At 43.2% G+C, this 72,089-nt stretch overlaps 1 protein-coding gene across 1 annotated transcript; it reads right to left on the bottom strand.

The window, feature by feature from the left end:
- Positions 1 to 50,796: 50,796 nt before the first annotated feature.
- On the bottom strand, positions 50,797 to 68,264 carry C1H12orf75 (chromosome 1 C12orf75 homolog). The gene is made up of 5 exons (XM_069849836.1): positions 68,182 to 68,264; positions 60,933 to 60,957; positions 53,573 to 53,608; positions 52,033 to 52,112; positions 50,797 to 51,248 (listed from the first exon to the last, which is right to left on the bottom strand). The coding sequence occupies exons 1-5, from the start codon at positions 68,222 to 68,224 to the stop codon at positions 51,244 to 51,246; spliced, it is 189 nt and encodes a 62-aa protein (XP_069705937.1). The 5' UTR covers positions 68,225 to 68,264; the 3' UTR covers positions 50,797 to 51,243.
- Positions 68,265 to 72,089: the final 3,825 nt, after the last annotated feature.

Genomic DNA, 72,089 nt, shown 5'->3' with positions numbered 1-72,089 from the left:
CTAGGCTACAATTGCTACTCCTACCACCCAAGCTAACCATGAATATTACGAACTGATGGTCCTTTTCCTAGATTTGCTAGATTCCTCACTCCAGTTAAGCCTTCCTCCTTTTGTCCTGAAGAAGACTCTGTTAATACCCCCTCTCCCTGTTTTGGCAATCTGTTCTGAAACACTAAGTCCTTATTTCCGCAACAGGGGTATAATATCTTCTCTTATTAAAGATTCTGAAACACAAGCTTACCCAGAGGTGTGTTTTATTTGACGGGAAGAGATTCAGTGAAAATGCTTCCCCAGGACAGCTAGGGTTTCAGCTGTCCTGCAAGGACTTGGCAAATGTTTCAAATGTTCTGCTGGACTCTCTCTTTGAGGTTTTATTCATCCCTTTCAAAATTGGCTATTTCCACTATTTCCAAGTGCAGATGGGTGGAAATTTCCAAGCCATTTGTCTGGAGCTATGGCACAGGCAAAGAGAAAGACTGAAACTCTTTGATTAATCTCTGGGGAATGTGGCAAATAAGGATGATAAAAACATGCGTTTCTAAAACTGGCTCCAGCAGCACTGTATAAACAGGCAGTGAATTTGGCCTGCGAAGACCGTGACCACCAAATAGTTCACATTATCAGCCTGTAATGCTGTAGAGTCTCACTGTGAGGGGGCAGGAGAGAACTGGAGCCCTGTCTGTCAAGAGCGAAGTCAAGGGGCAAATGTCTAATGGAGTGGTAACAGAGTCCAGAACGCTCACAAGCTCAGCAAGTACAAGGTCATGTGCACAGAGGGACAAAGGAATAAGCAGATATACCACACTGTGTGTTGGACAGAAGAGATCTCTGCACCACGGTGGGTCACAAAGCCTAGGCTGTCAGCTGAGAATCCCTGGCCGTGCTTAAGTACCTTGGTCTCTTGGCATCTCTCAGTGAAGCAGATGTGACACTGACTCCCGGTCCCTGATCTCATCCCCTCGACCTCTGACCCCTGACCATAGCTTTGACTGTAACCCCTGATAACCAATCCATGTCCTCTGAATTCTGACCTCCACCCATGACCTTTTGACTGCACACCATTACCCTGGACTTTGATCCTGTGTCTTCTACTGATCTATGACCCTGACCATTGCTCCTGTGACCCCACCTGCAAGCCCTAATCCCATGACCTGACTTCTGACCTTGACCAATGACTGCTACTCCATCACACCTCACCATGAGCCTCTGACTTCTGACCTATGACCCCTACACTCTAATCCTTGACTGTAGTCATTGACCCTTCTCAGCCTCCCAAAGGTCACAGATCAGGAAGGCAGCAGTGGTAACACAGGTGAGAATGTCAGGTGCAGGTTGCTTTCATATCAATACACCTATCGTAACTCTTTGCACATGTTGCCCTTAAATTATGGTATTGCCAAACACAGAGGTGTGCTGGTCATTCCGGAAGCACTGTTGTTATAGCTCAGTTGAATGCCATATCACACGTGGTCCCCAGGGAGACCACTGCAGATGCTCAGGGATGATGAGCAGCAGAGTGGGGAATCATAGAATCACAGAATCACTAGGTTGGAAAAGACCTCTGGGATCATTGAGTCCAACCATCTAGAAGATGAAAGATCTAGGAGCTCCTGCCTTGCCTCAGGACATGACTTAAGTGCTAAAACACTGAAGAGCAAAGAGGTGGTGGGAGCTGCTGGAGGACAAGGCAGAGCACAGGCTGTCGAGGTGGAGCAGAAATCCAGCTGAGAGGGAGTTAGATACCTGGTCCTGCTTGTGATGGGAACCAAGAGGGGACGAAGACTCAGAGCACAAAGGAATAAAGCTGCTGGGTCAAGGAAAGAGGGTTGAAGCCTTCGTCCCCCGAGCGTGTCTCTGTGAGGGAGACAAAAGAGCGGCTCGCTGGAGCTGTGTTAAAAGGTGAATGTTTCGGCATGGCGAAAGCGGCTTTTGATCTCTCCTGCCGAGCGCGGAACGACTGGAGGGGCCCGGACACTTGGGAACGTTTGCATGGACGGCCCCGACCCGCCCGCCTCTCCCGCCCCCGCGGCTCCGCCCGGGGAGCCCGAGGGAGGCGACTCCCCAGCCCCGGGGCGGGCGGAGCCGCCGCTGCGGCCGAGGCGCCGGGTGCCCAGCAGGGGGCAGCGCTGCCCCAGCGCCCGGCGGAGCCGCCGAGGGCTCTGGGCCGCTGGTACCGGCGCCATCTGCTGCCTCCAGCGAGGGCTCCTGACGGAGGGAGACGGCGAGGGGAGCGCTGCTGGAGAGCCGGCGGGCCGGCAAAAGGCTTCGAGACCCGATGTCAGCTGCCTGCGGAGCCCACACGCTGCCCACTGGCAAAGGGGCTTTCCCCAAGCCTGCTCGGCGTGCGGTCAGTGTTCCCTGTCCAGCCCGAGCCTCCCCCTCCTCCAGAGGCTGAAATGTCAGGCAGTCAGTTACTTGCTGTGGAGAAGAAAGCGAGAGCTGCCTCCTAGGGCAGGGCCGGTGCCTTTGGAGCAGCCCAGCTCCTGTCAGAGCGAGCTCAGCCTGAAGGGCTGTAGAGCTGCTTTTCTGCTGCGTGGCCCTTTGGGGAGATGCGCCAGAGCCCAGGCAGGCTCTGCAGGCAGAAGGGAGACGGCAGAGACCCGAGGGGCACCCCGAGGGCACTGATGGGTCTTAATGGCCCTGACTGGCTTCTCCTGGGCCCCCATGGTGCTCCCAGTGAGCGTTCTTCCTTCTGACACTTCTCATCACCTCTAACATCTGGAGTTCTCCAATCAATTTTCGGTGTATGTTTACTGGTATTAGGAAAACTAAACATGCCAGCAGGAGAATCCCACTCTCCAAAACAGGAAAAGAACAAGCACAAATATCTGGGTGGTACTTTCATAGTCATAAAATAAGAATTCCAGAAAATGATTCTTTCTGCGTCAGCGCAGACTGTGTGCAAAGTGTATCATTTGCCTCAGTCTGTTTTAGAGCTATCGAGGTGACTGGCTGACCAGGCTCACAGAGCTGCGGTGCACGTCTTGCAGCAGAGGGAGAGCGGTGTCACTGCGAAGCCTTCCCAAGCACTTCAGAAACATTTCAGGATCCTGTTCTGCCAGCCACAGGCTTTATTCCAGTTGCTCTTAGGAGTGATTTATGCATACTGAGTGCTGCACATCCCAGGGCACTGTGAAGAATTGCAATTACTCACATCACTCCATCAGTCATCATGCTGTGCAGGGTTTGATTTAAAGTGCGTTTTCAGCACATCAAGAAATGCAGAAGCACAACACAAACAACCCTGCTGGAGGAAAATGCCATGGACCCAGTTCTCCTGCTGGGCTGAGGCAAAGAGACAATAACAGATGTTAGCTGTGCTGCCCAGTGGTGCATGGGAGGATGTTTAGGTGCTTTTGATTGTGGGTACCTATGCAGGCTGGGTAACCTTAGGCAACGTCACCCAGCAGATGAATAAACAAGACCTTCTTCTCAAGAAGACTGGGTGAAATGTGGTAATGCATATTAAAGGCCAAGACTGGAAGAAATAAGTCATTTCCCATCTGTAAAAATGTGGCCACTGTAAGTCTTGTTTCTTACACATGGAGTCCCGTTGTGATGGCTGCGATGATTCCCCAGTTAATTGAGTCCAGTCAGAGGTGACCTGGGACTGCAACTGCTGTGCACACTAGTGGCTGGTTTCTCTGGGGAGCAGCGCAGTGCAGGGGATGCCCAGTCTCCTCCAAGTTTGTCCTCCCAGGGTTTTTTTTTACTTTCCAATAAGATGCAAAACTTGCTTGGAGTTTTCTCAGGTCTCCAACATTAGTGCTGGTTGTCTCCCATGCGGATGTCTACTGTCTCATGAAGGAAGGGTTTCTACTGCTGCCTCAGAGGGGCAGCGGGGAAGAAGGGTTAAGGAGGTCTTCCCCTCTGCTGACCTATGTATGATGACCAAAGACTCCTTTCTTAGACTTAAAAGGCTTCCCCATACGCACTCAGTAAAGAAAAGTGGAAATGGAATGCATTTGTTCTACAACAGTCTTGAGGGAAATTGCAAAGGCTCTGTGCCTAGTGACTGTGAGCCTGTACCACGTAAGCCATTCCACTCTTTAAAATCTCACTGAGATCATAGTTCTAGTGTCATGACAGTGATAATTCCTCTGCTGACAGGCAGTGCACTGCCACAGAAGCTCGATTTTAACTACTGGAATTAGGAATTCCTGCTAAGATCCACTGGTTATAACCCAGGCTATGTCCCTACGTCGTCATGCCATTTGGCCAGCATGTTGTCCTCTTTCTGCCAATGCTGTGACTGAAGAAATGGAGAACTTTTACTCTGAAACAGCTGAGACCTTTTGCAAGGCCCTTTAAAATTGATGCGGCTTTTTTTTTTTTTTTTTTTTTTTTATGTATTTCACTATGTTTGGCTCACACTTCAGCATCATTGCTCTTTCTCGGTGTGAAACTTGGAAAAGCTTGAGTAAATGAGCCAGGCTTATACTGTTTGGGTTCATCATACCTGCATGCAGGTCTAGATAAGGTGTGAGATGCTAACTGAGTAAAAAATGTAACCATCATTATTATTTTAAAAAGCTTTATCCAAGCTACCCCATGCTCGGTTTGGCTTTGATGAAATAGATGCCTAATTTTGTGGGTGTATGTAAGCTTTAGGCTAAAATTCAGGAACGAGTGCCAGATTTCAGCTGTGAGAGAAAGACTTCCAGCTTGTGGCAAAACCCAGCTCAGCTTGATGTACAGGCAAGGTAGTTGCCAAAAGCAGAAGTTGCCCTATTGCCTCTTTTGCTAACTCCGGAACCCTGGAGAGCTGAGCTTGTTGCTAAGGCAGAGATGGAAGCGAGTGTTAAGCAGCACTGCTTGGCTGGGAGATGGGTGATCCTTCACAGCAGCAAATCTTGCCCTCCCTCCATCCAGTCTCTCTGGCTTTCCATGCTGCTGTTCCTTTGCCCCTTGCTATGGGCAAAGCTTCTGGTACTCGTTTTTTTTAGAGATGAGATGCTGAGGTGCTCCCCTGTCTTTCAGGTGTCAAGTATATGTTGTGCTTTTATGAAGAGGTCTTTAAAAATCTGCTGTATGCTGAACTGGAGAGATGTAGCATGAAACCTTGGGAAATTAATTCCTTAATGTGCCAGTGAACCAGTGAATGATGTAATTCTGTTGATGTTAAATTAAGACTTGATTAATAAGTCCAGCCTTATCAGCCTTTAAAAATCTGCTGTATGCTGAGGTGGAGAGATTCAGGTTCATAAAAGAGCATGTAGCATGAAACCTTGGGAAATGAATTCCTTGACGGGCCAGTGAACTGTGCTGTGGACGTTAAATTAAGGCTTGATTAATAAGTCCAGCCTTATCATTGTGCTCTTGTTTGGGTTGGGATTTTTTTTTTTGTGGTGGGTTGTAGAGATTAATTCTTCTGTGTTTGTGGAGGTGTGATCTTCCTTATAGCATTTTCTTCGTTTTTTGCCAATAGAAACATGCTGATGGCACTGGGATGCTACGTATTAATAGGGCCTAATTAATGGGACTAATTTGATGCCACAAAGGCAACACCACAGCTCTTTGTGCTCTGACACAAGTTAAATGTTAATCAGTCCCCAGAGGTGTTTGAATATGGGTTCCAGTTAATGTAACCACACCTATGGCTTATCCATAAGTATATACCTAAGCAGTGGTCAAAGCTTATGAATCTTGCTATCTTTACTCCTCTGTTGTGCAGAGATATTGGTGCTCTGACATGTTACCCCTACTATTTTACTGTTTGAGGCCTGTAGAGTACACGAGAAAGATTCCTATCGTACCACTGAGAAGATCCTGTTTATTCTGAGCTAACTTTGTGATGACAGAGACATCCCAAGACTTTCTATGCTACATCCCAGGTCGGGAACTGTTCCAACTGGTCACGTGTGAACTACCACCAGAGCTGGGGAGTGCAGTGCTGAGTCCTCTAGGCTAGGATATGCTATTAAATTCCAGATCAGCTGTGCTGTGCAACATGGCACAGAGATTTCCATTCCACAAATACAGCATTGTAGCCTGGGTTGGCGTGCCTGGACAGCACTGCGTTGAATGGTATTGGTTGACCCAGGCTATGCAAGCAAAGGCGTCTGCCTCTGTATTGTGGGTCCCTGTGCAGGGTAGATGTGTCCTCAAGTCAGAGGGGTCAACTCCGTGTTAAACTGTGTTCAGGTACAGCCTCAGTCAAAAGTGACATCTGAGACAGTGTTTCTGTCTCAGATCATGCCTTTGCGTGACACTCTTACTCGTAACTAGTCTCAAAGGAAGTCGGGATACGTTGCAAGAAATTGCTATGTCTGTTGGCACCTCTTCGATATTGTTAAGCATAGGATCTGTTCCAAACAGGCTGTTAGTGTCTTTCTGAAGGTCTCTCAATTCAAAGACTGCATCAACAAAGCCACCTCTTCATGGTGTTAGATGAAAGCATCTAAAATGTCAGTCCTGCATCCCTTGTACAAATATGGTGTGGTAATTACATCGATACTGGCCGATTTGCTAATTAATGCTGGCAATTGGCTGATGCTCCCTGGTTCCTAGAGAGATACATCTGGCCTGTGTGGCCCCCACAAGGAAGGAGAAGATCCCTAATCAGCTGTGATTTTTCTTCTGTGTTTTTCAGTGATCACAGGTTTGGGAATATGGATAGACTCTTGAGCTGGAGCCCAGATAAGGCAGATACATGTTTTTATACATCCTCAAGAGGTGGCTCAGCTAATCAGCTACAGTCTTCCCATCTGAAAATGTTAGAATCACCATAGACACAGGAAAGGAATAATTTTTCTTTTTTTCAAATTCTCTCCATGTTTGCCAGACAAAACTGTAAGGGTTTTCAAGCAGTAGCTTTTTGGAGGTATCTGGAATGTAACTGCAGGATTTCTTTATTGATGCCATGTTTGGATTTATCTATATTTGGATTTATCAAAACTGTTCTGTTCTTATAGACTTTAAGACTCCAACTGTGTCTTTGGGCTCCCAGGATGTAAGGTGTTCCTTCTGTTCCTTTTCATGTTCCCTTTCTGGCAAGGGCTGAGAGGTGAAATAGCTCTCCAGTCTTGTGACCCATTGGTTGCTGCATGGGTTTTATTTCAAAGCCTTCACTTTCCATCTACATCTTCCCTTTGTTGTTTGTTTTGAAATGGATCCTCTCAAGCTGTCAGACTGGAAGGCTGCCCAACAGGCTGTGACATACACAGAACTGATCTCTTAACGGTTGGTCCACATAGCTGTGGCCACGTGCCCATGATGACTTTGGCTTTCCTGAAGCTGGGCACTGGGCAGGCAGATGCGTGTCAGTACAGTCAACTTGGTCACATCTCTGGATGGGTCTTTTAGGAAAGAAACTGCAAGCAGGAGTTACTGTGGTCCTGGTCACCCGCAACCACAAATGTTAGGAAAGCAGTGCTGACAAAATGGAAGAGAATGCAGAGGGGAGCAGTAAAAACAATAAAAGCTTTCATAATCAGAACCAGTAGATGTGAGGAAGAGAGACCTGAGAGTTTTCCCCTAATGATGAGAAGCCAGAAGCAAGAAGTGTATGCCTGTAAATATATATAGATAAAGTTATAGAAGATGGGAAAATTGGTTCCATATATAACCCTTCAACTGACTGTGTATCTTGGAATTCTTAAGAGAAAAACATAGTTTGCCTATCTTTAGACATGAAGTGGGTAAGCTCATGCATCTGGGCTCTTAGAATACTAGGGGCAAAGGTGTCACTAGAGAAGGAGAACTGAAGCTCCCACAATTCCTGTACTGGGTCAGTTTCTTGGAAGAACCTGTTCTACTTAAGGGGCAGATGACAACCAGTTTGCTAAGCACAGAGCTGAGAGTTGCAAGTTAGGTGATGCACACACCGACTTCACTCTTTGCCTATAGCTTGGTAGGCAGTCAGCTCCTGCATGCTTCATTGCATGAGATCAGAGCATCACCACGTTTGGGAAACAAGAGAGATGGAGTAGCGTGGCTGACCAGCGTTGAAAGTTGTTCTCCATGGGGGCTTTGAAGTCTTTCAAAGGATTCAGCTTCAAAAAGGGTACCCTAGACTTTTTCTCTTTAGTCATATGTGTCATGAAAAGTGTGGCTCATTTCCTACTGATGCCTCCACATTCTCGGCTTTCTCCTGTTTGGCCTAGTGTAGACAGGGTGAGTTTCACTGGGCTCCTAAAGCAGTGTGTATGGTCTACATTGGATACATCTTCTAGGACTGAGCAACCTGGAAGTTAGCTAGGCCTGTTTGAACGGCCTAACACCCTTTCAAAGTCATCATTAACACAGCAAGTGCTTGTTATTCATGTGCCTTTAGTCTACATCTCCAGCATGAAAAATAAAGCTAACTAGCTTATAGATTTTTTGAAAATGCTGTCCTCTGCAAGGTTATAAGATTGCCTGCTTTTATTTTATTTTTACATTTCAGTAAGCTGTAGTGAAAGCAGTGCTCTGGCTGGAGCATGGGAAAGGTGGCTTGTCCAAGTGGTTTTATTCCTGCAAGTTTCAGTGATTGCATAACTCAAATATATCCCAAATCCAACATATGAGACGGGACGGTCTTGTGAGCAAGATGGTGATGTCGCCTTCATTGGAGATACTCATCTGTAAGGTTTAGTCTGGGTTCAGTAAACAGGCTAGTTCCGCAAGGGTGTGGAGTGAAGAACCACAGAGAGGTTTCTTTCTAGCTCTGATGCTTCTGTGGAAGGTTTCTGTAAAGAAGATTAAATGGCAAACGACTTCATGTGCTTACAATGTCACTGAAAATAGCAGATGGTATTTAGTTTCATTGAAAAGCTAATCCTTGTATGCTGGAATTTCAAGGTTATGGATGACAGCAATCGCTCATCCAAGTGAGTCTCGAAACATCACTACGTTGAAATAGAAATTCCTTACACCTATAGTCTATATGAGGTCTACTTGCTAGCTGTCTCTCCCATCAGAAGACAGGGCTCTCTGTCCACAAACATTTTCCAGCAAAGGTAGGAGAAGGTCTGGGCTGTCTGACTCACGTCAGTCTCCCCAGATGACAAATAGAGTGCACAGCAAATGCTCTGGAACTGTTGAAACTTAGATTAATGCATTGGGCAGGATGAGGACTTCAACATCTAGCTTGGTCTTCTGAAAGCTTTTTCATAAAAGTAAAACTAGTTATTTGAATTGAATTATTATTATTACTACTACTATTGTTGTTGTTGTTATTTAAAGTAAATTATTATTATTAGGATATGATTATTCTTACTGAATTCTTAATAAGTTTTCAGACAATTAGGCCTCAATTATCAGTGTCACTTTCTTCTGGGCAAGGCAGACCTCTATATGATGATGCACCCTGCCCAAACCTTCACATGTATCACACATGCACAACATTGCAAAATGTGTAGCCTAATACCACTTATGATTATTCTTACTGAATTCTTAATAAGTTTTCAGACAAGAGTGAGATGTGTTTGACTTCCTTGGGAAATGCTCCCAGTTGGTGTGAAAAGGTATCCATCATGGAAAGAGGAAAGGAAATCCCCTTCTGTCTCTGTGCCCTGCTTGGCACAGTCGTACAACATAGTATTACTGACAGAAGAATATTTGTGTCAAGGAGTTAATTTCTTCACAGGGGCAGAGAGCAGGAACAAGTAGGCTCCCGAAGGATGTCGTTCTTTTTGTGACAGAACTCTGGACATCCTGGCAGTACGGCCCTAGCAGGTGAAATACAGGCCAAACTGTGTTCTAGCTAGTATGCCTGGGTTGATCTGAGAGGACAAAGACAAGTTTTGGTAAGCCTAGTAGAGGCCTCAATTATCAGTGTCACTTTCTTCTGGGCAAGGCAGACCTCTATATGATGATGCACCTTGCCCAAACCTTCACATGTATCACACATGCACAACATTGCAAAATGTGTAGCCTAATACCACTTATTTGCAACTTCCTGCAGAAACGGCAGCTGCTCCTTTGGTGGAAAAGTGATATGTACTGTTAGCTGTGCTAAGTCTGATGTAACACGGGGAAATTCTTTTGAGCCTGCCAGCAGCATAGAAGTGGCCCGGTCTGAGGAAAGCGAGGAAGTAGACCCAAAGCTGGGAATACCTCTTCTGAGAGCCAAAAATCTTTCTTCTCCAAAACATCCCTCCCTTACATGCATGGCTTCCCCTTTCATCAGGGATGTGATTCAAAACTGCAGTGTAGCACATGAAAAGGACATTACTTTTGTCAGTAGATCTCGCTCTGTATCCACATGATTCCTACAAGCTGCCTCCCAGATAATTTCTCAAGAATTGCCTGATAAGTGTACTTTTACAAAACTGTAACAACTTCTTTCTCACGGAATCTAAGGCTTCATATGATCCTTCCTCTTAACTTCCACACCAGCTCATTGACGTTGTAACAGTTTCTTTGCCCAGCTCCCCTGATACATCATTAGTCAGCAGAGATTCAGGCAAGAAATCTTTATTAGGGAAGAAGGATTATTGATCCCATGGGCAGAAATCCTCCTGAGCTAGTTCCCTAGAGCCTATTTTAGACCTCACAGCTCACCAACAGTTTGAGGACATGGTGGTAGTAGGTGTGTTCATCAGCTGTTGGACACAAGGACTCCGAGCTTTAGGAGTACCGGCTTTGGCACTTGAATGGCAGCTGAGAGTGCAGGAACCTGGCAGTGTAATTTTCAAAAGGCACTGGGGAATGTCAGGGACTGGATCGTTGCTGATTGCATTTGGACCCTCTTTGAGATACAACAACTATAAAAACTATAAAATTGAGAAATGGCTGGTGAATTGGTAAGATCAGAGTGGTGCCAACTTGGAGGATTAATGAAATGCTCTCCGGTTTTGGTGGATTGAAGTAGACAGAGAGCTTTTGGTTCTTCTTTCAGCCTAGGGATGGGAGTTTGCACTGCTTTGACTAGTTGGAATGTGCCATGCACCCTTAGGGATAAAACGGAAGGGAAGAGAGAAGAGGGAACTTTACTAAATAAAGAATATAGGATGGCATGTTGTATGGTGTACACATTGAAAGGTTTATATATATCGTATGAACTTGGGCTATTAAAAGGTGATGTTGCAGTGGAATGCTTGTTTGACTCACATTGATGGCATGTTTGTCTTTAATGTGTTTCAATGTTTCGGTAATTTTAATGCTAATAGACCATTCCTGTGGTTTGCTTTATTATATGGAACCTGAACAGTGTTTTCTAAGTCGTTTTGGCATCTATTCCAGTTGGATGAGAAAAGCTATTCCAGTTGGACGAGAGAATTGATGGAGGGCTGAAACCCAAAACATATCAGTGAACATGCCAGCCAGAGAACACAATGGGGATAATGTTAAAGCCAATGTACTATAGCTAGAGTTAATACTATTAGTAAGGGTAATGAATCCTGAGTGCTGTTCATTTTGAATCACTGTCTTCTCTGAACAACAAAGTGCTTGGATCAAAGTCATAAAGTGTAGGAATAAAAGAGAAGGAGCTTGAAACAGAATACCCTGAAGTGACCGTGTAGAAGGATGAGGGAACATACAGACTTGGTGGAATTCTTTGCTCGCTTGTATGAAGGGCTTTATTCAGCATTACCAGGAGAGACTTGTTTGATGCTATCCTTAAGAGCTGGCAAGGGATGGAGCACTTTGGCTCTACTTGAAGAAAGCATCACATGCAGCATTCAAGAGGATTTATTTGTATCCTCAAAGTTAAGCACATGTTTAAGTGCCCTGTTGGCCTGCGGCCCGCTTGTTTAGCACCTTGCAGGACCAACTGGAAAATGCTGGGGTGGGCAGAGACGCTTTAGCTAAAGTTACCCCAACCAGTGCCTGGAAAGAAATGTGCTGCATTGGCCCGAAGCCCCCTCCACTTCTTCTTTTTCAAGGGCTAATCTGGATGCTTTCCATGCTGATCTGGGAAGTGTCCATGTAGGAATGGACTCTCTCTTGCAGGCTCATGGCAAAACTCTTGTTGATTTCGCTGGGACAGGTTTTGGTGGCTGATCTTCAGAGTCTATCCAGACAGGAATATCTAACCTGCGAAAAGGGAAATGCTTTGGTGGCTGCAACTCTCTGTTGGCAGCTCAACAAACACATCTGTGTTCTAGTGGTAGGTCATCAGCTGCTTGTGGGCTCTGGGATGATGTGCTCTTACACAACTGGCTTTTGCGAGCTGTGATAAGCAGCTGGGCGAGGGGCACGGCCCACGCGTCTGTAACCAGGTGCTGCAGCGAGGCGCATCCCTGGGCCATCTTCCCCATCTGTGCCCACCTTCCCCATGCAGTGCCATGTCACCCATCCACAAGTAGATATGACGGGGCTTGGACGTGGTTTTGCTGGGGCAGATCTTTCACTAGTAAACCAAAAACCATTTAAAACTTTCCTAATGGCAGGCACTTACGTGCTGGCTCCTGCAATTCTGAAGCCAAAGGTTTACCTTTTATGGGTAAACAATTATGAGCTTGCAGTGGGATCTTTGTTCTTTCAGTCTAGCGGGAGTTTGCTTTCTTTGGTATAACACAACTGCTGTCTTCTCTGTGGTATGTTATGCCTGGCAAGAGTGCGAATGATGGAACTGAGGCTTGGAGCACCTTCCATCTTCACAGCGGGGAGGCTGGATTACTGTTAAAAGGAAAGCCTTTATTCTTTTATTAATGTATTTTTGTCAGCTGTAGCCAACCACAAGTAGTTTTCCTAGACACGTACATGTAGAAACACTCTGTGTTCTGAATTCGCTTTCACATAGCTTGTATGTAACCCTGCGCCAGTGCTGATAACCCAACCAGGATCCGGCTCCTTCTTGCAGAAGGTCTTTTTAGAAGGCCATTTGCTGGTGTATGTTTTAAAGTCATTTCCTCATCTCCCAGGGGTGTTAAATAGAAAACGAATGTGTTCCATCACTGAAAAGCCCAGGCTTTGATTTTTATGGTCCATAGGGCAGAGTATGGATTGGAGAGTGGTAACTGGTTTCTGCCGGTTTATTCTTTGTCTCCGGACAACTCCCTGGCTTCTCAGACTGTGTGTGTTTCAATTGCAGATAATTATTTGGTAACATTTTCTATATCGTAGTATTTTAGAATAATTTTTTAACCTCAGTTTGGTCTATATTGGAAAGAAAATTGTACTATTGCTAAAGAAATCAGAAGTAAAATGTCTTTCATCCTATTACATAACTAGGTATCTTGAGTAAAATTCCAGTGTCATGCCCCGTATACTTAATGGAAACAGCAGTGCAGTCTTAGGGTATCTCAGGTGTGGCCAAACTGCTCAAGATGTGTGACAAAGTGATCGCAACTTGATATATCCTGGAATTATTGTTCCCTTCCACCTTCAGCCTGCTGTTCTTTACTTCGCCTGTTATTTCATGCAGCTGTACTGTAATTGCTACTGACATTCATTTGCCGGTTTGCTTTGTGCTACAACTTTTAAAATTCACATTACAAGATATTTCTATGTTTAATGCCCCCTTTTACATGCTCTTTTGCTCAATCAAAGTATGAGAAGGGAAGCACAGCTTTTACCTGTGACTATTAATGGCTAGTAAGAAAAGGAATGGGTCGAGAATTATACTGTTCTTGCAGGTTAGAGTTCCTATGAAATCAAATTGAGCGCTATGTATCAGAATACCAACAAATTCAGGGCTGGAAATGTTACAGCTTTAGCTCTGTTTGGTCACTTCTGTGATTGTTGGCATGTGGTGGCATTTCTTTACAGAGTCAGCTGTAAGTCTTGTGCTGAAGCATCGTGTGTCACGACATCTTTAGTGACTATTTTCCTCACTTATTCATGACCTTTCCAAGACTTTATGCAGATGAGTACTTTGTTGCTGTTATTTACAGAGGAACATAGGAGTTCTCAATTTCTGATATGTCTATTGATCCAAACAAAGTAACATAAGAGATGTTTGGAACATTCGGTTGAGGGTGGCCTCTCTCCTTGATGGGACATATGGACTCTTTCCTGGTGGAAAGTTGTGCAGCTATCCAGGCTGTGTATCCCCAAACCATCAGTAATTAATTGTTCCACTATGCAAAATGGAGACTTGCAAAATTTCCCAGCCAGAGAAGGAGGCTTGAGCGGAGTTCTGGGATGGACACTACTTCATTTTCAGAACCAAAAGGCAGATTGAAAAAATCTTATCAGAGGTACAGAAAAACTTCTTGGTTTGCCTTTGGTTTTGGCTCTTTTACATTTATTTGCCAGATTCCAATTAATTTAGCAATAAAACGTCTCAAAGTAGAACCACACTATGTGGTTTCTAAAAAAAAAAAAATAGAATGTATTCCCACTGTTTTTCTCCAGTCAAAACAAGCTAATAAAGGTGCCATGGACTTGGATATCTACTTGACTGAATCAAATCAGCATTTTTAATGTGTTTGTTCTGTTGTCTGTTTTCAAGATTTAATCACTGAACATTCCTTTGAAGATAAAGAAAATCTGCTGAAGCTAACAGGGTTCCAGTTGAGCCTTTTAAAATCTGCACCAATAGTATGGTGCTGATAATTCTTTTTCTGTGCAAGAATACGTCCCAGGTACAGTGTTGAAAACAAACCTGTCAATCAGTTGTGTAAGGGGTGTGTCCATACTTGGAGTTCTTGCCATTTTCTCTGTTTCCTAAAACAGAAGGCATGGATGTGCCCACTTGGCTTCTCTCAGAACAGCCCAAATGGATTTCAATCAGATTTTAGTGTAGTCAGTATGAGTTGTTCCTGACAGGTCAAAAAACAGAGACTGGTTATGGCAGGATCGCTTAATATGTCTTGGCTTTTGGACTGCAGGACCTTTATCCCAAGCTATGGGAGAAAGAGCATGGTATCAAGAGAGAATCAATTGGTTAGTCTTCAGCTAGAGGTACAGCCTCTAATAATACAACAGAAGAAGTAACCAAAAAAACCCCAAACAAATGACTATCAAGCAGCTGGAGCAGGGTAGAGCATGAAAATATCCAAATTCAACTGTATGGAAAGATAAGACCTGAGCTGACCAGAACTTGGGTCTACTAATAATGGATCTGTGCAGGGATTTGGAGTATTTTACCATTTGCTGTGGCCAGCACTGTTTTGGAGACACTACAGATGGCATTTTCACAAAGTGAAAATCCAGCATAAGAGTAGTAGAGAACAGGAAAGTAGAGACTGTGGAAGCTGCTGGTTCAAACTCCGTGTTAGTGAATAGAATTATTCCTCAGTCTCTGGGAGCTCCAGAATGGGTCATACTCCCAATGCAAAGGCTCTGCTTCAAGAAAAGAGTGACTCTAAATACATCTCTGTGATCAGACATTAACCAGAGATTTCTTCATGACTGGTGAAACCTTAATTAATATTATTTTTGCGCATTTTTGCTTTAGTTCAAGTTCCATATATTTGTATATATGAAAATTCAATTTACATTAGCTTTACAGGAGGCTGAGAACATGTGTTCCATGGAAAACACAAAACCCACTAAAACGTGCTAGAGACATCCTCACTAAGCTATGCAAAGAACACCCATTATAAAAAATATCTGCTAATCTGTCTAATGAATGTTCATTTAATTGGATATTCATAGTGCATTTCTCCTGTTTATTTCCACAGAACTTGTCATGACTCTTGGAGGTTGCTTGTTAGCCATGCAGAGAGAGCTATGGCAGACACGCAAGTTCTGTGAGCCAGAAGATAATTTAAAACAAAGGAGTTACTAAACCAAAATTCAATTACAAAGAAATTACAAAAGCATTTTAAGACTTCACAGTTGGACATGGATGTTACAGTCTGTCAAGAGGTAAATAGAAAGAAGAATATGTCAGTCTTTCACATTCTGAGGCACTTTCGTCCCATTTCTAGAAAATTACTCTGATGATAATACGAAAATATAGAATCAAAATACAAATTGATATCAATGTAACGATAACATTGGCTCTGGAAGGTAAAAGAAACTTCCAGAACTGTCAAAATACTTTCACCAAACTTTTCCATTGAAATGCTCTTACATTTTGCTAGCAGGATGCTTTTGGCCAAATAAAGAAAACTAAACACACCTTGCTGGTGGGTACCAGGTTCTGGCCCTTCCTTGGGAAGTGGTGCCAGTCCTTGCCCCACATGCTTTTGAGCTCTGGTCTGCATTAGACCCCACGGTGATGGGAGGTTGCACATCCTATATTCTATGCTTGTCCCAGCAGCTGTAAAACTTCAACAGAAGATCCACTTCTTTGTTTTGCAAAAATACTGTAGAGTTGTTTTCAGTTCAAAAGAAAAGAAAATGCTTTTCAAAACACAGAGGTTGCCATGAAAAACAGTATTGTCAAACTGGCTGAGGTATTCTGGACTTCTCTTCAACATGGAAAGACTTGAAATATTACATAAGTACTAAGGTTAAAAGGGCACTCAATTATTGCCCTTCTCCTTCCTCTGCAGTGAAGCTCAGGCTTGTTGACAAATCCTACATAAATTAGCCCCCCCTAACTGCATGCAAGTGAGCGGATCTTAGCATAAGCTGGACAGTACAAAGATCTCCCATTCTTCATTGTTTTGCAGCATATTTTCACTGACCACAATGCTGTGGTACTGATGAGATTGGCTTCTGCGTGATGGATGTCTACAGCCTGTGTTTCTTCCCCCTGTCTGTTCTCCTGAAGACAGTTGGTTTGACTCCACAACACAACATCAAGCAAACTTGAGGGATCTGCATGATGCCAAAGTTTCCTTTAGTCAGCACAAAGAAATTGTGATCATCTGTGTGTCCCTAATCTTTCCCGCTTTGGGTTCCCCTTTTTAAATACACTGGCCTGTAGAAGGTAAAACGGAAAAAAAGATCTACCATAGTCTTCAATGCCACAACTCAGCCCCACAGGATTCTTTCAACGTGCGTAGGCTAGACACTGCTTGGACACACATTTATCCCACAGAGGCACCATGCAGATTCCAATCCTCCACATCAGCTCAATGAAGATACGCTCACTCCCCACTTTCAGCACTAAGTGGACGTCTTTTCTCTGTAACCATTGAGTCCCCACTACAGGAAATTCACGTGGCCTGTGCAGCTCAAAGCTACACCCAGTCAATACCAAATCCAGGGAGGCGCATGCAAATGAGGAATTATGATTGCCATTCACAAAAAGCCTCTCCTCTAGTTTGCTATCAGTGCAATCACTAACAACAGAATTCTGATTGGTTTTATCCCAAGTATTTGAACTTCCAAGGATGCCATGTGTCCTGCTATACCCTTTTCTTTCGCCTTCGATTCTGGTGATTTGTGTCTTTATCTAAGAAGCTGATCCAATGCTCCCTGAGGGCATCAGATGTCGTGAAGACAGGTTCACAAAGCAAAAGTAGTTACAGTGCATGTAGGCATTGTATTATCTCTTTTCAGCACGTTTTCTGGAGTGAAATAATGTCTGCTTCTCTTGTTGCAAACATGTTTCTGTCTTCTGTCTCTTAACATGCCTACTAAGACCTTGTACATTCCAGAGACATTTTAAGCCAGAAGGTCTTAAAGCACAGGTCCAACACATTGCCCAAGGGTCATAAACCTATTCCCATTCACGGTCCCTGGTCTCCCACAGAAACAGACTCTCTTAGTCACCTGCTTATAGCCCTCTATAAATCACTGGACTACCCATTCCTGCATGTTTACTTTGAAGCACTGTGGGAATCAGCCCAGAGGATTGTGGGACACATCAAATAAGGTCAGATAGAAAATAAGCAACCTTGGAACTATAGAAAGGAGTGAAGCTGAGGACACCTCATCACAGCAATTAGATAGATGATACCAAAGAGGTCAAAGCAGGAGCAGGGCTGAAAACAAAGCAGCTGTTGCATTGGTAGTCATCACAGCTGGCCTTAGGTTAAATCATTCTCTGAATATTGCTGAGGATGTTCTTGGTATGAGCTGGAGGAATTAGCGCAGAGAAGGTGGACTCCTCCAGGCCTGAACATTGACTACAGGAATACAGTTTCCAACATGGACATCAGTACTATGAAAAACAGAAACGAGCATGGTTCTCATCAGTTTTTGACAGATAAATACTTATCAACTTCTGAGGTAAGTTAGAGGTCTAGTCAGTGCAGATATTTGTCCTGTAGAATGTGATTGTCAGTAATATAGCTACTCAATTTCCTATCAAAACCTAACCCGCTATCACTACTACATGTGCTTGTGAATGCTCACAAACTGTGTGTGTGTTGATGATTTATGGCCTTTTACAAGGTGACACACTTTCCAATAAAGAGAATAGCCATAATTACACAAGAAACTGAGGTTATAGTTAAAGCCACTTAGTGACTATGATGTCCATGCAAATTGCAGACTGCATTTTTAAAGCAACAGCAAAGTTAACCACATTCTGCAAGTTACTCAACCAATAGGTGCTTAAAATTCCATTCTCCCAAGCATTAACAGTTGCACATAAATCTACTCCCAACCCCTTTCCCAGTCCTGTAACTTCTTATCTTCTGATGCCATTTAATTCCAAGTAATCTCTTGTATCTCATCATGGAGAAGTCTGGCTAGAAAGCTGCCTGAAGGAGAGGGACCTGGGGGTGTTGGTTGACAGCCGATTGAATATGAGCCAGCAGTGTGCCCAGGTGGCCAAGGCGGCCAATGGCATCTTGGCTTGTATCAGAAATGGTGTGACCAGCAGGTCCAGGGAGGTTATCCTCCCTCTGTACTCGGCACTGGTGAGACCGCTCCTAAAATCCTGTGTTCAGTTGTGGGCCCCTCACCACAAGAAGGATGTTGAGGCTCTGGAGCGAGTCCAGAGAAGAGCAACAAAGCTGGTGAGGGGGCTGGAGAGCAGGTCTTATGAGGAGCGGCTGAGAGAGCTGGGGTTGTTTAGCCTGGAGAAGAGGAGGCTGAGGGGAGACCTCATTGCTCTCTACAACTACCTGAAAGGAGGTTGTGGAGAGGAGGGTGCTGGCCTCTTCTCCCAAGTGACAGGGGACAGGACAAGAGGGAATGGCCTCAAGCTCCGCCAGGGGAGATTTAGGCTGGACATTAGGAAAAAATTCTTCACAGAAAGGGTGATTGGGCACTGGAACAGGCTGCCCAGGGAGGTGGTTGAGTCCCCTTCCCTGGAGGTGTTTAAGGCACGGGTGGATGAGGTGCTGAGGGGCATGGTTTAGTGTTTGATAGGAATGGTTGGACTCGATGATCCGGTGGGTCTCTTCCAACCTGGTTATTCTATAATTCTATGATTTCCTTCAAAGACAACCACCTCTTTATGATTACTTATTTTCCTGACAGCAGAAACATTTAGAGTGTACAACAAACACCTTTTTTAAATGCTAGTTGTCACAAACAATAAACTTAGATCTTTTCAATTACATTCCGATGCCAAGCAAAGCTAAGCAGGATAGATTAGAAAAAGTATTAATAAATTTTTAGAAAGATTCAAAAAATGCGCTTGCTTGTTCAGCTTAGCAAGAAAAGTGGCTGTTTCCTGAAGAATTTAGAAAGATGAAAGAAAGCAGAATGTATCTGTTTCTGAATAGCGTACTCTTAAATATAAAAAATGTACATTAAAAACGTAATGAAGTTTTAATCAAATTCAGCAGTAGGAAGGCATTTTTCCCCTCTCAGCTATTTCTACTCTAAATTAGTCTAATTCTCCCAACATCCATATAAGATGACTAATAAACCAGTCAGTGTGCGCACAGAGCTCTACAGAGGTGAAATAGTAACACAAATGAACTGAGTGACTTGCTCAAAGAGAAATGCACTCAGTGTCAGATGAGGGACTAGAGCTCAAGAGATCCTGGCTGCCAACTGTTGTGCTGAGACTGCTAGACAAAACATTTCAATATGCATTTGCTTGCACAACCAGAAAAACCAACAAAAGGCCAATAAAATAAGCTGATGAACAGTGGAGCACAGATCTCTCCTCTTCTAGGTGGCCACTTCTGATCTGATGATGGCAGCTAGAAGCCTTCCATTTCTGACAGCTGTCTTACTGCTGTTCGACATAGAGTTCAATATGGGAGAAAAATGAAAAACCTAGATTAACTACATCATGTAGCAAAAGTAAAGAATGAAAGCAACCATCAAAGAGCAGAAACTTCCTAAGTCCTTGTCGTGGACCAAAAGGCTGCAAAGCTCAAACGGACAGCATTTCCCTGGTGGTAAGGGAGTGGGTACTCTGGTGGAAACTTTTCTCTCAGCAAGAGGAGAGTTTTCAAAGCCCTGATAATTTATTGCACTGTGACATTTCAAGTACGCAGCATTGGATGAGCGAAGGACTGGAAAGGAAGGCACTTGTACAAAGCGAAGCTGTCTCTCAGCTTCATATCTCTCACAATCCCATTAACCTGTTCCCAGCATCATCTTTTTGAAACATCCAGACATTAAGGTAAACCAATTATTTTCTCCCAGACACAAGAGACAGCTTTCCAGACCCAGTGGGGATTACCTCAAGCAGCTTCAGCTTAGTGTTTACTGGGTAAAGCAGGACACTACTTACACTAGGCTTGCTGCCGGGAACACACCCACCATTACCTCTCATCTCTCCAAAGGGATGTTCGGCCCATACTTGTCTCTCCACCTGGCACACCCTGCCGAGGAAACTGCCAACAAATGGCAGTCCCTAATCTTCCATGCAAGGCACGGGGCCACCTCTGTGCACACAATGGATTTGCAATCCGACTTTCCTAAATTCTCTAGCAGGACAAGGCTAATGCATACACCTACTCACAGGCAACCTGTTCAGTTTCAGAACCACTCAGACAAATCGCCTCTTTGCACAATGTATTTGCCTGCCCCTTACGGCGGCATTTCAGCTTCAACAGCTGATGCTTATTTGGGTCTTGAATCCCATGGATCCGTAGCTTCAGGAGGAATCAAAACTGGTGAACACTTTCAGGATTTTCTGCATGAAAAGATCCTGAGCTACAGCCCTTGCTTTCCTGGTGCTCCCTTCTCCTCCGTTTTTGGTTGAGGTGACAAGAATCATCCAAAGCACTGGATGAGTAAGTCAGGAAAAAAAAAGAAAAAGATCATCACTTGGGCCTAGATAAATGTGTTGGTTTAATTTTTCATTCAAATTAAAACTCATGGGAATTTGCTAGGCTACAATTGCTACTCCTACCACCCAAGCTAACCATGAATATTACGGACTGATGGTCCTTTTCCTAGATTTGCTAGATTCCTCACTCCAGTTAAGCCTTCCTCCTTTTGTCCTGAAGAAGACTCTGTTAATACCCCCTCTCCCTGTTTTGGCAATCTGTTCTGAAACACTAAGTCCTTATTTCCGCAACAGGGGTATAATATCTACTCTTGTTAAAGATTCTGAAACACAAGCTTACCCAGAGGTGTGTTTTATTTGACGGGAAGAGATTCAGTGAAAATGCTTCCCCGGGACAGCTAGGGTTTCAGCTGTCCTGCAAGGACTTGGCAAATGTTTCAAATGTTCTGCTGGACTCTCTCTTTGAGGTTTTATTCATCCCTTTCAAAAATGGCTATTTCCACTATTTCCAAGTGCAGATGGGTGGAAATTCCAAGCCATTTGTCTGGAGCTATGGCACAGGCAAAGAGAAAGACTGAAACTCTTTGATTAATCTCTGGGGAATGTGGCAAATAAGGATGATAAAAACATGTGTTTCTAAAACTGGCTCCAGCAGCACTGTATAAACAGGCAGTGAATTTGGCCTGCGAAGACCGTGACCACCAAATAGTTCACATTATCAGCCTGTAATGCTGTAGAGTCTCACTGTGAGGGGGCAGGAGAGAATTGGAGCCCTGTCTGTCAAGAGCGAAGTCAAGGGGCAAATGTCTAATGGAGTGGTAACAGAGTCCAGAACGCTCACAAGCTCAGCGTGTACAAGGTCATGTGCACAGAGGGAGAGAGGAATAAGGAGATATACCACACTGTGTGGGACAGAATTGATCTCTGCAACATGGTATGGCTGTCCCAAAGTGAAGAAGTTAGTCATATGCCAGAGAAGTTGGTCACAAAGCTGAGGCTATCAGCTGAGATTCCCTTGCTGTGCTGAAGTATCTACAGGTCTTGGCATCTCTCTGTGAAGCTCAAGTGAGCTTTTCCCTTGACTTAGATGGAAACTGGGATGTATCCTTAGGCTAGATCTCTCTATATTACTTTTTCTTTACATCCTTTTAGATGTCTGTGACAGATGTCTCTCAGATGTATTTCACTACATGTTTCACTTTCTCCTCAGCAATTTCCCAAGCCACCTTTCTTTTCAAAACTTTCTTTGTAAATCTCAATGAACAAAAGCCATCTCACTGTCTCTGGTTGATTTTTCATTCATCTGCCTCTTCCTGCTTGACTCCAGGCTGATAAACTCTCTTTGGATTGTTTGATAGAACTGATAGCTAATGAGATAGATGTCTGGTCATCAGACAGACTCTTCCAACTCTACCTAAAAGTCCTCAAATGTTTGAGCCACCAGGCATTTCTCCAAATTCTCATCTGGAGTAGATCACCTCTTGGTGATATGGCAAAGCTTTGCTAGCTTACAACACTTGAGACCTGAACCTAGTAAGAACAGTTTTGGTCAAAGCAGAAAATGTCTGTTTAGGATTACTAATGCTTTGTACAAACAGTCGCTGTTTTGGGAAGTAGAAAACCCATCAGAATGTGTGTTTAAACTCTTGCCCAAAGGCATGAAAACCTCCTACCCCAAAACCAAGACATCTGATATCTGACCTGTACCCCTGACTATCGACCCCAATCCTTGACCCTGACCTATTATTCCTCATTGTGACATTGGTACCCACCCCATGACCGTTAATCGCAACATGTGACCATTGACCTAATACCTGAACCCAAATTCCAACCCTGACCTTTGAGCCTGGCCCATGACCTCAGGCCCTGACCTATGGTCCTGACACCTTAACCCTGATATGACCCCTGACAAGTGACCCCAACACGACAGCTGACTTATGACCCCATTCTGTGACCTCTGATACATTTCATGACCATTCACCCAACCTGTGACCTCCAATCCGTATCCATGAGATTCAACATCTTGATCCAATCAATGATTTTGACCCCTGCCCCCACCCCAATCTTTGACCCCTGACTCACTCCTGACCTTTCACCAGAATTGTAACTTTTACTTTTGACCTTTGTTTCCAAATGGTAACCATTGACCTTTGATTCAAACCCCTCAACTGTGACCCTAATCTCTTAAATTACACTTTTGATACAGATATTTGACCTTTTGACCCATCCATGACCTTTCACCTTTTAACCCAGATTTTTGATGCAATACATGATCTTTGATCAAGAACTGTTGCCTTTAACCTTGATATGTGACCTTTAATGTTTGACCCAAATCATTGTCATTGACCCCTAACACTCTGATCTTTGTTCAGAATCTATGACTTTTGACCCCGGAACTAATCCATGACTACTGACTTGTGACTTTTGACCTCAAACATTTGTCCCTCACTCATGACTTCTGACCGGATCAGTGAGCCTGGTCACTATATATGATCTCTGACTCAATTCCTGTGACCAATGACCTGGATTTGGCGATGGTCTTTGATGACCTGATCAATGAACTTTGACCTTTAACTTCCATGCTATGACATAGTCTGTGATGTTTGACCCTATGACACTGACCTAACCACTGACCCCTGATATTAACCATAAATGTTTTGATATATAAAAAAAGCATCACTAACTAATTATCTGCAATTTAAACACACACAGTCTGAGAAGCCAGGGAGTTGTCCGGAGACAAAGAATAAACCGGCAGAAACCAGTTTCCACTCTCCAATCCATACGCTGCCCTATGGACCATAAAAATCAAAGCCTGGGCTTTTCAGTGATGGAACACATTCGTTTTCTATTTAACACCCCTGGGAGATGAGGAAATGACTTTAAAACATACACCAGCAAATGGCCTTCTAAAGAGACCTTCTGCAAGAAGGAGCCGGTTCCTGGTTGGGTTATCAGCACTGGCGCAGGGTTACATACAAGCTATGTGAAAGCGAATTCAGAACACAGAGTGTTTCTACATGTACGTGTCTAGGAAAACTACTTGTGGTTGGCTACAGCTGACAAAAATACATTAATAAAAGAATAAAGGCTTTCCTTTTAACAGTAATCCAGCCTCCCCGCTGTGAAGATGGAAGGTGCTCCAAGCCTCAGTTCCATCATTCGCACTCTTGCCAGGCATAACATACCACAGAGAAGACAGCAGTTGTGTTATACCAAAGAAAGCAAACTCCCGCTAGACTGAAAGAACAAAGATCCCACTGCAAGCTCATAATTGTTTACCCATAAAAGGTAAACCTTTGGCTTCAGAATTGCAGGAGCCAGCACGTAAGTGCCTGCCATTAGGAAAGTTTTAAATGGTTTTTGGTTTACTAGTGAAAGATCTGCCCCAGCAAAACCACGTCCAAGCCCCGTCATATCTACTTGTGGATGGGTGACATGGCACTGCATGGGGAAGGTGGGCACAGATGGGGAAGATGGCCCAGGGATGCGCCTCGCTGCAGCACCTGGTTACAGACACGTGGGCCGTGCCCCTCGCCCAGCTGCTTATCACAGCTCGCAAAAGCCAGTTGTGTAAGAGCACATCATCCCAGAGCCCACAAGCAGCTGATGACCTACCACTAGAACACAGATGCATTTGTTGAGCTGCCAACAGAGAGTTGCAGCCACCAAAGCATTTCCCTTTTCGCAGGTTAGATATTCCTGTCTGGATAGACTCTGAAGATCAGCCACCAAAACCTGTCCCAGCGAAATCAACAAGAGTTTTGCCATGAGCCTGCAAGAGAGAGTCCATTCCTACATGGACACTTCCCAGATCAGCATGGAAAGCATCCAGATTAGCCCTTGAAAAAGAAGAAGTGGAGGGGGCTTCGGGCCAATGCAGCACATTTCTTTCCAGGCACTGGTTGGGGTAACTTTAGCTAAAGCGTCTCTGCCCACCCCAGCATTTTCCAGTTGGTCCTGCAAGGTGCTAAACAAGCGGGCCGCAGGCCAACAGGGCACTTAAACATGTGCTTAACTTTGAGGATACAAATAAATCCTCTTGAATGCTGCATGTGATGCTTTCTTCAAGTAGAGCCAAAGTGCTCCATCCCTTGCCAGCTCTTAAGGATAGCATCAAACAAGTCTCTCCTGGTAATGCTGAATAAAGCCCTTCATACAAGCGAGCAAAGAATTCCACCAAGTCTGTATGTTCCCTCATCCTTCTACACGGTCACTTCAGGGTATTCTGTTTCAAGCTCCTTCTCTTTTATTCCTACACTTTATGACTTTGATCCAAGCACTTTGTTGTTCAGAGAAGACAGTGATTCAAAATGAACAGCACTCAGGATTCATTACCCTTACTAATAGTATTAACTCTAGCTATAGTACATTGGCTTTAACATTATCCCCATTGTGTTCTCTGGCTGGCATGTTCACCGATATGTTTTGGGTTTCAGCCCTCCATCAATTCTCTCGTCCAACTGGAATAGCTTTTCTCATCCAACTGGAATAGATGCCAAAACGACTTAGAAAACACTGTTCAGGTTCCATATAATAAAGCAAACCACAGGAATGGTCTATTAGCATTAAAATTACCGAAACATTGAAACACATTAAAGACAAACATGCCATCAATGTGAGTCAAACAAGCATTCCACTGCAACATCACCTTTTAATAGCCCAAGTTCATACGATATATATAAACCTTTCAATGTGTACACCATACAACATGCCATCCTATATTCTTTATTTAGTAAAGTTCCCTCTTCTCTCTTCCCTTCCGTTTTATCCCTAAGGGTGCATGGCACATTCCAACTAGTCAAAGCAGTGCAAACTCCCATCCCTAGGCTGAAAGAAGAACCAAAAGCTCTCTGTCTACTTCAATCCACCAAAACCGGAGAGCATTTCATTAATCCTCCAAGTTGGCACCACTCTGATCTTACCAATTCACCAGCCATTTCTCAATTTTATAGTTTTTATAGTTGTTGTATCTCAAAGAGGGTCCAAATGCAATCAGCAACGATCCAGTCCCTGACATTCCCCAGTGCCTTTTGAAAATTACACTGCCAGGTTCCGGCACTCTCAGCTGCCATTCAAGTGCCAAAGCCGGTACTCCTAAAGCTCAGAGTCCTTGTGTCCAACAGCTGATGAACACACCTACTACCACCATGTCCACAAACTGTTGGTGAGCTGTGAGGTCTAAAATAGGCTCTAGGGAACTAGCTCAGGAGGATTTCTGCCCATGGGATCAATAATCCTTCTTCCCTATGCCAAATGACCCTTTCCGTGAAAAATTTTTTACTGACGTCAAGCCTGAACCTCCCCTGGCAGAGCTTGAGGCCATTCCCTCTTGTCCTGTCCCCCGTCACTTGGGAGAAGAGGCCAGCACCCTCCTCTCTACAACCTCCTTTCAGGTAGTTGTAGAGAGCAATGAGGTCTCCCCTCAGCCTCCTCTTCTCCAGGCTAAACAACCCCAGCTCTCTCAGCCACTTCTCATAAGACTTGTTCTCCAGCCCCCTCACCAGCTTCATTGCTCTTCTCTGGACATGCTCCAGAGCTTCAACATCCTTCTTGTGGTGAGGGGCCCAGAACTGAACACAGTATTCGAGGAGCGGTCTCCCCAGTGTCGAGTACAGAGGGAGAATAACCTCCCTGGACCTGCTGGTCACGCCATTTCTGAAACAAGCCAAGATGCCATTGGCCTTCCTGACCACCTGGGCACACTGCTGGCTCATGTCCAGTCAGCTGTCAACCAACACCCCCAGGTCCTTCTCCTCCAGGCAGCTCTCCAGCCAGACTTCTCCTAGTCTGCAGCACTGCACAGGGTTGTTATGCCGCAAGTGCAGGACTCAACATCTGGCCTTGTTAAACCTCATCCCATTGGACTCTGCCCAGCGGTCCAGCCTGTTCAGATCCCTTTGCAGAGCCTCCCTACCCTCCAGCAGATCAACACTTCCACCCAGCTTAGTGTTGTCTGCAAACTTGCGAAGGGTGCACTCGATGCCTTCATCCAGGTCATTGGTAAAGACATTGAACAGGGCTGGACCCAGCACTGAGCCCTGGGGAACCCCACTTGTCACTGGCCTCCAGCTGGAGTTAACTCCATTTACAATCACTCTCTGGGCCCGGCCAGCCAACCAGTTTTCCACACAGGAGAGTGTGCGCCTGTCCAGGCCAGAGGCTGACAGTTTCCGAAGCAGAATGCTATGAGAAACTGTCAAAGGCTTTACTGAAGCCCAAGAAGACCACATCCACAGCCTTTCCCTCGTCCAGTAGGTGAGTCACTTTGTCATAGTGTAATGACCTTTTCATGTGCTACACTGCAGTTTTGAATCACATCCCTGATGAAAGGGGAAGCCATGCATGTAAGGGAGGGATGTTTTGGAGAAGAAAGATTTTTGGCTCTCAGAAGAGGTATTCCCAGCTTTGGGTCTACTTCCTCGCTTTCCTCAGACCGGGCCACTTCTATGCTGCTGGCAGGCTCAAAAGAATTTCCCCGTGTTACATCAGACTTAGCACAGCTAACAGTACATATCACTTTTCCACCAAAGGAGCAGCTGCCGTTTCTGCAGGAAGTTGCAAATAAGTGGTATTAGGCTACACATTTTGCAATGTTGTGCATGTGTGATACATGTGAAGGTTTGGGCAAGGTGCATCATCATATAGAGGTCTGCCTTGCCCAGAAGAAAGTGACACTGATAATTGAGGCCTCTACTAGGCTTACCAAAACTTGTCTTTGTCCTCTCAGATCAACCCAGGCATACTAGCTAGAACACAGTTTGGCCTGTATTTCACCTGCTAGGGCCGTACTGCCAGGATGTCCAGAGTTCTGTCACAAAAAGAACGACATCCTTCGGGAGCCTACTTGTTCCTGCTCTCTGCCCCTGTGAAGAAATTAACTCCTTGACACAAATATTCTTCTGTCAGTAATACTATGTTGTACGACTGTGCCAAGCAGGGCACAGAGACAGAAGGGGATTTCCTTTCCTCTTTCCATGATGGATACCTTTTCACACCAACTGGGAGCATTTCCCAAGGAAGTCAAACACATCTCACTCTTGTCTGAAAACTTATTAAGAATTCAGTAAGAATAATCATAAGTGGTATTAGGCTACACATTTTGCAATGTTGTGCATGTGTGATACATGTGAAGGTTTGGGCAGGGTGCATCATCATATAGAGGTCTGCCTTGCCCAGAAGAAAGTGACACTGATAATTGAGGCCTAATTGTCTGAAAACTTATTAAGAATTCAGTAAGAATAATCATATCCTAATAATAATAATTTACTTTAAATAACAACAACAACAATAGTAGTAGTAATAATAATAATTCAATTCAAATAACTAGTTTTACTTTTATGAAAAAGCTTTCAGAAGACCAAGCTAGATGTTGAAGTCCTCATCCTGCCCAATGCATTAATCTAAGTTTCAACAGTTCCAGAGCATTTGCTGTGCACTCTATTTGTCATCTGGGGAGACTGACGTGAGTCAGACAGCCCAGACCTTCTCCTACCTTTGCTGGAAAATGTTTGTGGACAGAGAGCCCTGTCTTCTGATGGGAGAGACAGCTAGCAAGTAGACCTCATATAGACTATAGGTGTAAGGAATTTCTATTTCAACGTAGTGATGTTTCGAGACTCACTTGGATGAGCGATTGCTGTCATCCATAACCTTGAAATTCCAGCATACAAGGATTAGCTTTTCAATGAAACTAAATACCATCTGCTATTTTCAGTGACATTGTAAGCACATGAAGTCGTTTGCCATTTAATCTTCTTTACAGAAACCTTCCACAGAAGCATCAGAGCTAGAAAGAAACCTCTCTGTGGTTCTTCACTCCACACCCTTGCGGAACTAGCCTGTTTACTGAACCCAGACTAAACCTTACAGATGAGTATCTCCAATGAAGGCGACATCACCATCTTGCTCACAAGACCGTCCCGTCTCATATGTTGGATTTGGGATATATTTGAGTTATGCAATCACTGAAACTTGCAGGAATAAAACCACTTGGACAAGCCACCTTTCCCATGCTCCAGCCAGAGCACTGCTTTCACTACAGCTTACTGAAATGTAAAAATAAAATAAAAGCAGGCAATCTTATAACCTTGCAGAGGACAGCATTTTCAAAAAATCTATAAGCTAGTTAGCTTTATTTTTCATGCTGGAGATGTAGACTAAAGGCACATGAATAACAAGCACTTGCTGTGTTAATGATGACTTTGAAAGGGTGTTAGGCCGTTCAAACAGGCCTAGCTAACTTCCAGGTTGCTCAGTCCTAGAAGATGTATCCAATGTAGACCATACACACTGCTTTAGGAGCCCAGTGAAACTCACCCTGTCTACACTAGGCCAAACAGGAGAAAGCCGAGAATGTGGAGGCATCAGTAGGAAATGAGCCACACTTTTCATGACACATATGACTAAAGAGAAAAAGTCTAGGGTACCCTTTTTGAAGCTGAATCCTTTGAAAGACTTCAAAGCCCCCATGGAGAACAACTTTCAACGCTGGTCAGCCACGCTACTCCATCTCTCTTGTTTCCCAAACGTGGTGATGCTCTGATCTCATGCAATGAAGCATGCAGGAGCTGACTGCCTACCAAGCTATAGGCAAAGAGTGAAGTCGGTGTGTGCATCACCTAACTTGCAACTCTCAGCTCTGTGCTTAGCAAACTGGTTGTCATCTGCCCCTTAAGTAGAACAGGTTCTTCCAAGAAACTGACCCAGTACAGGAATTGTGGGAGCTTCAGTTCTCCTTCTCTAGTGACACCTTTGCCCCTAGTATTCTAAGAGCCCAGATGCATGAGCTTACCCACTTCATGTCTAAAGATAGGCAAACTATGTTTTTCTCTTAAGAATTCCAAGATACACAGTCAGTTGAAGGGTTATATATGGAACCAATTTTCCCATCTTCTATAACTTTATCTATATATATTTACAGGCATACACTTCTTGCTTCTGGCTTCTCATCATTAGGGGAAAACTCTCAGGTCTCTCTTCCTCACATCTACTGGTTCTGATTATGAAAGCTTTTATTGTTTTTACTGCTCCCCTCTGCATTCTCTTCCATTTTGTCAGCACTGCTTTCCTAACATTTGTGGTTGCGGGTGACCAGGACCACAGTAACTCCTGCTTGCAGTTTCTTTCCTAAAAGACCCATCCAGAGATGTGACCAAGTTGACTGTACTGACACGCATCTGCCTGCCCAGTGCCCAGCTTCAGGAAAGCCAAAGTCATCATGGGCACGTGGCCACAGCTATGTGGACCAACCGTTAAGAGATCAGTTCTGTGTATGTCACAGCCTGTTGGGCAGCCTTCCAGTCTGACAGCTTGAGAGGATCCATTTCAAAACAAACAACAAAGGGAAGATGTAGATGGAAAGTGAAGGCTTTGAAATAAAACCCATGCAGCAACCAATGGGTCACAAGACTGGAGAGCTATTTCACCTCTCAGCCCTTGCCAGAAAGGGAACATGAAAAGGAACAGAAGGAACACCTTACATCCTGGGAGCCCAAAGACACAGTTGGAGTCTTAAAGTCTATAAGAACAGAACAGTTTTGATAAATCCAAATATAGATAAATCCAAACATGGCATCAATAAAGAAATCCTGCAGTTACATTCCAGATACCTCCAAAAAGCTACTGCTTGAAAACCCTTACAGTTTTGTCTGGCAAACATGGAGAGAATTTGAAAAAAAGAAAAATTATTCCTTTCCTGTGTCTATGGTGATTCTAACATTTTCAGATGGGAAGACTGTAGCTGATTAGCTGAGCCACCTCTTGAGGATGTATAAAAACATGTATCTGCCTTATCTGGGCTCCAGCTCAAGAGTCTATCCATATTCCCAAACCTGTGATCACTGAAAAACACAGAAGAAAAATCACAGCTGATTAGGGATCTTCTCCTTCCTTGTGGGGGCCACACAGGCCAGATGTATCTCTCTAGGAACCAGGGAGCATCAGCCAATTGCCAGCATTAATTAGCAAATCGGCCAGTATCGATGTAATTACCACACCATATTTGTACAAGGGATGCAGGACTGACATTTTAGATGCTTTCATCTAACACCATGAAGAGGTGGCTTTGTTGATGCAGTCTTTGAATTGAGAGACCTTCAGAAAGACACTAACAGCCTGTTTGGAACAGATCCTATGCTTAACAATATCGAAGAGGTGCCAACAGACATAGCAATTTCTTGCAACGTATCCCGACTTCCTTTGAGACTAGTTACGAGTAAGAGTGTCACGCAAAGGCATGATCTGAGACAGAAACACTGTCTCAGATGTCACTTTTGACTGAGGCTGTACCTGAACACAGTTTAACACGGAGTTGACCCCTCTGACTTGAGGACACATCTACCCTGCACAGGGACCCACAATACAGAGGCAGACGCCTTTGCTTGCATAGCCTGGGTCAACCAATACCATTCAACGCAGTGCTGTCCAGGCACGCCAACCCAGGCTACAATGCTGTATTTGTGGAATGGAAATCTCTGTGCCATGTTGCACAGCACAGCTGATCTGGAATTTAATAGCATATCCTAGCCTAGAGGACTCAGCACTGCACTCCCCAGCTCTGGTGGTAGTTCACACGTGACCAGTTGGAACAGTTCCCGACCTGGGATGTAGCATAGAAAGTCTTGGGATGTCTCTGTCATCACAAAGTTAGCTCAGAATAAACAGGATCTTCTCAGTGGTACGATAGGAATCTTTCTCGTGTACTCTACAGGCCTCAAACAGTAAAATAGTAGGGGTAACATGTCAGAGCACCAATATCTCTGCACAACAGAGGAGTAAAGATAGCAAGATTCATAAGCTTTGACCACTGCTTAGGTATATACTTATGGATAAGCCATAGGTGTGGTTACATTAACTGGAACCCATATTCAAACACCTCTGGGGACTGATTAACATTTAACTTGTGTCAGAGCACAAAGAGCTGTGGTGTTGCCTTTGTGGCATCAAATTAGTCCCATTAATTAGGCCCTATTAATACGTAGCATCCCAGTGCCATCAGCATGTTTCTATTGGCAAAAAACGAAGAAAATGCTATAAGGAAGATCACACCTCCACAAACACAGAAGAATTAATCTCTACAACCCACCACAAAAAAAAAAATCCCAACCCAAACAAGAGCACAATGATAAGGCTGGACTTATTAATCAAGCCTTAATTTAACGTCCACAGCACAGTTCACTGGCCCGTCAAGGAATTCATTTCCCAAGGTTTCATGCTACATGCTCTTTTATGAACCTGAATCTCTCCACCTCAGCATACAGCAGATTTTTAAAGGCTGATAAGGCTGGACTTATTAATCAAGTCTTAATTTAACATCAACAGAATTACATCATTCACTGGTTCACTGGCACATTAAGGAATTAATTTCCCAAGGTTTCATGCTACATCTCTCCAGTTCAGCATACAGCAGATTTTTAAAGACCTCTTCATAAAAGCACAACATATACTTGACACCTGAAAGACAGGGGAGCACCTCAGCATCTCATCTCTGAAAAAAACGAGTACCAGAAGCTTTGCCCATAGCAAGGGGCAAAGGAACAGCAGCATGGAAAGCCAGAGAGGCTGGATGGAGGGAGGGCAAGATTTGCTGCTGTGAAGGATCACCCATCTCCCAGCCAAGCAGTGCTGCTTAACACTCGCTTCCATCTCTGCCTTAGCAACAAGCTCAGCTCTCCAGGGTTCCGGAGTTAGCAAAAGAGGCAATAGGGCAACTTCTGCTTTTGGCAACTACCTTGCCTGTACATCAAGCTGAGCTGGGTTTTGCCACAAGCTGGAAGTCTTTCTCTCACAGCTGAAATCTGGCACTCATTCCTGAATTTTAGCTAAAAGCTTACATACACCCAAAAATTAGGCATCTATTTCATCAAAGCCAAACCAAGCATGGGGTAGCTTGGATAAAGCTTTTTAAAATAATAATGATGGCTACTTTTTTTACTCACTTACCATCTTACACCTTATCTAGACCTGCAAGCAGGTATGATGAACCCAAACAGTATGAGCCTGGCTCATTTACTCAAGCTCTTCCAAGTTTCACACTGAGAAAGAGCAATGATGCTGAAGTGTGAGCCAAACCTAGTGAAATACATTAAAAAAACCCAAGCTGCATCAGTTTTAATGGGCCTTGCAAAGGGTCTCAGCTGTTTCAGAGTAAAAGTTCTCCATTTCTTCAGTCACAGCATTGGCAGAAAGAGGACAGCATGCTGGCCAAATGGCATGACGACGTAGGGACATGGCCTGGGTTATAACCAGTGGATCTTAGCAGGAATTCCTAATTCCAGTAGTTAAAATCGAGCTTCTGTGGCAGTGCACTGCCTGTCAGCAGAGGAATTATCACTGTCATGACACTAGAACTATGATCTCAGTGAGATTTTAAAGAGTGGAATGGCTTACGTGGTACAGGCTCACAGTCCCTAGGCACACAGCCTTTGCAATTTCCCTCAAGACTGTTGTAGAACAAATGCATTCCATTTCCACTTTTCTTTACTGAGTGTGTATGGGGAAGCCTTTTAAGTCTAAGATCACCTGTTCATGGAACAGGTGATCTTGAGTGCTATCATGAAGCACATGCAAGAGAACCGGGTGATCAGGCCCAGTCAACATGGGTTCACAAAAGGCAGGTCTTGCCAGACTAACCTGATCGCCTTCTATGACAAAGTGACCCGGCTACTGGATGAGGGAAAGGCTGTGGATGTGGTCTTCCTGGACTTCAGCAAAGCCTTTGACACAGTTTCTCACAGCGTTCTGCTTGAGAAACTGTCAGCCTCTGGGCTGGACAGGCACACACTCTCCTGGGTGGAAAACTGGTTGGATGGCCGGGCCCAGAGAGCGGTGGTAAATGGTGTGAAATCCAGCTGGAGGCCAGTGACAAGTGGGGTTCCCCAGGGCTCAGTGCTGGGTCCAGCCCTGTTCAATGTCTTCATCAATGATCTGGATGAAGGCATCGAGTGCACCCTGAGCAAGTTTGCGGACGACACTAAGCTGGGTGGAAGTGTCGATCTGCTGGAGGGTCGGGAGGCTCTGCAAAGGGATCTGAACAGGCTGGACCGCTGGGCAGAGTCCAACGGCATGAGGTTTAACAAGGCCAAATGCCGGGTCCTGCACTTGGGGCACAACAACCCTATGCAGTGCTACAGACTGGGAGAAGTCTGTCTAGAAAGCTGCCTGGAGGAGAGGGACCTGGGTGTGTTGGTTGACAGCCGACTGAATATGAGCCAGCAGTGTGCCCAGGTGGCCAAGAAGGCCAATGGCATCTTGGCTTGTATCAGAAACGGCGTGACCAGCAGGTCCAGGGAGGTTATCCTCCCTCTGTACTCGGCACTGGTGAGACCGCTCCTCGAATACTGTGTTCAGTTCTGGGCCCCTCACCACAAGAAGGATGTTGAGGCTCTGGAGAGAGTCCAGAGAAGAGCAACAAAGCTGGTGAAAGGGCTGGAGAACAGGCCTTATGAGGAGCGGCTGAGAGAGCTGGGGTTGTTTAGCCTGGAGAAGAGGAGGCTGAGGGGTGACCTCATTGCTCTCTACAACTACTTGAAAGGACGTTGTAGAGAGGAGGGTGCTGGCCTCTTCTCCCAAGTGACAGGGGACAGGACAAGAGGGAATGGCTTCAAGCTCCGCCAGGGGAGGTTTAGGCTAGACGTTAGGAAAAAATTCTTTACAGAAAGGGTCATTGGGCACTGGAACAGGCTGCCCAGGGAGGTGGTTGATTCACCTTCCCTGGAGGTGTTTAAGGCACGGGTGGACGAGGTGCTGAGGGATATGGTTTAGTGTTTGGTAGGAACGGTTGGACTCGATGATCCGGTGGGTCTCTTCCAACCTGGTTATTCTGTGATTCTGTGATTCTGTGATTCTGTCTAAGAAAGGAGTCTTTGGTCATCATACATAGGTCAGCAGAGGGGAAGACCTTCTTAACCCTTCTTCCCCGCTGCCCCTCTGAGGCAGCAGTAGAAACCCTTCCTTCATGAGACAGCAGACATCCGCATGGGAGACAACCAGCACTAATGTTGGAGACCTGAGAAAACTCCAAGCAAGTTTTGCATCTTATTGGAAAGTAAAAAAAAACCCTGGGAGGACAAACTTGGAGGAGACTGGGCATCCCCTGCACTGCGCTGCTCCCCAGAGAAACCAGCCACTAGTGTGCACAGCAGTTGCAGTCCCAGGTCACCTCTGACTGGACTCAATTAACTGGGGAATCATCGCAGCCATCACAACGGGACTCCATGTGTAAGAAACAAGACTTACAGTGGCCACATTTTTACAGATGGGAAATGACTTATTTCTTCCAGTCTTGGCCTTTAATATGCATTACCACATTTCACCCAGTCTTCTTGAGAAGAAGGTCTTGTTTATTCATCTGCTGGGTGACGTTGCCTAAGGTTACCCAGCCTGCATAGGTACCCACAATCAAAAGCACCTAAACATCCTCCCATGCACCACTGGGCAGCACAGCTAACATCTGTTATTGTCTCTTTGCCTCAGCCCAGCAGGAGAACTGGGTCCATGGCATTTTCCTCCAGCAGGGTTGTTTGTGTTGTGCTTCTGCATTTCTTGATGTGCTGAAAACGCACTTTAAATCAAACCCTGCACAGCATGATGACTGATGGAGTGATGTGAGTAATTGCAATTCTTCACAGTGCCCTGGGATGTGCAGCACTCAGTATGCATAAATCACTCCTAAGAGCAACTGGAATAAAGCCTGTGGCTGGCAGAACAGGATCCTGAAATGTTTCTGAAGTGCTTGGGAAGGCTTCGCAGTGACACCGCTCTCCCTCTGCTGCAAGACGTGCACCGCAGCTCTGTGAGCCTGGTCAGCCAGTCACCTCGATAGCTCTAAAACAGACTGAGGCAAATGATACACTTGGCACATAGTCTGTGCTGATGCATAAAGAATCATTTTCTGGAATTCTTATTTATGACTATGAAAGTGCCACCCCAGGTATTTGTGCTTGTTCTTTTCCTGTTTTGGAGAGTGGGATTCTCCTGCTGGCATGTTTAGTTTTCCTAATACCAGTAAACATACACCGAAAATTGATTGGAGAACTCCAGATGTTAGAGGTGATGAGAAGCGTCAGAAGGAAGAACGCTCACTGGGAGCACCATGGGGGCCCAGGAGAAGCCAGTCAGGGCCATTAAGACCCATCAGTGCCCTCGGGGTGCCCCTCGGGTCTCTGCCGTCTCCCTTCTGCCTGCAGAGCCTGCCTGGGCTCTGGCGCATCTCCCCAAAGGGCCACGCAGCAGAAAAGCAGCTCTACAGCCCTTCAGGCTGAGCTCGCTCTGACAGGAGCTGGGCTGCTCCAAAGGCACCGGCCCTGCCCTAGGAGGCAGCTCTCGCTTTCTTCTCCACAGCAAATAACTGACTGCCTGACATTTCAGCCTCTGGAGGAGGGGGAGGCTCGGGCTGGACAGGGAACACTGACCGCACGCCGAGCAGGCTTGGGGAAAGCCCCTTTGCCAGTGGGCAGCGTGTGGGCTCCGCAGGCAGCTGACATCGGGTCTCGAAGCCTTTTGCCGGCCCGCCGGCTCGACAGGCTCTCCAGCAGCGCTCCCCTCGCCGTCTCCCTCCGTCAGGAGCCCTCGCTGGAGGCAGCAGATGGCGCCGGTACCAGCGGCCCAGACCCCTCGGCGGCTCCGCCGGGCGCTGGGGCAGCGCTGCCCCCTGCTGGGCACCCGGCGCCTCGGCCGCAGCGGCGGCTCCGCCCGCCCCGGGGCTGGGGAGTCACCTCCCTCGGGCTCCCCGGGCGGAGCCGCGGGGGCGGGAGAGGCGGGCGGGGCGGGGGCGTCCATGCAAACGTTCCCAAGTGTCCGGGCCCCTCCAGTCGTTCCGTGCTCGGCAGGAGAGATCAAAAGCCGCTTTCGCCATGCCGAAACATTCACCTTTTAACACAGCTCCAGCGAGCCGCTCTTTTGTCTCCCTCACAGAGACACGCTCGGGGGACGAAGGGTTTAACCCTCTTTCCTTGACCCAGCAGCTTTATTCCTTTGTGCTCTGAGTCTTCGTCCCCTCTTGGCTCCCATCACAAGCAGGACCAGGTATCTAACTCCCTCTCAGCTGGATTTCTGCTCCACCTCGACAGCCTGTGCTCTGCCTTGTCCTCCAGCAGCTCCCACCACCTCTTTGCTCTTCAGTGTTTTAGCACTTCAAAGGGGCCTACCGGTTACTTGGTGTCAGTTACGGGGTTATAGTTGAATCTGGTCACTTAATAGGATGCTTTCCTTACAAGCACCTTACACATTTTGTGACTTCTACATGTGCCAGCAAAGCTCTTCAGTTTTCCCCTAATGGCTTGTTTCAGGAGATAACCCTGGAGGTTTGAATATTTCCATTTTCTTGCCATCCATTCTCTGGATTAGGTATCTCACAGGCCAAGACTGGGAGAAGATGAAACTGTGATATCTTCATGGAAAGTGTTTTGTGACTCTTGCTTCTACCCTCACCTCTGCTCCCATTGCACAGGAAACCTGTCTACAACCAGTCCTTGTGAAGTGAGGGCTTTTTACAGCACAAAGCTGCCACTTTCCCATATCTGGTTCCTTTTCCCTGGCCAGAAAGTCACTCTGTCACTGTATCCTCCATCAAGCTGTCAGCCCTTAATTCCCCAGCTCCATACACCTGACATGTGTCCCATGTAGAAACTGAATCTTGGATTTTGCTGGAAATGGTTGATATCAAAGGAAGAAGTTGCAGAGCCTGCAATATCCTGAGGCAGCTGCCACTTAAATTGTTTTTTCACCAATGGCAATGTCTGTCCTGCATCCCTTCCCTGACATCTGCACCTAAAACCTTGTCGCAGGTCTCCAGTCCCATTTAACAAACATAGATGGCCACAGCATGCCCTGATTTTCCCATTTCTCCTCATAGACCATGAACCCAGCTACATATCTTCAAGCTGCTTCATGCTCCCCATTGTTTATTTGCACCCGTTCTACCTCCATGTGCTTTCTGCCTCCTCATGTGGTGATTTTCATCCATGCCACAGCACCTTTCTTACTGGGGCTCCTCAACAGAAGAGAAAGCAGGCTTTGTCCTCTCCAGTCTTCACACTGTGTCACCTGCTGAGCCCAGCTCTCCAGTCTTTGGGGTCAAGATCCTTCCCTTTAAAGCAATTCAGGAAAGGAAATCTTTCTAGGCAGTAAAGTAATGCCATTGACAGGGCTTGTCACCATGTGTGACTTCATGGTTCTACTGCTCATCTGGTGTTCAGCAAATCATGGTTTCCTCTGGAGTCTGAAGGGTCCCATAACACAGTGTGGGAACATGCTGGAATCAAATCTATCCTTGCTACCTCTGTGAAGGTGCCCAAGGCTGCAGCTGCATGTTAGGGCCCTGCAGAGAGAACTGCTCCCAGTGCTCAGAGAAAGCCCAGCCCCACCACTTCATCAAGTGTCTTCAGGTCCCTGAGATAAGCAAAGACTTGGTGGCTCCCTTGCAGCAGTGACACCTACAATTTTATCAGCTGGAGGGTATGAATCCTAGAAGGAAAACCTCTGATGCTAAATCAAGGACCAAACTGATCCAGGCTGAGCTTAAGGGAAACATTGTAATACTTTTTACTTGCCTCCACCAGTGATCCTTTCCCCAGTCACAGTGAAGTAAACAAGCCTTTTGTCCAAATTAAGCCTTTTCTTCTGAACAGGTCACAGAATTCACACATTTTCTTGGGCAAAACAAGGTTAAATATGTGTTTTTGTGACAGCAGAGGTTTTTTTTCTTGGGCTACACCTCTGCAGCTGTCCACTCTGTCCCAACAGTGTGGGAGCAGTGACAAGTTTAACACTTGCCCTTAGAGTCAGAAGGGACTTGTGTCCAGAAATAGATGTCACTGGGATGTACATCTATTATAATATTAGGAAAAGCAACACTCTCAATCAAGATAAAAAATAGCTGTTTATTCAGTCAGATATTACTCTACTCAGTCAGAAAAACTCACTCTGGGTCCTTGCAATGTTTGGATTTTTGCTAAAATCCATAGAAAAAAATGTTAGCGTGCCACTGCCAGGGCTCAGGTGCACTGGCGGCTGTTCATCCCAGAAAGTGGGTACTGTTGGAATTAACACCGGTGAATGAAAAGAAACACAGACACAGACATCCCTCTAGAGTCAAAAAAAGGTTGTCCACAACTCAGGGCTCCTGCATACACTGAGCTGTGAATCATCTTGCACAGTTTGCTGTGCCTGCTGCTCTGACACCAACTGAGCTGTAAACATGATGGGAGTATTCACAAGAGGATCCATATTGTTGCCTTTGAGCAGAGAATGATTTTTTTTTTCCTACTTAAAATGAAAAAGAAATCTCATTTCCAAGCCATTACTGGAAGCAGTAACAGATTCTGAGGTTTTAAAGAGAAAAAAAAAAAAACAGAACAAAAAGCTGTTTTGCTAACATGAGTAATGTTTTTCAACATTTTTAATGAAGTTAAGCTACTGATTGTTTCTCTATCCAGAAAAGAGTCAGTTCCACTGAAGATGGGCAAGAAGCAGCATTCCGACAACCAGCAATTTATCAACATCACTAACGTGCTCTTGCTTTTCTGCTCACCTCCAAATCCCCCCTTTCACTTCCCTTAGCACATACATCAGAGTTGCTCAATTCTTATTGTCTAGCTGATGTAAAACACACTGGAGCTCTGTTTCTTGGACACCACCATGGATGTAGCAAGGAAGCAGAAAGGAGAGAGAGGGAGACCCAATCCCTTGCTAGAACGTCTGCTGGTGGTGTGCAGGCTTCCCACCATGTCACCTAGACTTGACAGTGGTTCCAAGAGCCTCAAAAACATGCTCACCACTACAGACTTCTCTTTATTCTCCTTGGAGGAGTACTGAGGTGTTATTAGAACAAAAGCTCTTTGCTTGGGCATTCCAGTTTTAAACACTGTTTTCGAAGGATTCCACCTAAGTAGTTTAGCCAAGACCAACAAGCCTGGGGCATAAGGAAGGCTGAAGTTCCTGATTCCCAGCCCCTCACATCTATTTTTAGCTCTGAAATCAGACAAACAATAAAAATTGAAAATGACCGGGCAGAGAATCTACTGAAAAATAGCGGTCGTATACTTTTGTCTTTCTTCCACAAGTAACTAGTTTTAAGTAATAATAACAACAACAACAAAAGACAGAGATAATAAGTGAGTGAATAACTGTTTTTACAGGCTTGTCATCTGGGTGGTTAGGAAAGCGTTGCATCTTTACATCTTGCTCACAAAGAGTGAATGTCCACCCAAAGGTAGGTGCTGGGCTTGCTTTTCAGATGCCTCCTGTCCCTTGATGTACCTACAACTAGTTTTTGTATCAGTGCGCTTGTTCTTTTTAAGGTTATTTTAAACCATTTAGCAGCATGATGAAAACTTTTGAGTTCCTAGCAAGGGTAAAACAAAATAATTTGAGATTCATCAAGTTGGAATCTTGACATTTTTATTTTGAATTTTAGATGGCAACTGAGAATCCTTAGGAGATATTGGTAATAAACCCACCTTTGGATAACCAAGAAACAGCTCTCAGTAGTTCAATATAAGTGCTTACCTCAAAAGAGAGAAAAAAATTACACTTTTATTGTTGAACTTGTGAAGGCCGTACAAGAAACATATTCCCGGGCAACAAATTGGCCCAAATCAATCATAAAATGAATAAACAAACATTTGCTAACTTTCAAGGGAAAATATACTTTTTCATAAATATTTACTTAGAGTAGGTATCCCGTGGAAAAACACTCACATTTGATTACACTTGATTTTGTTAGAAATTCCTCATAATACAAATGTCTCAAAAAGCTAATTTTGGCATTCTTTATTTTTTTGTGTGTTTGATTATTTTAGTTTTTTGAGCATGAGATAGTGAATCTTTTGATCTTATTTATAGTTTAGTAGTGCCCAAAGTCCATTGGAGGTCATAAAAACACATCAGGATGCAAACATTTATTTTAAGCTATCTTGTTTTTAAGAGTCTACAGAGCACCTAGAAATGACTGGTTGCCTTTTGACATTGCAGAATAATAGTAGCATCTGCAGAGAGGCTTGAACAGAGCTATGATGAATCACCTTGAAACTGGACAACAACACAGATTTCATTAGAGGAGAAACCTCAGAGACATATTTTTTATGGCTTAGAGGACAATCTGAAGTAGACCAGAGACAATGATTTTATAGACTTTATTATCTTTCAGACTTGACCTAAGAGCTCCATAAGAAGCAAAATAATTTCATTTTTAAATTATGTCCAAACCTATAACTTTTCCACTGGCAGTGGAAAAATGACAAGCAGCACTGTCACTGCTAAGTATTTTGTAAAATGAGATAACTCTCCGTTTTCATATCAGCATTTCAGTCCATATATTAAAACTAAACCCTGAAGTGAAAAATTAATAACCACAGCCTGTAGATGTGATTAATTGGGGCAATCTCCTGGAAATCAAAGTAATATGCAGAGTAACTTTTTCCAACATTTGAAATGAGTGTTTTGAAAAAGTTAAACTGCTCAAATTATGTGCAGAGATACCGTGAAACCAAAAATCATTTGCAGCTTTCAAGGAGAAGTTATAGAATCATAGAATCACAGAATCACTAGGTTGGAAAAGACCCACTGGATCATCGAGTCCAACCAAGCTGAATATCACTGATTGAGAAATGAGAGCAGCAGAGGTGTAGCAAGACTGGTTTCCTTTTGCATTTTTAGGGTTTTTTTAACATGCCTTTGGGATTCTTTCCCTTCAGAACATCTTTTATGTTAAGTTCTGCCAGAGGGTTCAGGCTTCAGAGAATTGCCATTGTCATCCAGGTTTGTAAGATCCTTCCCCACGAAAGACAGTTGAACAAAATGAACCCCAGTAATACCAAGAAATCTACTGTCTCTGAACAAACCATTTCTGGAGGCTGGGCACAATTTGATGACCGACTTTGGACAAGGACTTATTCCAACATCCCAGGCTCCAGCCTGCCTCCTCTGAGGCTGCCAGGAGAGTCCGACACACAGCTGCCGACAGGACAGTGATTAATTTGTCACCAGCACAGCTCTGAAGCTTGTTCAGGAGGCACATAAAAGGCAACTCAGTGCAGTCATTTGGGTTTTGCTGCTAAGGGACAGAGGGAAGTAGAAAAACAAATCTCAGCAATGTTTGACTTCAGCCAGTCGAAGATAAGGCCAACATCTCCAGCACAGCAGTGTTGTTTGCCCTGGTCTGCTGTCATGGGGTGGGTATGGCATGGTGTAACTGGCCTGGAGAGGATTACTGATAACACATGGTTGGTCCTTCAGTGGGAGTGATGCCACCACACCTCACCCAGATCACCAGAAATACAATGGGATCAAGAGAGGGACTCTGTCATTCTTCTACCAGATGCTTCTTCAAACCACTTTGACTATTTACACTGGTAGACACCATGAAGCTGCACTGCAGAGCTGTGTGGCAAAACTGGCAGGCTGCAAAGTGGGAGTTTTCAGCTAATGATGAGCTACACTCTGTGTGTATCAGCCACAGCTCATGACAGAGGCAAGAAAGCCTATGGGTCAAATGGTCAGCCACTGCCAGCTGTAAGTAATAACCCTTAGTATTTATGGAGGAGTACAGGTGAAATTAGCCTGCAACTAGGCTCTGGCAACCACAATGACAGTACGAGGGATACCGCTATAATTTGTAATGTCTAATACAGGCATTTATGATACTGAATCACAGGACTTGGTTCCTTATTGTCTTTCTCCTTTCGTAACCATTTCAAGCCACTCCAAAGAGACTGTGCAATTTTGCAAAGTCATCTCTCCAAATAATTTACCAGTAATGTTTACTCTTGGTTTGCACATTACAGCTCAAACTGGAATGCAACGGGGACACTTCACATCACTTTGAGCTTTCCAACTTTGTAGCACAAAGCTGCTTGTCTACAGACATATCTGATGGACATGTGCACAAGGGAAGATGAGGTTTTGTGACCCTACTCTGATGAACTGAAGACTCCCATAACCATGCCAGTCCAAATCTCAAGTCACATGTGCAGTAAATCCTCCTCCTAGAGAACAATCAGACAATGTTATCCATGTTCCAACTGAAGTTGAAAAAACCAGCAGCGTAGAAAGCGTTAAGGATAAAATGTTCTTCAATGGCACCTACTTGGATGCTGACCTGAGTAAAGGTGTGAGCCTAACCCTATGGGTAAAACCCAGTCTGTGGCATAGTTTTATGCCAGAGGATGTATTTGAGATAAAAATGGGAAATAGTGCAAGAAGCTTTGAAAATTATAAAGAAGTGCACTTCCTTACAACATATATAGAAGAAATATATCTGCCAGGGATTGTTTCAGCCAACAGGAAAAAAAAAGAAGAAATAATAATATGTTTCAATAAAAACACCTTAAAGGAGGAAACATAAAATCTGGTTTTATTAAAGACTGGGATTAATTTCAAGTGTATGAACGTCTGTGACCCTATTATACAGACAGTCAACACCATTTATATTTTTTCCCTGTTCCTCTAAAAGAGAATTCTATGCAATTGTTTCCAGACAAGGAGAGGTTGATTGTTTACCTTACTGGTTCAGATGAGAATTTGGCTTCCTCTTCAAATTTGAAGGGAAAAATATAATGTTGCTTTTAGCAGATGATTATCAGAAATTAAAAATTATATTCCAAGTAGTGAATTCCAGGGTTCTTTTCACTGGAAATCTTTGGTTTCTCAAGAAGCAAATGTTACACAAGCAATGATGTCTTGGGCAAAGACCCTTTAACATTGCTGTGTAAGTTCTCCAAATGTTATTCATTCTATTAAAAAGAATTTGGAATTTATAGAAGCTCAGTTTCCTTATTACAAATTAATTCCCTGCAAAAAATGGCGTGTTCTTATTTGATGATCCGAAGCAGTTCCTTTCATAAAATAGTAAAAGAATTTAATAGTTTATTTATTAAAGTAACCCACAATTTGGAAGAAGAGAAAGAAGCATTCAGCTGGTTTCTTGCAGATTTCAAAGATGAAGTACATTGTTATAATAACCAGATATTTGGAGTTTGCTCCTAGTTGATACTATTATACAATATGTTGATACTACTTATACATTAAGATTTTATTAAATCTTTTTATTTTAAACAAAATCTCTTGGCTAATTTCTAAAAATCATGTAAGGCTCCTATGGACAAACCAGGCAGTGGGAATCCTTCCAAGTTTTTCCCATACAGCATTATCATTTGGGGAATGCAAAGCTAGCTGTTGCAAAATATTCACAACTCAGTTATGGTCAATGTCCAGCAATATATAACCATAAATATGATGTTATCAGAGAATCATAAAATAGTTTGGGTTGGAAAGGACCTTAATGATCATTCAGCTCCAATCCCCCTGTCATGGGCAGGGACAAACTTCCACTAGTTCAGGTTGCTCAAAGCCCCATCCAACCTGGCCTTGAACACATCCAGAGATATGACACTCACATTTCCCCTTGTCCTAACAAAAAGTGCCTTTCCAGGTTTCTTGTAGGCCCCCTCTAGGTACTGGCAGGCTGCTATGAGGTCTACTCGGAGCCTTCTCCTGTCTAGGTTGAACAATTCTCTCCTTGTGTCTTCATAGAAGTGTTCCATCTCTCTGATCATCTTTGTGACCCTCTCTGGACCCACTCCAACAGGTCTGTCTTTATTGTGCTGAGGGTTCCAGAGCTGGATGCAATACTCCAGGTTATTAGACATAAGCTGAAAGGTGTGCATTACCTCCCTGATTTTGTTTATTTATGCATGTGGTGTTATGTTTGTGTTCTCTCAAGCAGAGTTTGGTAATGATGCAATGTGGACTCTCTCCAACATTTGAATACCTCCCTAACTCCAATAAACAGTCTTACATTTTCCTGCGGTCTGGTATCCTCCACAAAACAGCTATTGAATATGACCTGCCTCCAATTAACATGTTACTCTGAATCATAGCATCACGGCAAGAATCTAGTGAGCTCAGCTTTTATGGAGCTGAAGCTATCCTGCAGACAACACTGAGATTTGGCCAACATAAAAAGTGGGCAATGAAGACTTAGGGTGGAATTTGGTATTTCGAATTACTGCCATCTCCTATTAACATAGGAATCAAAGATCATAAACAAAACTCTGTAAGTGGACTGCTAAGTCCTAGAGTACCCATAAGGGTGCTGTGAGCCAAACTAATCACTTGCACAGTGATCCATTAGTTATAAGAAATATAAAATAGACGGCATAAGTAAGCCAAAGCTTCGGTTCTAACTCTACTCTGTTTTTCAGATTAAGCTCCTGCTTCCTTTTCACATGCTCTATAATCTTTCCTTACACTACATCTGTTAATGATTTTTACATCTTGTGTATTTTCTCAGCCTACTAAATTGTTTTTCAAGCGTGGTGCAAACTTCTAAAGTAATTAGCAGTTCCAGTCTGCATAGAGAGACATGAACAAAGGGAACACCAACACAAATTTGAAAGAGCAGGCAGGATATTTATATATGCTGGTAACACCCAAAAAGACATTTAAGGTTCATGGACTCCTTACATGGGACACTAAGCATTTAAAAATGAGATAACTTGTTTCCCAAAAGGTTAGCAATCTCAGACATCTGAGGGTTGGAATGATCCAATAAGCCAAGTCCCATTTCTCTTCAGTCTTAAAACAATTTGGCAGTGGTCTACTTCTTGCTCTGCTTTCAAGAGATTAGAATCACAGAGAAGTGGAGCAGATACTTAATTAAACTATTTCCCTTTTTACATAATTTTCAGTTCCTTCCCTCTTTCTGCATGTCTTTACCGCATAATATTATAACCCTTATTCTCCTACGTATTTCCTCCTTTTAGCATACAAATTCCCTTTCATAGCTCCATCCCAGGGTATCGTTCTAATTCTTTTCTCAGTACAGTTAAGCTAATAACAGTTTCACTGCCCTTCATGGAATGATCTGTTTCACAAGCAGAGTTCTATCTCCAGCTATAGGTGTTTTAATAATAACCAGGTAAGTACCCACTACATGGAAGTTCCCACAACACAGGTGACAGCCGTTCTAAGTGCCAACGCACAAGTTTCTGCTGTCTGGGAAATGCTTCTATGTTTGAAAACCCTAGGGTTACAGTAAAAATTGTCAGATCATGTAAAATTAAATTGTTCCTGTTATCATAAATCTAAGTTCCATGCACATTTGTTGTTAAAAGGGTTGAATCATATAGCCCAGTCTCAAAAAGATTGCCTGCAATACTGACACACCATAGCTCTATGGGAAGTTTACAGAGCTGTTATTTTCTTGGTTGTTTTCTAAATACATTGCAAACTAAAAATACTCCACTAAACATCCTCCCTCCAGCATGTTCTCCGCAAAGCCAATTCACCTGAAGTGTTCAAATTTCTATCAACAGGAAGCAATGACAAGTATGGCAAAACTGCAAGGAGCTATAACCAGATAAGAGCTTCTTTTAGTGGGTACACGCAACTGAGGAACTGTAGTAGCAGTCAGTAATGATTGTCACTTCTGATCACCATGGGAACCAAACAGAGGTCTACTCTGCAGAAAACAGATCAGCAGTGACTCACTGACTGCTTGGGAAGAATGATTATTGAGAACCACTAGACTCATGTGGGTGAAAGGGAACATAGACAGGGAACATACACTAGTGATGCCATTTCAACCATAGTCCAACACAGCAGAGACTCCTCTGCTAGATGTGCAGTGTGAAATCAATTAAATTACTACTTTGGCTTTGCATTCATTAAGAGACAAATTTCACTGTTATGTTTTTCTGCAGCCTCAATCTTGTGTGGACTCTTTGCTATGAGAGGATTTCATTTCTAGTGAATGATATCCTACCTGAGCTTACACCAGGTTTTATCAAGTCTTCTGCAACTCCCTTAGTGACATATTTAATGAGAGATTTAAACTATGTCAGATCCTCTAAACTACACCATGAGGTGCATGGCACACATGAGATGGGCAGTATCTCCACCTGGACTACCCAGACACCGAGAAGTAAGGTCCTTACAACCAAGCCCCTGGATTTGCACTAAGAAGAATGCAAAATAATTGCTGTTTCATCAATGTAATTCAAAGGAGCAGCTGTCTTTGAGGTGAAATTGTTTGTACAACTGGAATAAAAATTTGCAACCCAAACAAGATATTTGGACTGTTTTTCAGTTATGCGCAAACTGCAGTTTCAATCCTATGCTTTAATACTCCAGAGCTTTTCAAGGTACAGTTATATGAATCCAAGCATAATATTTCTGGGTTATTCAAAGAATCCCAAACCAGAGATTCTAAGATTTTACCATCTCAATCCACTGCCTTTGCTAAACTATTTTCACTGTCTCCTCAGCTCTGGATGGAGAAAGAGTGACAATTGCAAAGGAAACGGTATCACAGCCCCAGCAGTTCAATGTTTCTTCTTTACAAATTGCAGTACAAGATGTTTTGACAAAACCAAAGTATATCTCTTAATAATAACAACTCTGCCATTCAATGTCTCCCTGTGTTCTGTTCTCAATTCTTACATTCAACTATCATTTGAGTGCCTAAATATCCTGCAAGGATGCCATCGAAAGCACAGCTGGCAGCTGGTATAAAGGGTTTCTTTTGTGTTTCTCCTCCTAACAGAAATATGCATAGATTGTTAAGTTTTGAAAAAGCAGATATACTCATTTCTCCATGAAATGTCATGTGATTTTATTAACAAAGGCTTAAGAATTGCTACTCACCTTAGAGGAATTCTGATGAGAAGAAAATCAGTTCCCTAAGTGGAATTTGGCCAAGACTGAATACAATGTCCTGTCACACAGTTTCTAGATCTGTGGGTCCTCAGGAAAACAAAAGACAACAGTCTGCAAATCTAAGACAAGGTCATGGCCCCAGCTTTTCAGTTTGATGGTTACAGACTTGTACGTCATGAACAAATGTATATCTATTACAGAGTCTCAGGCCCATGAGACTGAAACCTTTGTCAGTTGATAAGTAAGCTTTTGAGATAGGAAAATGCAGAGGAACAAAAATATTAAGAAACTACCTCCCACACATTCAGAGGATGAATCATTAATGGGCCAATTCTGCAAAGTGCTCCACACTTCTCTGCACCTCTCCACAGGAAAAAACAAGCAATGACGTAAACTAAGAAAAAGCACCCTTTTGCAACTGTCCCACCACCAACTGTTAGGAGCTCTCCATTAAAGATCACCTCCTTCCCCGCCTTAGCCCACACATGGGGGTTCAGATACCAGCAGCAGAACACGTGATGTTTGCATTTAGCCCTGTCCACCTTTTTGATGATACTTCCCAGCAACTGAAGGACAGAAGCGGACAAATAACTGGGGAGATTATTGGCATTTGTTGTTGACTTTTCTAGCTCAACTACAATGTATCCTAGGATGACTGGTGTTTTTTCCACTTTGGGAAAGGCAATTGTGATCAAATCAGACACCGGCCTAATTGCTTTGTTGTAACTTGTGCTGTGCAAACCATTTAAACCATTTGTGGAACATGTGATGTGGAACCTATACCCTTATGCTATGGTAAGCAAGTGGGAAGCAAACCTGCATGTTTATTACTCACTGCTAATTAAGTTCTCATCAGCTTGGCTTGCAAGAACAACATTCTGCAGATTTAATCTGCAGACATTCATTCATACAAAGATATTTTAACACCACCTCATCTTCAAGCTTATTTCGTCTTAGCTCAGGGTTGAATGGGTCAAGAATGAGATAAATGTTTGTTTTCAGGAGCTGGAAACCCAAAATTGTTGCTAACTTAATTAGCAGATTTCTAGAGAATAGCAGTAAAAAATGCCATAAATACTTAAAAGAGGAAGAGCAAGGAATGTTTTCAAATACTTCTTTTTACAGGCATCACACCAAACAAAACTTAGTCTAAAGCCAGAGCTGCAAGTCACTGGAAATCATTGTCAATAGTTGTTCATTGGTCTTAATAGATATCAGTGAAATGGGGAATAATTTCAGGGTTCACAGCATTTCACTTCTTCCTATATGAAATTACTGGTTTGATTTTTTCTTTTAATTTTAGAAGTGGTCACTAATCTACAGTAACACATTCATGCGGTTTGGGTTAGGGCTCTTTGATTTATTTGTTTGTTTAAAGCATATTGCATACTGTGCCCTATTAAAAAAAAAGTTTGACTGAAGAATTTTGCAAAAGTCTTTAGTAATTTAAGTACTTCTTCAGCCATATGGAAGTACACATTCTATTTTATGTTCTGTGGTAAAACTACAGTTGCTATAAGCTTAATTAATTTTCAATCCTCCTATCTGCTATTTAATACAACAATTCACTACAGTAATAATAACTCCTATTCTTTTACAATTTGCCATACTGGAGATGCTTAGAGGTGAGTCAGGGATACAAAACTCTAATAGTGATCAAAAATTCTCTTCAGTTCAGGAGGATGCAGCATTGGAGTTTAGTCCCACTATCTCTGAAAATACTAACACTTTGTCCTTAGGTGAGGAAATGTCATAATATTACACAGAATGGAAGACATAACATAGTAGTTTGATTCATTAGTATTTTTTTCCATGTAATGCTTTATAGAAGAGATAAAGCTGAAGAAAATAAAAAAACCATGTAAATATTACAATCAAGTACATTGTTCTTATTTAAATACATTTCTTTGAGCAATATATTCTTAAAAGGTGAAAATTAAACAGTAATATTTGTCTCAGTGTATAAAAGTGACAGTATTAATTATAAAGAACCCAATGATCTTATGCTTATTTCATCTTATTCTTAAGTTTTCACAGCAAAAATATTAAAATTTGCACTGTTACCAAAAAGATGCAAAACTGTCAAATATATTATTCTGAAGTAAATTTAACAATTAATTTATAGGAACCTACCATAGGAACTATTGAGTGGACAGTAGTAATGGTTTTCTATATAAAATCTATCAAAAATTATTGGAGAAAATATATGAAGCGTAGCTGATGAAATCTGCAATATGGCCACAGAGAAATAAGTTGCAGATCATCAAAGTTAGCTCTTGTGCAGAAACATCCACCGTGAGTTCATTAATTTCATTTTTCACTGGAGAACAGCAGGTTTCCATAATGCAACCATCACAGGAAATTGATTTCAACACTGTACTTTAGCCTTTACCCGTAGTTGGAACTTGCAACAGTTTAGAATTTTTGGTGCTCTGATCTCTCTTGCTCTCCAGGAGGCTACGTAAATATAAAAATCTTCAGCACAAAGCACTCTCTCTAAAGCACTGGCAATCTGTCTTAGTAGAAGACTGTTCAAAAAGAGAATAGAACAAACAGATTTAGCTGAACTGGTAAAGCAATACTCTATACACAAACCACCAAACTAGGTCATCATTAGAAGCTGAGAAATTTGTGGCCTATGTCTTCCAGGCACACAAACTCATGAAGCTCAGAGGACTCTTCAAAGGTTCTCATCTATGTAAGACATGGACCTAATTAACCCACGCTCTGTTCATCATCCATGGATGGTAAGCTGCAACCCCCAGAAAGTGCTTCTGTCTTGCTCAGGTCAAGGGTGACAGTGTTCTTAACTTAGACAACTCTGCCAGGTTACTGAAATAAGGTGTGATGACAAACTGAAGGTCTCCCCGTATATGAGTTTTAACCATTCACGTGATTAAAGATCATCAGTGTATGCGTGTTCTGATCTACTAAGCCTGCTTCCAGCACCAGGAGCAGCCAGAACTATTTATGGCTCTTCACCTTCATTAGGAAAGGGTTCTCCTTCCTATGGAAAATATTGGCCGCTTTATGATTCTCCCTCTCCCCACTGGCTAGACACCAAACCAGTTCCCTTCTGACATTTCTCAATTTTTATTTAGTTCATATTCCAAATGGAAACTTAGCTTGTTTTATTTTTATTCAGACACGAACTTTGCAAATGACTTTTTTATTTTTTTAGTTAGTTAGATTCTCCCATAGCAAGAGGAAAGCTCCAGTGAGTTATTTAGTGGGTGCCTCACTTTGGTCCTCAAGGTCCTCCCCAAAATAGAGATGTTTTCTAACTGCAACCTACTAATCCCTGGGAAAAGCTTTGTCTCTATAGATGCTGATCGACACACCACTGATGCACCTCACCTCACGTGAGAGGTCTTAATGTCGCTGCAGGATTAGCTGTGGTGTGGCTGAAGGTGTACAAAAGGACATTTGATTTCTATTCATTCACAAACAGGGTAGCATGGAGCTTCCCCGGTTCTCACTTCTCAACAAGAAGGTGAGTTTACCTGCTTTTCAGCTTACATCTGCACTACTGAGAACTGATCCCTGGTCCAGCCTTTAGAAGAGTTATGCCGCAGCTGGAGAAATAAATGGGTGATTCCCAGACCACCTGAGAGCAACATAGGGAGCACTGCCGCCTTGTTTCTGTTCATCGAATACATGCCAAGCATATAACATTAATAAGACATACTGTACCTCCAGTGTCTGGGTCTTGATGTGTTTATTTCCTTCTAATCTTAATTAGAAAACAAAAAGTAAAGATGGTTAAAACATTGTAACATATCACTAATTTAGAACACTGTTTAGAAAAAATATGCAACAAAGCTACTACTGTTCCAAAGCCAGTTAAAATTACTACGGTTAATAGTGTTATTTTTCTTCATTTTTTTGTTTTGCAGCAAATTTTGGAACCATCAGTCAGTGACTAAACTGAATGTGACAGCAGCATTTTGTTGTACTAAATCTAAACAATTATTACATGATTTCATAAATATATGTTTATGACTTGTCTATTGAGTACCTATAAGCCTAATGCTTTCTCCCAATGTTCAAAAACATCACATGGAGAAGAAACAGTTTGCACTGGGTTTCATATAAGAACAGAAATAAACCTGAAAGCAAGCACTCACTAACTGTTATTACTGGAATTCACCACAATGCAAGTAAACACCTTCAAAACTAAAAATAGCTCTGAGGTTCTGCAAGTACATTTATCACAGCCTCTTACTCCTAACAGGGTTTTGTTTTCTTTGAATTCTCAGAGCACTCAGAGTGTAGAGAAGCTGTTCAGAAGACAACGTACCGCGTTGCCAGCATCTGCTCTAAGCTCCTTCTGCAGAAGTGAGTTAAAATTTAAATAAACGGGAACAATCACTTTAACTACTATAAATAGCCCCACTGACTTCAGAGGCTCCAAGGCTAGCCAGTCTGTCTGAAATAATAATTGATTTTCAAAGGAAACACATCCTGCTAGATAAACCAAGAAAGCAGCAGAAATGTAATACGCAACCTTCCAATACCTTTCGGTGCAGCTTTTGTCTGACTGGAAACCATGGCAGCCGCGTCCGACGGCAGGCCAACATACACACCACCATAGTTCCTAATTTGAAGAAACAATTTAAGATACATCAAAGCCTAATTCTAACACTTCTCCCTACAGCATTGACACCACACAGTAGCATTACAAAGACAATGGGTGGTCAGCGAGGAGGGCACCTCTGCACAAGCATCATCAGAGGAGCCCTCGTTTCCCATGGCTGTGGGAAAAGTGTATATTAAGTGCCACGTGCTTACTAATACAGTGCAAGGCAAAAAAACCCTGAGGCTAGCTGTTACTCTTAAGAGTGACCCAAGCAAGGTCCCACTTGTGAAAAGAGCTATTTTTCACAGCATCATAGAATCACGGAATGGTTGGGGTTGGAAGAGACCTCTGGAAAACATCTAGTCCCATCCTGCTGCTGAAGCAGGTTCACCTAGAGCAGGTTGCACAGGATCACATCCAGGCAGGTTTTGAACCTCCAGAGAAGGACACTCCACAACCTCTCCGGACAGCCTGTTCCAGTGCTCTGTCACCCTCACAGTAAAGAAGATTTTGCTTGTGGTCTTGTGTTCCAGTTCGTTCCCATGTCCCACACCCTATTGCTGGGTCCCACTGAAAATAGTCTGCCCCATCCTCTTGAAACCTGCACGTATAAGCATTCATGACATCCCAAGTTCTTAATATTTTTTATTAACTCCCAACTGTGTTGTGACAATAAACCCCACTAGCCCAGCCTCTTCTAGTCACTGAATACATCCAACTGAACACAGAGCCAATCTGATAGCAACGTTCAATGCTGGGACCACTGAAGCACCTCGCTTCAAATAATACACACCAATTAAAAAGCACTTTGGCCTCTCGTTGTATCCCTGTGCTTAGGGCTACACTTGGAGAAAACTTACAGTAGGAAGGAGGAAGAGGGTGTTAGATACCTTCACAGCCCAACCCTCTCCCCTTCATGGCCTTGCAAAGTGTATTTTCTGGCTCCAAGGCCTGTATGAAAAGCAGGGACTGATGCAAGGAGGTGAAAAACTGGGTCCTTAAGAGCCTCTGCCATGCCTGGAACTACTTGCAGAGATTCCCATTATGCTGCTCTGCCCTGTCGGGTGCCAAATTAATCACACCTCCTCCAGCCCCTGGGTCTCTGAGATCATTTCTGATTTGTTTGATAGTAGAGTCACACTTCCTTTGATTTCCAGACCCCTGGAGATCTCCCACAAGTGGCAATGCCATCTTCTGTGGTGAGGCTGGGTGAAGGCAGAGGTCACTGGCCCTTATCAAGCACATCACTTACACCTCTGAGATAAAGTTCTCCCCTCCCCAGCTCACTAACAAGGTGGGTGGACTCATTGATACTGGACTCTGAAAGACTGTGAGAGATTCCCTACTCTCTTTTTTTTTTTTTTCTCTGCTTTGGTAGTCTTGGTGGCAATTAGGAGGAGGAAAGGAAGGATGTACATCTGATGGCAGAACTCACTGCAGCCTATTGCAAATAAAGCCAGTCTTAGTAGATGACATACCTCCTTTTGTCCTCATCTGATACGGATTCTTCTGCTCTGTAATACCAAAAAATATAAAATACATTAGCAGATTGTTTCTTTCATATACTCCATCACCACCTGTGTACATCCAGGAGCGAGGGAAGAAGGGGATTATTACTGATCCCAGTTTAATTCAGGTCATCCACAATTCAATAAAGTACTCACACAGGCACAAAAAAAGTGAGTTTTCCAACCTAATGTACAGAGGAGGGATTGAGAATAGATGCAGTTTAGTTTTCATGACTCCCCTCCAGCAATGCCTGAAAGCAGGTTTGGGAACTGAAACAGGTAAACTAACACTTTCCCTGAGTGTGTTGCCACACTGCTCCACACATATCAAGAACACAAAGGCTCTACACATTAGAAGAATCAGTCTTGGCAGCTAATCCACCAAAAGAAGACAGGAGGGGACTGAGCATCCATGCCAGCCTGGGAATGAGGATGAAGAAAGATAAATTTTCACAGTAGCTGCACCAAAAGATGTTACAGAGCCTCTTCAAAATGAGGTACTGCGATTCCTGGAGTCAGAGTTGTTTGCAAATCAAGTAATTGTTACTAATCCTTTATAAACGGGCAATTACTTCTTTTTGACATTTGGGGTAAAATCACAGGTCAGTCTGTAGGTTCTTAGGTAATCACTGAGGTTTGACTCAAATACTGTCCAGTATAGCAAGGGGATAAAATAATCAGCAACAGCCTAAAGGAAAATGTAGTATAGAAAAGATAAATATATTATTCTTATTCCCTGAGGGTACAGTGCCTGCGCTGCAGTCTCAGTCTGTGCCTCAGCATCAGTCTTCACACAAATCACTCACCCACTTTTTATTAAATATTTGGACTTGAAGCTCTGCTTGCATGTCTGGGTATGGATCAGGGCAGCAGCTGCATTTTAGCTTGGACTGCAACCTACCAACCTAGCAGTAAAAATAGAGGCAAGATAGCATGAGTACTCTTAAAACACCAGACATCCTTCACTCCTTCCCTGGGGGGCAACTGTGACAACTGCCCAAGGAGGAGTCTGGTACTGTAGCTAAGGGATCCATGAGATGTGGCCACAGTGGTGTGCAGGGAAGGTTGCAAACACAAAGAGGGCACCAAAACCCAAGGAGGGCTTCACTGTGGAAATGTTCGTACACAGGCTGTTCATGCCTCTTCTGAATATTCCTATTGAAGGACCAATTCCCGGCACTACAGGGGCAAGTCAAAAATGCTCCCCACCATGAGCTGATGCATGAATTTCTGATCTGCTCCCTAGATTATAAGACTGAGAGCTGGCCTTTACCCAGCATTAGGGCGAAATCCATTCTGTAGCCTTGAAAGGCATTTCTGAACTATGATATTTAACAATAACATATGACATTTCTTATTGTAATTTATTTATTCTAAGAGGTAGATGTGCCTACTGTTTAATCAGCAGGGCTGTATGCCGTTACAGACCCCTGAAGTCAATGGCATTTTGGCCCAAAGAACAGAGAGCTCACAGCAAGATGCAGCCTCAAATGCAAGAAAATGCCCCTTAAAGCTCCATCAGCACTGTCCTGAGAGGGTAGCAAATGCCTTAAAAATAATGCCACAAGTTGAACATCATCTTACACTTATCTTATAAGCTTCAGAACATTACAAACTATCCCTTCTGTGTTACCACAGCGAATAAGGGTACGCAGGTCCTTGTAATAGTTAAAGCTTGGGGTAGATTTAAGCAAGATGCCATTTGCTAAATGATATTCACGCAGGGCATAGCACTGAGTGGGGTGAGCCTCCTTACCTGCTGCCTTTTTCTACATCTTACCACTCGAGAGCAATAAACTTCTCCCTGGAGTGATTAGTTCCATTTCAGAAGGCATCTCGCATCTCCTCTGATTCCACACAGCCTGTGCCACCTTGCAGTCCTCACATACATAGCCAGAAAAATTCAAATATAACTTTCCTTGAGGACTGTGAAGCTACTGTGTCCTAGTATGGGCTAATCCCAGATGAAGAAAGTAGAAAGCCCATGTATATCAGTGGGTAGAAATAAGACCTGTATTTTTAGCAGAAAAAAAAAAATTGCAACAGTTTAAGAAAGGGACTTTGGGTATCAAAAGATCACAAACAATCATTTCTGTTGAACCAACTGAGTGTGCCACAGGATTGATTTTCTCACACAACTGGACACATTTTCTAATTTTCTATAATCCAGATTAACCATTTTTCAGAGAAAAGAATTCTTTAAAAGCACTGGCAACTACATGCAGCACTCAAAGCCTCTAAAATGGAGCTGTAAGAACAATAACCAATATTGTCCAATAGGAAATTAATGTCAATGTTTAAAAAAGAAAGCTCCTACTTGGGAAGACAGCTGTTCTCTTGTGTTCTAGAAATGTTTTGTAATCGTGTATCACTGGACCATTACTGCCATCCTATCACATAAACAAATTATTCAAGTCTATGACTAAGCAGACTAGGTTTTCTTAAACATTTTGTTTTCTTCCTTTCCTTCCTTTGCCTAATTTTGCAATACCTTTTCCCTAAATGCACAACAGTAAATATAATCTAGGATTGCACAGGCCACAGCTCTCTGGCTGGGGGATGACTAGCTGCAATCTGTTGTAGCCCTGACAGGAAAGAGGAGGTGAGCAGGGACAAAAGGAATATGGAACTGGGTGGCGGGGGGGGGAGAAAAATTCGAGTGATGGCACAGAAATCCCTTTCCAGGAACTCCTTTCTAAGCAGCACAGGAAGGAGTGCACTCCAGCTGATGCATTTATGCACATTCAAACACCTCTTGCTTTCATACACTGTAGCTTAAGGCCCCTATTTTGAAAGGTGCCCACTAATTTCACATGTTGCAATGTCCAGGTGATAGCTGAGCCACAGGGGTAGACTGTGTGACCATGGGTGGCTCTGGTGAGCAGAGCTACAACAGCAACACGGGACCACATGGAAATGAGAATGGAAAGAAGTTCCTCTTGTTTCAGCAGTGCTCCCATTGCCACATTTGAATGGCAAGGTATTGGCAGTAGGGGAAGTACCATAAGGGCGGCTTCTGTGAGAAGTTGCCAGAGGCTTCCTCCACGTCCACAAAGCCATTGCCAGCTGGCTCCAAGACGGACCCATCATTGGCCAAGGCTGAGCTGGTAACTGATGGTGGTAGTGCCTCTGGGATAACGTTTTTAAGGGGCAGGGGGGAACGGAATGCATAGGAATCTGCAGCCAGAGAGAAGAGTGACAGTATGTTAGAGAAACAACCCTGCAGACGCCAAGGTCAGGGACGGAGGAGTGGAGAAGGCGCTCCAGGCACTGGGGCAGGCTGTCCCTCTGCGGCCCATGGAGGTTGACAGTGGAGCAGAAAACCATCTGCAGGCCAAGGAGGACCCCACACCAGAGCAGGTGGATGTGCCTGAAGGAGACTGTGATCTCGTGGACAGCCCACACTGGAGCAGACTCCTAGCAGGACCTATGGGTCCATGGAGAGAGAAGCCTATGCTGGACCAGGTTTGCTGGCCTAAATTGTGACCCTGTGGGGGACCCATGCTGCAGCAGTCTGTTCCTGGAGGTCTACACTCTGTGGAAGGGGCCCACGCTGGAGCAGTCTTTGAAGAACTCCAGCCCATGGGAAGGACCCACGTTGGAGAAGTTCATGGAGAACTCCCTCACATTGGAGGGAGCATGGGAACATGCTGGAGCAGGGGAAGAGTGTGAGGAGTCCTCGCACTAGGACAAAGAAGAAGCAGAGACAACATGTGACGAACTGACCACAACACTTATTCCCCATCTCCCTGTGCCACTTGCCAGGAAGGAAGTAGAGAATTCAGGAGTAAAGTTAAGCCAGGGAAGAAGGGAGGGGTGAGGGAAAAGTGTTTTAAGATTTAGGTTTTATTTCTTGTTATTATACCCTGATTTGATTGGCCATAAATTAAATTAATTTTCTCCAAGTCGAGTCTGTTTTGCCCATGACAGTAATTGCTGAGTGATCTCTCTCTGTCCTTATTTCAGCCCATGAGCATTTTGGCATTTTGTTATATTTTCTCTCCCCTGTCCAGCTGAAGAGGGAAGTGGATAGAGCAGCTTTAGTGGGCACCTGGCATCCAGACAGCATCAACCTACCACACTACATCCCCCAGACTCACCAAGAGAGTATGGGGATATAAGAGTCCAGCACATCCTCCCTCTCTGCCTCCAATGCATGTCTACCTTTTTATCAGGCAAGAGCTACTTGACATAAAAATATCTATAAATACCTCCATTTACAGAGTCTTCCATGCTAGGATAAGTTCTTCTGCACCAGGAATAGAAGCCAAAAGAAATTTAACAGTCTGATGTGCTTTGCACTGATCTGCTGCTATATCGCTGCATCTTCCTTTAGATGTTGTTGACATGAGCTGCAGAGGTACTGAGAGCACATTTTTCAGCAGGTAGTACAGGTGGAATCTCGTAGACAGTAGGCAGATTTAACAGCAAATTCTCATAACAGCATTCTATTTCCAGCCAGAATAAATGTTTCTTTTGGTAAGGATTTGTCTATCCCAAGAGGTTTCCTGTCACCTTCCTAAGTCTGAAAAATATACTTGGTTAAACTGTCAACTTTTACATCCATCAGTCCTAGGTCTGTTTGATGGTAAAAGAAGCTGCCATTTTTCACATAATATTTTAAATCTCAAATGACAGGCATTTGCATTAATTTATTCCATCCAATTTTTCCTTACCTCAGTTTTTACAACTCTGTTCATGCTGAGCATTACATAGACTCTTTCTAGCCATGCTCAGTAGTCCCATCAGAAATGTTTCACTAAACTTTATACAAGAGACAGACTACTCCTCAGTTTCTCAGCGTTTCTTGGGAATAAAGGCCTTTCATTTGTATTTGATGGATTTCTTTCCAATATTTTGAAAAAGGATTGAACTGCTGTGTCCTTTCCTTCCAATTGTTACTAATCCTCCCTTGAACTTAGCCACATTCTGAATATAACAGACACTACGTTAGATTCTAAGCAGCCCTCCTATATCTAAGCTTTTCCAGTTAGCAATGACGTACTTCTCTGTATTAATGGGGCAGGAGCATTGGCTAAGCTGGCTAACAGATTCACGATTGATTTGAGGGTTGGAGTAACAGGGAGAGATCACATTCCCCAGTCATACATCCTTCTTGTCACCATATGGCCCTCAGTCTCACAGCACTTCGCACAGAAAGATCATATCATCCCTGTCTTACTAGTGGAGAAACTCAAGGTCCAGAGGACAAAGCAACTTCCCTGTGGTCACCTGGGAGGGCTCAGAGCAGGATCCAGCCCTCCTTCCTCCCACCCAGCTGCTCACTCCAGGAGATGCTAGTGCCTTGGCAATGAGTCACGGTCAAGAAATGAGAAATTTCTTGAGTTAGAATAAACAGATTCTGTACCCTGAAGTACAGCGTAAGTAAAGACACATCTAAACAATTTTGTGGATCAGGGTTGATACAACTGAAATTTAACAGCAAAATGGGCAGGGGCAAAAGTTTTTTTTTATATAATCTTTAACTGATAAAATTGAAAAGATGTAAAATAAGAGCTTGTGTGGATCTATAACGTTAGTTAATATAAATCTGTTCATTTCTAGGAAACTAAAATAGTTTTTCTGGTATTTTACTATGTTTGTAAAAATCCACTGTTGAACATTCAGATTATTGATTTAGGACTTTTGGGGTTACCACTGCCATTCCTTATTAACAGACCTGTGTTTCTAATGTCTGATGAGAAGACTCAACCCTGCTATTATTCACACAAGTTGTTTGGCTGGCTCCACTATAATTATCTGAATGACTAATGGTTCCAGGATTGATCCTTTCACATTGTTGAAGTCTGCACTAGTAATTAGTTTTTTCTAAGTTATCCCCATTCTTTTTTTGAAACTTAACAGATGATTTAACACCAATAAGTAGGATTTTCCCAGTTTAACTCCTAAAGCCTGGCCCTACAAAAGCTTACACACACATAAACACGGCTCTACATATTCACATGCCTTTAAGTATGGTAATGTGCCTACTAAATTCATAATTCAACAGTGCTTGCAATTTTGAAATTTGAAACTACTGGAGCATAAAGAGAAAGATGTGGTTCTAAGTCAGTGCCTTAAACTATCCAAATGGAAGAACAAAAAAAGGCCCTAAATAAATTAAAAACAGGTTTTTTGTATATATAAAAGTGCTGAGGGCATGGATGCTGCAGGCTGCATAAAGAAGAGGTTCCTCATAATCTTGCCTTCAGTAATTTATTTATTACCTGACACTACAAATCCAGGAAACAGACCACACGGATAACACAGATCTCAAAAATATCTGTGACAACAGTGTTCATCTGCCAAGTGAGACCTGTTGTTAGTTCTCATCTGTGCTCCATAATAGCAAGGACAAGTCTTTTTAAGCTCTTCTCTCCACTTGTTTATGTGACTTGACACATAAACAAGCCCTCCTTTCTACACTAGGATTCCTCTAATTAGAGTAGTTATTCTAAATGAAGTAAATAGAACTGGAGAATGTTCCTATTGCATGACAACAAAATATTTCACAGGTCCCTCAGTCTCAAACTCTAGCAGCAAATACCAATTATATGAAGTAGAAGAAGACAAGACCTCAGGAGGACTTCTTTAATGTTTCCTTTGCTAGGAAAATAAATTTATGTCTGAATAAAGCTGTTCCTGCACACTTCTGCATCAGGAAATGAGAAATGGCCTGAGAAAGGATGATCTTTTGCTGCTGCTTTTCTGAAAATCAGAAGTTGGCAAGAGGCAGCAGGACAATAGTGGGTCAGATCTTCCACATTTAGAGAAAAACAGGATGGGTAGGGCTGCTCTCTGCTACTCAGCATCAAAGATAAGAAAGAGAAAGAGGAGCCAATAGATATGATCTTCAATGTGGAAAACATCTAGAGAAGGTGGGTACTTTGAAAAGGAAGTCTGGATGGTTTACCAGCTCTTCTACAAAGAAGGAAAATTTGCCTTCATGGCTCTTTAAATCTCTCAGAGGGCTTGGTGTAAATTTACGTGGTCGCTTCATACAATGACATGGCCTTTGGAAAAAGACATACTGATAGGTGACAGGGAAGTGTAGTCTGAAGTAACATGACCACCTCTGGGAGACAACTCTCAACAGAGAAAAGACATTTCTGTTAGAGAAATCAAAAGGGAAGGAATCTGTAGAAAAGTAAACAAGACATGAAGTTGTTTTGTGGAGATGGAAGCTGTCACTAAAGACAATAAACATCTAGTGGTGTTGATTATATGTTAGAAACAAGATGAATCATGTATGACCTAATCTAATATGAGGCTAGCAGGACTGAAGATAAGTCCAGGGTTACGTACTTGAAAGGGCAGAGTAAATACTTACACATCTTTAGTAGTCCCTGTGGCACCTAGAATAAAAAAAAAAGAAGTGCATGTTTACAAGATAATGGCATAATCCTCTAAACCAACCAACAGTGTAGGAAGCATTTTTCTGGCTTTCTGTCCTACACAACGCCGAAATAGGAACAGGAATTTTCTGTTGTTCCTCATGATTGTCTACTTTATCCTTAATGACTACCTATATTACCCATTAAGACTACCATGCTTAGATCACGGCCACATTCTCAGTGGGTGAAAACTATGCTACTGTGGGCCAATGCCCAGCTGCAGTCAATCAGGATCAGAGCAACATAAGATAAAATTAATCTTCATGAATTTTGTATGCTTCACTTTACCCAGTCTTCTGGTGGCTTTGACCGCTATAAAGTTACCACAACTAACCAAGCACTTACTCCTGAATGCCTGTTTATTTTGCTGTTTGATTCAGTTGTAGATTCAGCACTACATGCATAAAATGCTGCTCCATTCTTCCTGCCAGATAAATAAAGTTTTGCAAAAAAACTAGACAGAACTAATATAAACATTGGGACACAATCCATTCAAAAACCCAGGCAACTAAAGAGATCAAGCACCCCTTAATTCAACTTGCTATTTAACAAAAAAAGCAAAAACCAAAACCTACCACCTGGCTGCCTGATCTCTTTGATTTGTTTTTTGGTTTTTTTTTTGGTGACTCAGACGCTACTTGCTGGGAGAGGAACATTCACTCAAGTACTTTCCTGTTCCTCTCAAGTTATTAATGCCATGTTACTATTGCTGGTATATCATTCAGCTGAGTAACCAGCAAATTATCCCTTCTATTAATTACACAAGCTAGGGTAGACACTAGAAAACCTTTCACTTCTCCTTTTCCTCTTCCTCTCAGTACTTAGCTGGAAGAGGTTACCTCATCACTCTTGAAGAAACTACAGTTGTCAATCCAAAAGATTTTAAGGGTTTGGGGGTAGTTGGGGGTTTTGTCAGCCATGGCACTTCATTTCTTGTAAAACTTTGCTGCTGAAAAATATCCATGAATAGCAAATATCTTTCTTTTCACTCTGATGTGTAAGAATATGCCTTCTGCATCCTTATTTTAAATGCAGAGAGGAAGAAACAATCCTGCAAGACCTCCCAGCACTGTCTACCTGAATGGATGGCCTGGATGGCAGCGAAAAATCTTCCTTTACTAACTCTCAAACATAACATCCTATGACTTGACTATCCCTCCTTTTCCCAGCAACAACATAGAATAGACTTGTATAACACTGTACACATTTCTTTCCTCAATATTGCTTCCAGAGCCAGTAAAATCTCAGTACAGCTGTACATATCAGCAGAAACTCTTAATTAAGCCGGAGGGAGTACCTCTGTGCAAAATAAGCTCAGGCCCTCACCTTAAAACTCTCAGCTTACTGAGACTTTTTGGTTTTATAGGCATGTCCACATAGAAATACATATAAACCCTCCAAATTAATAGTGCCCAGGCGGAAGGTTAGCATTGCAGGGCTGCACACAGGCTCAATCTCAGCTGATGTAGGGAAATGCTTCCTGCTACCAAGGCTGGTTCATCCAGAGTCAGCTCAGCTATGTACTGCCTATACTGTACTGTGGGCATCACTGTGCATCTAGACAGAACCTTGGCATCAGCAACACCTTAGATAATGTATGTTTTGAAAAGCCTAGCTCCAGTGCTGTAGCTAGCAGGGTTGTTTCGTTTTTTTCAGAAGAAACCATTCCTTTGCAGCGCCTACCCTGCACCAGAACCATGATTTTCTCATTTTCTCAACCTAAGCTCACTGCAAACAAACTCAGTTTCTCCAAATGGTTCATGGTCCTTTGTGAGGCCTTTGCCGAGCCTTTTCTGAGTCTGAACTGAGGTCTCAGTGCTTTAGATTCTTATTTGGATGCCTTCCTTGCAGGAAGTACACCAAAAATAAAAAGTGTTTAACAAACAAACTGAAATCTTGGTTGAATGAGAACTATGTGCCTACAGCACCGCTACATTTCCCAGTGGAGATGCTGATTTCCAATCACCAAGCATGCCTCACTGACATGCCCATGTTCAATGTCATACCTGACTTCAATGCATTACGGCATGCATACATTCACACTCTGGGGACAGGAGCTGACTCTCAGACCCATCAACTTGGGCTTCATGTAGAGCTATTAAGCTATGAACCTGCATTCAAAACCAGAGATGCGTCACCAGCATTCGCACCTGGCAGCACTTGTTTCCTTTGAATACTAGAGAGGGTACCACTGCTGAAGAATACCGCATTTTGAAATGCACCTCACACAAAAGCATTGAGAACCAAGTATGATAAAACCAAACTCACTTTTTAAAAGGTCGCTTTTCCCTATTTATAATAAATAAATACATATATACATAAACAAATAAACAAATAGTTTGCTTTGTACTGTTTGTATAAGCACAAAGAACCAAATTATCCTCACTTCATTGATGGGATTCCGTTGATTTCAGTAATGTTATTTCTCATTTCCACTAGCGAAAGCGAAACAAAAGTTGGGTCCAAATTCACTTGAGTACCACAAAAGTATCTGAATATAGATCAGAAAGTATTTCCAGTTCACAAGCATTTTTCTTCCTAGAAAATTTCTGAACTTGAAAATGAACATCACTTCAGCTAGGTGGCCCATAAGCATCTCTATGTAAAAAAAACGTAAGGTTTTCCTCATTAGGGAGCCTGACAATTCCTTATAAGTAGATTTTGCTACACAGGGAACCCAATAACATCCCAGTTTGTACAGATGTGTTTGTCCAACCCATTCACCCTCACCCCTGTTACTTCACTGACATATTTCTTAACTCTTCCTTGTTTAATGAGTGACACATTATTCCATAGCCACTCAAGTTCCTCCTCCAAGAAGTTCAGCCAAAGAATCTTGTTTACTACTGATTCACAAACAGTGCATAGCTGTTCCAAAGCAGCAAGGCTCAGTGTTCTCTTAACCATGATGTTTTAGATAAACGGCTTGACTAAAGCCTCACATAGTTGAAAGCCTGTCCATTTTTTCCCACTATATCAGCTTGCCTAAAAAAAGGCAGCACTTGATCCTACAAATGTTGTCTCAGTTGGCTCACGTTGGTTTGGTTTTCCAAAACCTGCCTAACCTCAGCAACAGACTGAGGGGTAGCCAGGGTAGCTGCGTTCACAAAAAACAGGCATTACTGAGTTATCCTGAATGACCTTGATCTGCAGAGTCAGACCATGGAGCATTCTGGCATTTTAGAGCTGCAGGAGGAGAAGAAAGAGTACACACTGCAGAATAAATGAGTCTCATTCAGCCATACATCGTTCTGAGCCCAAAGTGATTATAGAAGAAAAGCATCCTGTCTAGAGTAGTGGAGCTGTGATCCCTCAAAAAAAAACCCCATAGTGTTTAAACATCCACAAATGAATAAGGGCAAGAACGTATCCCAGGGCATCTTCCATTCTGTGAGAGGGGGTTTCACACTTTGAAAACAACGGCAGCTTGTGACTGGCAACCCTGCAGGATTTCAGTAAATGCAGGACAAATGCAAAAGATGGTTGAAAGAAACTAATAGTCACAGTCGATACTCCTCTGTGCCAAGAAATGCATCATGAGTGAACACAGAAGGCAGAAATTTCAGAAAAACATAAAAAAGCACGAGAGGCAGCCACTTACAAGAAGAAAAACATGGATACAAAAAATGATACTATCTGACTTTAGAGCAGATTACCAAATGTTTTGCCATTAATTTTTAATGAACAATCTCGTACAATATTGTCTTGCAAATACTTCAAATTGTTACAAAAAGTAAATGAAAACCTCACAACTACACATACATGCGTGCAACAGTTAAGATAACAAATGAGTTTTCTATTGCAGACTCCTTTCTCATTTGTTCTGAAGACAGCAATACATTGGAACCAAATCCTAACATCAATGAATTTATTCTATTTATACCCCAGTGCAACCAAGGACAGAATTATATCAATTTACTTCAAATTGATTACTTCTTCAACTCATCAGGTGGCAGTTCTGTATATACACTTGACCTGATCAAACATTAATTTTAAAAACCAGTTTGGTTTTAAATAGAAAGTCAGGATGGTTTCCTAGGCGTTCCACCAAACTTGAAGTTAATAAATCTGTTTAAACTTGGTGTGAAAGTTGTGCTGCCTCATAACTCGGCTGCATTTGAAGCTTTCCATAGCTTCTCTGTATATTTAAATTAAGGCTAGACTGCCAGCCTCTACCAAGTACCATAATTTAAGGCGCTGTCATTGCTACTACAATTGACACAGAAAGGAGGAGGCAGTTAAAAATTGCTACTGAAACAACACTAGAATGAAGGGAAATGCCTTCACTCAAAAAAAAATGTAAATTAACATTTAAGGGCATATTTTTAAAACGCATAAAAAAAAGAAGAGCTATTTTGGAGCTTCTAAAACACCAGGAAATACCATGAAATAAGGATACATAAAATGAGGTAACAAAACATCTGGAAAATAGTAACTTGCTAATAAAACCTTCTATGGGTAATGGGAAATTTAAAAAATAAGGATAGTCCATAGTTAACTCACAAAATAGCTACATGATTTAAGAAGGATGTGTATACATCAGTTTACTTTGATCACAGAAGGTGCCATTTCTCAATTGAGGAGCCTTTTGTCTGATGCTCTGGAAGGAAAATTTAAACTCTGAGTTATATTGATGTTCTGAAGTACTGTACCACAGACAGAAATGTTATTCTAGATCATGTTTATTAGTTTAGATCTCGTAGACCATAGGGCTGGTAGCTCCTCTGATGTCATTCTAACCATGCAACAGAAGCTAATATCATTAGCTGAGCTATCATTGCATATACTTCTGCGTAGGAAAAATCAAGCTAGGCTACAATATCAAGGTAAGAAAATGGGGACTGGCGTAACACGTCTAATGTATTATGTGAACTATGCTACAATATTATCCATAGTCATACAATTTGACTGAGAGCATTACAGGTTAATTATATGCTATGTGCCTAAAGCTTTGACATTATCGTCTGTACAATAATCATAACTTTAGCACTAAAGAAGTAGTCATGCTGTGCAAGCCACAAAATTAATTTGTATTTACACAGTACTCACATCTTTTAGGAAAATATTGAGTTACACTTTCCTTAAGAACTCTATAATTCCTATTAAAAATGGTGCATCTGCTTCCCCTAGAAAAATAGCTCCGTTTTTATTAGATACACTTTGTAAGGAATGCAAAATGGAAAAAATAAATAGTAGACAACTGATTTCTTTTATTACCATTGTTGATTATTATAACACCACAGACTGCATAATTTCTGACTGACAGTGGTGAAAATGAGAATAGAATTGGACCTTTCAAACCTGTATTTGCTTTGGAAAGGTCTCTCTGGGCAACAGTAATAATTCCATTATACTAATTGTATGTTCTACATAGCATGGTTGGTTTTTACCTGCGCTAAGCCATTGGAGATCTGTGGACTACTTTTAAAGAGTATGTAAAAGGCCACCATGAAACGTAAATTGAAATGTGCTATGAGGTAAGTTAAACTACTGAAGGGGCTGTACCTTCAGGAAAAACAATTAGTGAATCTACAGGCCAAAACCTGTTGAAAATAGCTGCCTTTAATGCAACAGCAGACACATCTCTGCCTTTAAACAAAAAAACCCCAAACTTTTAGTTCAACGTAATTCACTAAATACTACCACTGTCAGATTTAGTCTATTTGACATTTATCCATTTGTATCCTGGTACAAGTTCCACAGAGTGGAACGTTAATCGAGAAGCTACTACAAAGGGTCTAATAATCAAGTCAAAATTTTCCTCTGAACTTCTCTGATACTTTTGCCCAGCAAACAGAAATGGATGTGAATAAGCATCATCCCAGCAGTATGAAGCTACGTTGGTCATATACCAAAAAAACTTTAAGTTTAGTGGGTAAACCAGCAACACATCACACAAATGCGCATACATGCATACAACTTGGAGAAGGCATCACCATTCACACTCAAAGATACACCCAGTTCTTCAAATCAGAACTAGCATGACCCGAGGCACCATGGAAGCACTGGATAAAGTAAGTCAAAATGGTAAGGGATGGAGACCCAGTAATTCTAACTGGACCAGCCACTACTTTGTTGTGTATTTTGAAGAGGTTATGAAGCTTACAAGTCTTACGAGGAGCGGCTGAGGGAGCTGGTGTTGTTTAGCCTTGAGAAGAGGAGGCTGAGCGGAGACCTTATTGCTCTCTACAACTGTCTGAAAGGAGGTTGTAGGGAGGTGGGTGCTGGCCTCTTCTCCCAAGTGACAGGGGACAGGACAAGAGGGAATGGCCTCAAGCTGCGCCGGGGAGGATCAGAGTGGATATCAAGAAAAGATTTTTCACAGAAAAATTCATTGGGCACTGGAACAGGCTGCCCAGGGAAGAGGTTGAGTTACCATCCCTGGAGGTATTTAAAAGATGGGTAGACGAGGTGCTCAGGGACATTCAGGGACATGGTTTAGGAGCATATAGGAATGGTTGGACTCGATGATCTAAGAGGTCTTTTCCATCCTAGGGATTCTATCATTCTGTGATTCGAACCTACCAAGTGCATCTGAAAGACGGATGTTGAAAGAGGTGGCAATGTTTGCCAAGTGCAGTTAGAATGTGAAATGATTGAGAAATGCTCATATTTATAATTATTTGGTGAAAGTCCACTTATTAATTTCCATATACTTTCCTTTTTTTGTGGGGACTGTGGGGAAGGAAGAACAGAACAGCACCATCTTCCCTGACCCCGTCTCTTTCTAAAATAACAACAAACAAATAAGGGAGCCGGCTGGACGCACCAGCCAGCGGCACGTATCAACATGCAAGAAACCCCAATCTTGGAACATCCTCCAACTTCTCCAGCAATCAGAGGAGACAAAGTAGCACAAATTCATTTCAGAAGTGGCATTTGTGGCCTTATAGGGAAGCGAAGAGAACGGAGCTTACATCCCCGGCGGGATCCCTAGGTCCAGCTCTTCTCCAGGGCTCGCCGTGACTACACAAAGCCCCCCTCAAAGTGCCTCCTCTCTCCCTTGAGCAAGCAGATGAGCCTCGGGAAAGGAAGATGCTCTCGCCGCGGCTCGGCCGGGGCATCCCCCGATGCCGGGATGCAGGATCGCCGGGGCTGGCGCGCGCCCGGCGGGGATGCTCGCACCGCCACGCACCCACCCCATCCCACCCCATCCCACCCCACCCCGTCCCCGCACCGCCCTACCTCTCCCTCCCGCTCCGCTGGCCGTGGAGTTGCCGCAGCCCATGGGCGCTGCCCTGCCCGCTGCGCTGCGGCGACGGGAGGCAGCCGGCGGCGGGCGGGGCTGGGTGGGAGATAAAGCCGCGGGGACCCCTCCTCCTCCTCCTTTTCCTTCTCCTCCTCCTCTCCCCTCCTCTCCCTCCTCTCCCCACCCATCGCCCGGGAAACCGGTGGCCCTGAGCGCCGCCGCCCGGCCCCTCGCTGCGCTCCCCCCGTCCGTCCCCGAGAAGAGGCGACCCCGGCTTTCCCCCCGCCTTCCCGGGCTTCCCCTGCTTTTCCCGGGGCAGCTGGCTCGGCAGAGGCGATTCCCAGAGGCAGGCAGCGAGCTCGGAGCCTCCCCGGGTTGGACTCGATAGTCTAAGAGGTCTTTCCCAACCTCGGCGGCTCTGTGATGCTCGTGTGCCCTTTGATGCGTGTGTATCGCAGCTCTCCGAGCTCACCCCTCTTTCAGGCAGCGAGCTCCGAGCTTCCCCGGGTTGGACTCGGTGATCTGAGAGGTCTTTCCCAACCTCAGTGATTCTGGGATTCTAATAATATGCCTCTTGATGCGTGTGTTCGACAGCTGTTGGGGGACACCCCCCATTCACCACGGGGGAGACCATTCCAGGCTGCGAACCCTACATCTGCTATCAATAACATGTCCTTCACTATGTTAAGCAAATATTTATCAGTTGCTTTAAATATATGTCTTTTTTTTTCCCCCAGAAACATGATAGTGAAACTGAAGAACCACTGGATTTATAAGAGTGATAGATTCGCTTTTCCCAGTTAGTATCAACAGCGCTGAGAAATGTGCAAAATGAGCTTACAAAGTCTGCAAGAAATATTTTCTTTTATTTAAAATTTGTATCACCATTCCCCCAAAAGAACATGATTTATTTTCTGCTCACCTGAACCTTTCTTCCACGCAGAGATGTAAATACTTCCAAACCCTGGCAGCTCACTCTTGCTCAGTACTCTCCAATGATCAGGGAGCCAAAAAGCCTATGGATACAATCAGATATGACGATAAGTACTCCAGATAGGTAGATATTACCGCTACAACAAATCTGTTTAGGGGCTCAGAAAGACATTTTATGGGTGTCATATAAATACCAGTATCAGCATTGTGTATGCATATGACTGATAACTGTCTTTACTACAAAAGCATCAGATATAAAATGCTGCTGCCTGATCTTTCAGTCTATTCAGAGAAAGAAATAAAGACATTACAGTTCTCTTACTGACTTCCCCAAAAGCACATATTAAAAACAAGCATCTCCAGAAGCAGCAGCATCAGTGTCCTACAGATTTATACCCCAAGGAGGCACATCTGCATGGGCTTGCTGATGTTTAACCAGCAGTGAGTACACCTCAAAGCCTTGTGGCATTTGTAGGATCTCCCTCCTCTGGGTGGCCACCTATTTCCATGACTTTGTGGAAAGTCAGTATTTCCAGGGTCTTTGCCTATACCTTCCTGACAAATTGCCTGAACCTGAACAATCAGGCCAAAATTTAATAAGGCAGGGCTAACAAGGACATATGCATGGCCATACCCCTCCTTCACCATCACCAGCCCCAAGGCACAAAGGCAGCACGATTGCATTTGTTTTGCTTCAAACAAAAATCTCAGAAAGGCTCACAGCCACCTCTTTCTTACAGCAAATTTTCTGAAATTTGCATATAAAAAAAATAAATCCTGACTGAGCTTTCAAGTGCCAAGAGTTAACTGCAGAAATAAGAAGGAAGAAAGAGTGCTCTTAAAACAAGGCTGAAATACATGCTGCTTAAGATCCCATATGGTTTTCTAATACAAAACCAAACAAAAAAATCCCAGCAGCCCACACTGACCATAGACTTGCCACACTGTGGAATAATCTATGAACATGGTTTTAATATACAATTTACCCGGGAGGAAGTAGTGGTGGTGAGCACAAAAATCGAGCCATATTATAAGAGGCAGCTAGGAGGCAAAAATGCCCTGGAGATGCCTCCACCCTGAGCCATTACTGTGGCCACAAGGACAAGATATGAGACTGGTTCAGAAAACCGCAGTAATACTAAGTGTTCTCACTCATCTTCCAAGTTCGGTGAATTGTACACAAGTCAAGTGCCCTGTGTGCTCAAACTCAGGGCAGCATTGAGTTCAATAAGGCAAGAAGCTTCCAGCACACCTATCCAAAGCTGGAGCTAGTAGCGGCTCCAGGGGACTCACAACAAACAGAATGTGATGCATGTACTGTCCAGGATTGTAATGAGTCAGCCCCTCCTGAACCTTTTAAAAGAAGGGCCCTGGGGCAAACCTCCTCTCTTGGCAGCTGTATTGTAGGTGCTTCTTATTTCAAATGAGAAGACATGCTTTAGTTTCTACTTTACCTGTGTTTTACACAAACCAAGCACTTCACTATTATTGCTAGCAAAATAGAGTCACATAAGCAAGTTATTTAAATAAATGCTTTACATTAAAGGAATAGAGTCCTCAAAACTGTTAAGTTCCCTGCATCAACAAACTCCCTCTGTCTGTCATCTTGCACTCTGTGTATTCTATCTTCTCTGAAGAAGGTTGGGAGATGTATGGATGTGAGCTTCTGTAAGCATTTCAGGAGGTGTAGTGAGAAACAACATTTTAGTTATTCCCTAAATCAATCTAAAATTTACACAGTTGGGAAAACAGATTAGTTAATGGGATTATCCAAATCTGAAATTCCAGTGATGTTCTCATTTTCCAATAGTCTGTTTTCTCTTTTTTTCGTAGTCTGGGTATTTGAAGCTCAAACAATCTGTCTATCAAGCTAGTATGCAAGTCTATGGAAAAGGATTTTTAAATGCCATAGTTACTTCTGGATATTAGGAAACAGCCCTTATTTGTACAAGAATGTATATTTGCCAAATTCTTTTATATGTAGGCATGCATACAGAAACCTTATTCACCCGCGATTTTTTCTATCAAAACGCTTGCTTTCAAAGGCTTCTATCTCAGCTCATGTAAATATAGGAAAAATAGAGTGCTAATTACCCTCTTCTGGGTATTTTCTTTTGAAGAATGCCCTTTAGATATGAATGTTCTCAAAACCACAAGCATACTGAAATAAAAATGTCAGTTCTTCATGGGTGGGTAGCATCCTAGATTAGCTTTTTCCTAAACAAATTCATGACAGGAATTCAATTTAGATAAAACTTTCCCACTTTAAGAGTTACACTACACATACATCTTCAGAGTTAAACAATGCAACCACATGTTCATGGGGGATTCTCATAACCAGTGTTTTCAAGTTCAAATTCCAGTGTTTTCAGGCAACCATGTATTATGTTTCTCTCTGGACCATTTTACACTCTTGCTACAGCACTTTTTTTTTTTACAGCTAGCAGCTGGGTTAGTAGTTTTCATTGACTTGTTCGAATATGGTGCTGCACAGATGGTGTTTGTGATCATTTAGCCAACAAAGGTCAGCCAGTTACACCCCAGTTTCCCAGTAGGCTTGCAAGGATGCTTCTGCTCAGAAAACTCATTAGTCCAAGCCCCAGTCTACCGTGGACAAAAGCACTCTTGGGTCAAATGGGGGTTGTTTGCTTTTACATGTTGGTAAGCAAAACCCTATGCATGAAGAAATTAAATTATTTTCATTGATAACAAAGAAGGAAAAAAAAAACACATCAAGAATTTATTAGTTAAAGCTATCATGATTCCACTACTATCACAGGTGACTATTACGTGGCATTGGAGAATGCTTCAGAATTTTATATACAGAGAAGATCACTACAATCTAAAAACTACAATCACTCACGTTTCTATAGTATTCCTTAGTAATTTTTATGTTGTGATAGCACTTGTTGATCACATCAGTCTGACCCTACCTGTGCAAGGTACTGGCTGGATATATAATGCATTTCCA

This window comes from Phaenicophaeus curvirostris, chromosome 1 (genome assembly GCF_032191515.1).
Source record: "Phaenicophaeus curvirostris isolate KB17595 chromosome 1, BPBGC_Pcur_1.0, whole genome shotgun sequence".
In the NCBI taxonomy this organism is placed as follows: domain Eukaryota; kingdom Metazoa; phylum Chordata; class Aves; order Cuculiformes; family Cuculidae; genus Phaenicophaeus; species Phaenicophaeus curvirostris.
The sequence above is the reverse complement of the archived record's forward strand: the minus strand, read 5'-3'. Positions and strand labels throughout refer to the sequence as shown.

Coding starts and splice junctions, on each gene's coding strand:
- C1H12orf75 (XM_069849836.1), bottom strand. CDS start 68,224: ATGGGCTGCGGCAACTCCACGGCCAGCGGAGCGGGAGGGAGAG. Junction 60,958..68,181: donor CAGCGGAGCGGGAGGGAGAG/GTAGGGCGGTGC, acceptor TTTTTATTCTAG/GTGCCACAGGGACTACTAAA. Junction 53,609..60,932: donor ACAGGGACTACTAAAGATGT/GTAAGTATTTAC, acceptor TTGGTATTACAG/AGCAGAAGAATCCGTATCAG.